The sequence below is a fragment of the Miscanthus floridulus genome, chromosome 8, assembly GCF_019320115.1.
Source record: "Miscanthus floridulus cultivar M001 chromosome 8, ASM1932011v1, whole genome shotgun sequence".
In the NCBI taxonomy this organism is placed as follows: Eukaryota; Viridiplantae; Streptophyta; class Magnoliopsida; order Poales; family Poaceae; genus Miscanthus; species Miscanthus floridulus.
In genome coordinates this window covers 157,769,856-157,841,944 of record NC_089587.1, presented here as the reverse complement: position 1 = coordinate 157,841,944, position 72,089 = coordinate 157,769,856, and the positions used below count along the sequence as shown (strand labels likewise).

Below are 72,089 nucleotides of genomic sequence, written 5' to 3'. Positions count from 1 at the left end.
ATAAACTTGAGTGGGTGCACAATGAGCTTATCACTAGTCACAATAAGCTAAAAGATGAATATACAACTCTAAAGATCAATTATGATACTCTTATTATTGCACAAGAATTCTTACCAAATGAGCCACATGATGCTACTAACCATGTTGTTAAGATTGATATAGCTACCTCATGTGATGATTTAATTGATGAAAGCATTGAGCATGGATCTAGTAGCAAGGGCAAGCAAGTGGTTGAGTGCAATGACTATGATGAGTTTGTCAAGCTCAAGAGTGAAAATGAGAAGCTCATGAAAGATCTTGAAGAGATGAAAAGTCACAACACCATTGTGCTAGAAACTCTTGATCATGACAAAGAGGTGATCCTTGAGAATGAGAAGCTAAAAGAAGAAATCAAGAAACTCAAGGAGGAGAAGAACAATGATATTCTCAAGGAAGAGAATAAGAAGCTCAAGATGGAGAAAGAGCATCTCAAGGTGGGATTGAGCAAGTTTGCTAGAGGCAAGCATCTCCAAAGTGAGCTACTCATGAATACCGTCATGAAGATGGATAGAAGTGGCATTGGATATATGGCAAGTGTAGAGAAGAAGAAGGCTCAAGCTCAACACCAACAATCAAAGCCAAAGCCAAAGCCAAAGAGATGTTTTGAGTGTGGACAAGAAGGCCACTTTGCTCATGAGTGTCAAACTCCACCACCACAACCCTTGCCCAAGCATGCTAGACCCTTTGCCTTCAATGCTCACTACATGCTTAGAAAAGATTCGAGTGGAAAGATGAAAGTCATGTTCTTAGGTCCCCCCAACAAGAGTAGGCCTAAGAAAATTTGGGTGGCTAAGTCACTTGTTGAGAAGGTGAAGGGCCCTCAACAAGCTTGGATCCCTAAAGCTTGAATCTCTTGTGTGTAGGTGAACTACAAGACCGGTGGAAGTCATTGGGTTATTGATAGTGGTTGCACTCAACATATGACCGGTGATCCTCGTATGTTCACCTCACTAGATGAAAAGGTAGATGGACAAGAGAAAATAACATTTGGAGATAATTCAAAGGGCAAGGTTAAAGGATTGGGCAAAGTGGCAATATCAAATGATCATTCCATCTCCAATGTGCTCTATGTTGCTTCATTAAGTTTCAACTTGCTATCCGTTGGACAATTGTGTGATCTTGGCTTCCAATGTTTGTTCACCGAGAAGGAGGTTGTTGTATCCAAGGTAGATGACAAGCAAGTGATATTCAATGGATTTAGATACAACAACTTATATCTAGTTGACTTCACCTCCGAAGATGCAAACTTGAAGACTTGCCTATTCACCAAAACAACACTTGGGTGGCTATGGCATAGAAGACTTGCTCATGTTGGGATGAGCTCACTCAAGAAGCTTATGAAGAATGATTTGGTGAGAGGATTGAAGGATGTCAAGTTTGAGAAGGACAAGCTTTGTAGTGCATGTCAAGCCGGCAAGCAAGTTGCAAACACTCATCCAACCAAAGCCTTCATGTCAACCACAAGAGTGCTAGAACTCCTACACATGGATTTATTTGGACCAACAACATACAAGAGTTTGGGAGGAAATCTCTATTGTCTTGTGATTGTGGATGACTATTCAAGATATACATGGGTGTTCTTCCTTCATGACAAATCCGAAGTTGCATCATGTTTCAAGAAGTTTGCCAAGAGAGCTCAAAATGAATTTGAAGTGAAGCTAAAGAAGATAAGAAGTGACAATGGCAAAGAGTTTGACAACACAAATATAGAAGCTTATTGTGATGAAGTTGGAATCAAACATGAAGTCTCCGCAACCTATACTCCTCAACAAAATGGTGTAGTTGAGAGGAAGAACCGGACTTTGATCACTCTTGCAAGGACAATGCTAGATGAGTACAACACCCCCGAAGCTCTATGGGCGGAAGCAATCAACACCGCATGTTATGCATCCAACCGCCTATTTCTTCAAAAGTTCCTTGTCAAGACACCATATGAGTTGCTCAATGGGAAGAAGCCGGACGTCTCCTTCTTTAGGGTGTTTGGTTGCAAGTGCTACATCTACAAGAAGCGGCAACACCTAGGGAAGTTTCAAAGGCGTTGTGATATAGGTTTTCTTGTTGGTTACTCATTGAAGTCCAAAGCATATAGAGTATTTAATCATGCCACCGGCTTGGTTGAAGAAACATATGATGTGGAATTTGATGAATCTAACGGCTCCCAAGGAGCACATGAGAATCTTGATGATGTAGGTGATGAACCATTGAGGGAGGCTATGAAGAACATTCCGGTGGGAGACATCAAGCCAAAAGATGATGAAGATGATGTACAAGTCATTAACCAACCTTCTTCATCAAATGTACCACAAGATGGTGAAAAAGTTGGGAGAGTAGAAAATGAAGATACTCATATCTCCCATGAGCAAATGGTGGTACAAGCACAAGATGTTGATGCTCCACAACCTCCTCCTCAAGTGGTCAATAGAAGAAATACACCTCTCCTACAAGATCATCCACAAGATCTCATCATAGGGAGTCCAACAAAGGGGGTGATGACTCGATCTCAAAAACTTACTTCATTTATTGCTCATCACTCTTTTGTCTCTTGCTATGAGCCTACCAAGGTAGAAGATGCTCTTAAAGATCCGGATTGGATAAATGCCATGCATGAAGAGTTGAACAACTTCACTCGCAATGAAGTTTGGAATCTTGAAGAGCGACCAAAAGATGCAAGAGTCATTGGAACGAAGTGGGTGTTCCGCAACAAGCAAGATGATCAAGGTGTTGTTGTGAGGAACAAGGCAAGACTAGTAGCAAAGGGGTTCTCTCAAGTTGAAGGTTTAGATTTTGGAGAAACCTTTGCACCGGTTGCAAGATTAGAAGCCATCCGTATCCTTCTTGCATATGCATCACATCATGAAATGAAACTATATCAAATGGATGTGAAAAGTGCATTCTTAAATGGCTTTATTAATGAACTAGTCTATGTTGATCAACCTCCCGGGTTTGAAGACCCTAGATATCCTAATCATGTTTATAGGTTGTCCAAGGCATTATATGGGCTTAAGCAAGCCCCAAGAGCTTGGTATGAGCGCCTTCGGGACTTCCTTATTGAAAAGGGCTTCACCATTGGGAAGGTCGACACCACACTATTCACCAAGAAGCTTGATGGGCATATCTTCATTTGTCAAGTATATGTTGATGATATCATCTTTGGATCATCAAATGAAGACTCATGCAAAGAATTTGGTGAATTGATGTCTAAGGAATTCGAGATGTCAATGATTGGTGAGCTTACATTCTTTCTTGGTTTTCAAGTCAAGCAAATGAAAGAAGGCATCTTCATCTCTCAAGAGAAATACACAAAAGATCTTCTCAAGAGATTCAAGATGGATGAATGTAAGCCAATCAAGACTCCAATGCCTACAAATGGACATCTCGACCTAGATGAGGGAGGTAACTCGGTTGATCAAACTCTCTACCGTTCTATGATTGGTAGCTTGTTATATTTAACCGCATCTAGGCCCGACATCATGTTTAGTGTGTGTATGTGTGCTAGATTTCAAGCTAGTCCTAAGGAAACACATTTAATTGCCGTAAAAAGAATCCTTAGGTATCTTAAGCACACACCAAGCATTGGCCTTTGGTATCCCAAAGGGGCTTTATTTGAATTAATTGGCTATTCCGATTCGGATTACGCCGGATGCAAAGTTGATAGAAAGAGCACATCCGGAGGGTGCCATTTGCTTGGTAGATCACTTGTATCTTGGTCCTCCAAGAAACAAAATAGTGTGGCTTTGTCCACCGCCGAAGCGGAATACATTGCCGCGGGTGCTTGTTGTGCACAAATATTATACATGAAACAAACTTTACTAGACTATGGAGTAGTTCTAGAGAAAGTACCTCTTTTGTGCGACAATGAAAGTGCGGTAAAACTTGCAAATAATCCGGTTCAACACTCTCGCACCAAGCATATAGATATCCGCCATCACTTTCTAAGAGATCATGTAGCCAAAAATGATATATCACTAGAAGGTGTAAGATCCGAAGATCAATTAGCGGATATCTTCACTAAACCGCTAGATGAAGCTACATTTTGTAGATTGCGGAACGAGCTCAATGTACTTGATTTTAGTAACTTCACAAAAAATTGAGCTTGTGTTGTCCCTTGCATTCATTGTAAAATACAACATGTTTAATTTGTGGCAATGCATATAGGGCTTGTCTAACATGGTTAAGATAACCGCCGAAAAGCGTGTGAAGAAGCTTAACCTTGGATCAAACTTGACAAGCAACTAGATTTACTTACAAGCATTACATATGCATGAATGTTGTTTTGTCGTTTTGTTCCATTTGCCCTCTTGTTGCCTACTTTCCTAAAAAGAATTATAGCCTAAGGCAAAATATTTTGATAAATATGAGGGTTTGAGAGAGGTCACTCACATCAGTCCCAATTGGTGTTTATTTGGATCTTATTCAAGTTGGGACTTGATTGGGAACAGGTAGCGCGAAGGTATGTTGAAGAATTGCTGAAAAAGGTGCACCGGACGCTGCACCGGACGCTACTGTCCAGCGTCCGGTCAGTTCACAGGAGGTGAACTGCTGTTGAAGGAGTGACCGGACGCTGCGTCTGTGCGTCCGGTCAGAAAGGGCTCAGCGTCCGGTCGATCGGAGGATGACAAAGTTGTACTGACCGGACCCTGCCTGCGTCCGGTCAAGGACCACCGGACGCGTCCGGTCGCGATTCCAGAGGATTTGGACCCCTCTGGAATCGACCGGACGCTGGGTGGTAGCGTCCGGTCGCTACCACCGGAGCGTCCGGTCAGTGGATCTCGCGCGTCTTAAGGACTCTTTTCCCGTTTCCTTCTCTGTCACGTGTTGGGGGTTATAAATCCGGATCTCCTTTTCTTCTTTGACCTCAGCCCGAGCCGCCGCCGTACCCTAGCCCACGCGCCACCAAGTCGCGCCGCCGCTGCCTTGCCGGAGCCGCCGCCGTAGCCACCTGCGCCGGTCACTTCGCGTCCGCGCCGTCGTGCTCCTGCCTAGCCGCGCCGCCACAGCCTCCCCGAGCCACCGTCGCAGCCTCGCCGCGCCACGCCTGCCCAGCCGCGCGCCACCACGCCGTGCCCTAGCCACGCGCCGCCGCAGCCCAGCCGCGCGCTACCGAGCCAGCTCATCTCGGAGCACCGCCCGCGCCACCTCGCCTGCTCAGCTCCTCGCCGGTTTCCTCTCGACCAACCTCGCCGGTCACCTCGCTGCCCAATCGTTGCCCAGGGCTATCCTCCCATTTGATTGGTATGGCAATCTTTGTATCTCAATCTTGATCTCAAATTGTGATCTCGATCAATTCTAAATACATTGATTCCCCATTGCATTCAGGGCGTTTGACCTAACCCTAGCCGGTTCTGAGATCCCCCGCGTGACAACTTACCTCTTCTCGGTTCGCGTTTCGTCAGGTAGAAAGCCATACGATTCAATTTCGCATCTACATTGCTTTCTCTATTAGGATTTCGCATCTATTAGATATATTGTATTTATTTGTATATCCATCTATTCCATCGTGCAGCGAGTCGGTTCCGTTGTGTTTCGTCTGGCAGTTGGCAGCAAACTCGGAGCCAAGCTCGCGAGTAAGGATCGAGGCCAAGCCTCGAAAGCAGCAGTATTGACAGTTGATCTTCATCAGCGGCAGTTCACCATCTTGTCAGCTCAGATGGCTCGCACCAAGAATGTTGGTGGTGGCCCAGGCGATGATGATCGGAGGCCCCCGCCTCGTCAGCCAGCCGGATCCAAGGGCAAGTCAACCAAGCAAGTAACATCCAAGAAGCGCAAGTACCCCGACGCCGAGACAGCGAGAGTAGCAGCTGTTGCAGAGGCCGCAGAGCGTGCAGAGAGAGGTGGTACCCGCAGCGGAGTTGTTATTGCAGATCAGCCAGTTTCACCCGCACTCAGAGCTGCGATTGAGGAGGCTGAGCGTCGTCATGGTAGTCTAGCTGGGACTGCCACGTTGGCAGGACGACGGGTTGCCATTGAGGAGGGTCCGTCAGCACAGCAGCAGCCCCCACCAGCAGAGCCTCAGCCAGCCCAGGAGACTCAGGAGAGTCAGGAGACCGAGCCGGCACCTCAGCTACGCCGCTCGAGTCGTACCAGTGCTACAGTTCCACCGAGGCCAGTTACACGGCGCAGGGGTTCACGTCCCCCGCCCAGACCAGAGGGTCCGCCTCCAGTGGTACACCTCGACTTGAGGGCCGCTACAGCCAGGCAGGTTCAGCAGCTGCGGTTTGTTGAGTTCGAGATCTGGTTTCCTCCGAGGAGGGATGAGAGAGCAGCTGAGGGGTTCTACACGCCACTGCATGAGGATTTCTACAATGCATATCTTAACAGTGGGGCAGTGTTCAGATCACAGAGGGTCTGTCAGATAGAGTCCATTGTGGCAGCAGCCGGAGAGGGCATTCGGCAATACTTGTCATATTTGCCAGGACTGTCAGATCTGATTGGACGGACGGGGATATATGTACCATCTTGGGTCCGTCAGTTTTATGCCTCGCTCTATGTTGATCCTCATCACAGATTCATTCACTTTGCCTTCAACGGCAAAGACCATAGAGTGACTAGTGGCAGAGCCAGGGAGATACTGAGACTACAGGAGCAACCCATAAAGATGCATGAGGTTTGCTATGGACAGCAGGGACCTCCCAGGCGTCCTCATGGAGGGTTGGTACCCCCTACAGACTTAGTGCGGCATTGCTTCAAGGAGCCATTTGGTGAGGGGTCGAGCAGGAATCCCAGTGACTTGACTCCTACAGCGAGGATACTAGAGGCCATCATCAGGAGGACACTGCTTCCCAGGTTGGGATACAGGGAGGGCCTGACTCGCTTACAGCTCTGGCTTCTCAATGCCATCATGCAGATGACAGTGTTTGACATCTGGGACCTCCTTCTTTCTGAGATGGAGGATACTATAGCTGAGGGATTCAAGGGTCGCAGGCAGCTTCCCTATGCTCACTGGATCACCTTCCTTATTCGCAGAGTTGTGATGGATAAGCCCCCTGGCATGATGGATGAGTATACAGGTGCCACCACCGAGTTCCCAGCTTACAACCTGTCACAGCGGATCAGACACGCCACTCCTCAGGCACCCAGTCAGCCTAGCCGTCGCCCCGACGTGCCAGAGTCTGCAGCTCAGCAGGATGAGATCATCAGAGGGATTGCAGCTACTGAGGAGGCGGAGCTAGAGGCACAGCAGGAGGTGAGCGAGTACAGTGATAGCTCCGACGACGACTACCAGCCTATACCTCAGATGCCTCCACGCAGACACGATGCAGAGGCCGGTAGCTCCAGTTCTGCTCCACCTGCTCCACAGACAGACCCCGCTCTAATTGCTATTCTTGAGCGGATGCAGCAGGATCAGACACGACAGGCACAGGAGACAGCTGCCAACTTCGCACAGTTTCAGGCTCGTCAGGACGAGTTCCAGCGGCAGCGGCAGCTCCTTCAGCACCAGCAGCTACTAATGCAGCAGCAGCTCATGGGATTCATGCAGCATGTAGTGACAGCTATTGGGGTCCCAATGCCACAGCCTTCGCCCCAGCTTGCACAGCCTCCTACCACTTCGACGACTCCAGCAGTACAGCCCATCGGGCTTCAGAGTCAGGGACAGCCTCCAGTTCAGTTCACGTCACCTCCAGTACAGGTGTCCCAGTGGTTAGCCTCACCGGGTGTTGCCCCGCAGTTCACGCCCTTTCAGACGGGCTTTACACCAGAGCAGTCTTCCTCGCTGTTCGTGCCTGAGTCGTCAGTCTCCAGGAGTCTTGGAGCATCATTCAGCGAGTTGACCGGCATGCCTACTCCGCCTCACATGCATACTGCCGGTCCGTCTACAGCAGCTCCAGCTATCATGACCACTCAGAGGCTCCCCTCGTCTGTCGCCTCGTCAGATCCTACGACAGACTTACTTGCAGCGTCACAGGCAGCACCAGCCCCAGCTCAGACCCAGACCGCTTCAGCGACACTTCCTGCTTCAGAGGGTCAGTCAGTTCAGAGCTCAGGATCTGATGATGATGGCGCCCAGTTCCATCTTGCTCCACGTACTTCAGCGCCCGACTCGTCCACTGCAGCCCCGCCGTCCGACCCTTAGGTTTTGGTGTTTGACGCCAAAGGGGGAGAGGGTTTGAGTATGTAGACTTAGGGGGAGCGAGTTTTAGGGGGAGCTAGTTATCTAGTATTAGCTTATTATATACATTTGGAGTTTTATTTGTGTGATACACTATTACTTATGCATTCGTGTGTTTACTTTCATGCATACTATTATATATATGTGATAGTGCTATCTACGTGGTTGTGATATTTGACATGTGTGATTTCTACTTCGCTTTTCTATATGTCATATCACTTGTGATTATGCTCATTTGCGTTTGCTTCCGCGTTTATACTTCGAAGCAAATGAGCTTTGTTATTTGTACTCATGCTTAATTCATATCCTTTGAGTACATTGTGTTGGCTTGGGTCATATAAGCTTGACTAACTCTTTGTTCTTATTGACAAAAGCTTATATGAACCAAGCCCGTCAAAAACCTCACTCCATAACATACTCGAGGTAGTATTGTCATCAATCACCAAAAAGGGGGAGATTGAAAGCATCTAGGCCCCTAGTTGGATTTCGGTGATTAATGTCAATACAAGATTACTATGACTAACGTGTGTTTTGCAGAGGCAATTAAGTTAGGTCATGGTAATGGAGATCGATTGGGCAATCGAGGTTGTCATGCCCCTACGATGGAAATCGTTTCGGTTTTCAGAGGATGGACGACAAGGTTAAGGATAACTAGTTCTAAGTGTCGATTGGAGTTGGAAAGACACTTAGAGTAGTTTAGGACTTTGTTTTTCCTTTGGCCGTACTATGAAGGGGGGTATGAACGGGTAGCTTGACCTAGTTGAGTCTAGTGAGTTAGGTGTGGTGCACACTTGTTAAAACTAGCTCTAGGTAGCTCCTATGAATGCCTAAGATCCTTTGGAGCAAACTTCATTCACATATGTTCGAAAGTTGAAAGTGAATGGAGGGTCAAACACTGACCGGACGCTGGCTCCGGTGCGACCGGACGCTGGCCGCAGGGTCCGGTCAGTTCGTTTGACTGAGGTGGTTAAGTCTGTTGTGACCGGACGCTGGAGGGTCGTGTGACCGGACGCTGAGAGCTAGCGTCCGGTCGACTCCAGTAAGGGTCCAGACTTGGAAAAGTGTGACCGGACGCGTCCGGTCAGTGCGACCGGACCCTGAGGGTTCAGCGTCCGGTCGAGTCCAGTAAGGTTCCAGTAAGGGTTTTATGCGACCGGACGCGTCCGGTCAGTGCTGACCGGACCCTGCCAGCGTCCGGTCGACTCTTTAAATACTGGTTCGCGGGTAGAACTGACCGGAGCGTCCGGTCATCACGACCGGAGCGTCCGGTCACCCCGCAGAAGCTCATAACGGATAGTTTTTCAGGCTGCCTTATAAATAGAAGCTCCACTCGTGAGTGGAGTCACTTTTGCTCATTCCAACAGCTGAGAAACACGTTTGTGAGTGCCAAGAAGAGCAAGGTCCTAGTGAGGTGTTTGTGATTTGAGAATCCAAGAGAGTAGCCTCACTAGCAAATCAAGAGTAGCAAAGTGTGCATCCATCGTCTCATTAGGCTTCGCGTGGTCAAGTGAGAGTTCGTGCTTGTTACTCTTGGTGATCGCCATCACCTAGACGGCTTGGTGGTGATTGGGAGTTTGGTGTTCACCCGGCGGAGCTTGTGGGTGACCCGACTCAAAGTTGTGAGCGGCTTTGGGTGATTCGCCGCGACGGAGTGTCGAAGAATCAACCCGTAAAGAGCACTTGATCCTTGCGCGGATCAAGGGGGAGCTACACCCTTGCGCGGGTGCTCCAACGAGGACTAGTGGAGAGTGGCGACTCTTCGATACCTCGGCAAAACATCGCCGCGTTTCTTTCTCTCCCTATTTACTTTGAGCACTTACTTTGAGTATTTACTTTAAGCAATTCAATACTTGTTTTACATCCATAGAATTGCTTGCTTGAGTAAGGTTGGAACATAGGTGGTGAGTTCGTTGTGCATTAGTTTGATAGAAATACTTTTCTAGGCACAAGGGGTTAATTGGGCTATACGTAGGATTTGTTTATTGCAAGAGAATTTCGAATTAGCCCAATTCACCCCCCCCCCTCTTGGGCATCTTGATCCTTTCACCCAGCATAGGAGGCGATGATCGAGCATCGAGGAGCGAAGAGCAAGGAGTCCCCGGCATAGGCGGCGATGACCGAGCATCGAGGAGCGAGGAGTCCCTGGCGTCGCTGGCGATGACCAAGCACCGAAGAGTGAGGAGTCCCCGGCGTAGGCGGCGATGTTCGAGCATCGAGGAGCGAGGAGTCCCCAGCGTCGCTGGCGATGACCAAGCACCAAGGAGTGAGGAGTCCCCAACGTAGGTGGTGATGACCGAGCATTGAGGAGCGAGGAGTCCCTAGCGTAGGCGGCGATGACCGAGCACCGAGGAGCGAGGAGTCCCCAACGTTGGCGGCGATGTCTGAGCACCGAGGAGCGAGGAGTCCTCGGCGTCGCTGGCGATGATCGAGCACTGAGGAGCGAGGAGTCCCCGACGTAGGCGGTGATGATCGAGCACCGAGGAGCGAGGAGCGAGGAGTCCCCGGTGTAGGCAGCGATGACCGAGCACCGAGGAGCGAGGAGTTCCCAGCATCAGCGACGATGACCGAGCACTGATGAGCGAGGAGTCCCCAGCGTCGCTGGTGATGACCGAGCACCAAGGAGCGAGGAGTCCCCGACGTAGGCGGTGATGACCGAGCACCAAGGAGCGAGGAGCGAGGAGTCCTGGACATCGCTGGCGATGACCGAGCACCGAAGAGTGAGGAGTCCCTGGCATAGGCGGCGATGTCTGAACACCAAGGAGCGAGGAGTCCTCAGCGTCGCTGGCGATGACCAAGCACTAAGGAGCGAGGAGTCCCCGACATAGGCAGCGATGACCGAGCACTAAGGAGCGAGGAGTCCCCGACGTAGGTGGCAATGACCGAGCACCGAGGAGAGAGGAGTCCCCGGCGTCGGTGGCGATGTCCGAGCACCGAGGAGTAAGGAGTCCCCGGCATCGCTGGCGATGACCGAGCACTGAGGAGGGAGGAGTCCCCGATGTAGGCGGCGATGACCGAGCACTGAGGAGCGAAGAGCAAGGAGTCCCCGGCGTAGGTGGCGATGACCGAGCATTGAGGAGCGAGGAGTCTCTGGCATCGCTAGCAATGACTGAGCACCGAAGAGTGAGGAGTCCCCGGCGTAGGCGGCGATGTCCAAGCACCGAGGAGCGAGGAGTCCCCAGCGTTGCTGGTGATGACCAAGCACCAAGGAGCGAGGAGTCCCTGACGTAGGTGGCGATGACCGAGCATCGAGGAGCGAGGAATCCCCAGCGTAGGTGGCGATGACCGAGCATCGAGGAGCGAGGAGTCCCCGACATCGGTGGCAATGTCCGAGCACCGAGGAGCGAGGAGTCCTCGGCGTCGTTGGCGATGATCGAGCACTGAGGAGCGAGGAGTCCCCGACGTAGGCGGTGATGACTAAGCACCAAGGAGCGAGGAGTCCCTGGTGTAGGCAGCGATGACCGAGCACCGAGGAGCGAGGAGTTCCCGGTGTTGGCAGCAATGATCGAGCACCAATGAGCGAGGAGTCCCCGGCGTCGCTGGTGATGACCGAGCACCAAGGAGCGAGGAGTCCCCGACGTAGGCGGTGATGATCGAGCACCGAGGAGCGAGGAGCGAGGAGTCCTCGGCATCACTGGCGATGACCGAGCACCGAAGAGTGAGGAGTCCCCGGCATAGGCGGCGATGTCCGAGCACCGAGGAGCGAGGAGTCCTCGGCGTCGCTGGTGATGACCAAGCACCAAGGAGCGAGGAGTCCCCGACGTAGGCGGCGATGACCGAGCACCGAGGAGCGAGGAGTCCTCGACGTAGGTGGCAATGACCGAGCACCAAGGAGAGAGGAGTCCTCGGCATTAGCGGCGTTGTCTGAGCACCGAGGAGTGAGGAGTCCCCGGCATCACTAGCGATGACCGAGCACTGAGGAGGGAGGAGTCCCTGACGTAGGCTACGATGACCGAGCACCGAGGAGTGAGGAGCGAGGAGTCCCCGGCGTAGGCGGCAATGATCGAGCACCGAGGAGTGAGGAGTCCCCGGCGTCGGTGGCGATGACCGAGCACCGAGGAGCGAGGAGTCCCCAGCATCGCTGGCGATGACTGAGCACCGAGGAGCGAGGAGTCCCTGACGTAGGCGGCGATGACCGAGCACCGAGGAGCGAGGAGCGATGAGTCCCCGGTGTCGCTGGCGATGACCAAGCACCGAGGAGCGAGGAGTCCCTGGCGTCGGCGGCAATGACCGAGCAGCGAGGTGCGAGGAGCGAGGAGTCCCTAGCGTCACTAGCGATGACCAAGCACCGAAGAGTGAGGAGTCCCCGGCGTAGGTGGCGATGACCGAGCACTGAGGAGCGAGGAGCGAGGAGTCCCCGGTGTAGGCGGCGATGACCGAGCACCGAGGAGCAAGGAGTCCCCAGCATTGGCAGCGATGTTCGAGCACCGAGGAGCAAGGAGTCCCCGGTGTCACTGGCGATGACCGAGCCTTGAGGAGCGAGGAGTCCCCGACGTAGGCGGTGATGACCGAGCACCGAGGAGCGAGGAGCAAGGAGTCCCCGGCATAGGCGGTGATGACTGAGCACCGAGGAGCAAGGAGTCCCCGGTGTCGGAGGCGATGACCGAGCACCGAGGAGCGAGGAGTCCCCGATGTCACTGGCGATGACCGAGCACCGAGGAGCGAGGAGTCCCTGATGTAGGCGGCGATGATCGAGCACCGAGGAGCGAGGAGCGAGGAGTCCCCGGTGTCATTAGCGATTCGAGCGCCGAGGAGCGAGGAGTCCCTAGCGTAGGCGGTGATGTCTGAGCACCGAGGAATGAGGAGTCCCCGGCATAGGCGGCGATGTCCGAGCACCGACATAGCTAACAACATTCGTGCGGTGAAGTGTGCCCACTTAGTCCTCGAGCACAAAGTATCTGTGCACCGAGGAGTAACCGGTGTAGCTGGCGATGAAGCACGAGCGACAAATAGTCTGGTCAACTGGTCGGCGGTGAAGTAAGCATTGAGTAGAAGCGACCGGTGAACAGTCCGATCAACTGGTCGGTGACGGAGTCCATGAACCGAGCGGTCTAACCAATTGATTGGTGGAGAAGCCCAAACACCAGGTGATCCGATCACCTGGACCATGATCCTGCAATACAAACATGTAGAACGGGTAGTACATGATGCACAAATAAATAAACTCTGGAGAAAAATCAGCAATGGTGATGAAATGGCGTATGCAGTTCGGCGATCAGTTGGCGTGAAAATACATTCATGTTTAATATAAACCGCCCGAACAGTTATTGTGTAGCCGAGTCTCTAGCCCTAGCTAGCCCATAGTCCATAACATCGAGCATGGAGCCCGTGCATGTGTAGGAGGAACAGGCGTGACCAAGGAGCCACTGCCGACCACCCATAACATAGAGCGCAGAGCCCGTAGCACGTGTAGGGAGGAGCTAGAGACAGGGCTGTCTCTGGAGGTGTCCGAGCATCAACAGGACTGTTTAGGGGTTCGGAAAATCATTTAGAGAGCAATATGGAGAAAATAGTTTGGAGAAATATTGCGGCGATATATGGAGACTAGAGAATATTTAGGAAAATATTAAAGCGTGACTTAGCTTTGGACGGAGCGTCTGGTCGGTGACGTATGGCGTTACCTGGTCGGCGTTGATGGCGAGCACCTGGCGGGCGGTGAGTTGTTGGTGAAGACGACCTCGGAGGTGGTTTTGAGATCAGATCTGATGTCGTAGGGGCTGATGTAGCCAGCGATGAATCGTCGTCGTCGACCGACATGGATCTCCACGAGATCGATGATGAGAATGCGCTGTTGATTCGAGGTCCATCTAGCTCGCCATGGATCAAGTGCACACCCCTACCTGGCGTGCCAACTATCAATAGAATATCGTCAGTAGTCCACCGAGGGGTATCCCGCGATAGTAGATTTGTCGGTGGGGGTGCGCGTAATCAGGAACTGGATGGTGACACAAGGTGCAGAGACAACGATTTAGATAGGTTCGGGCTGTCTGATCGATGTAATACCCTACGTCCTGTGTCTTTGGTGTATTGTATTGATCTGTATGTAGATCTGATCTGATAGATCCTATCTGCTAGGGGACCCCTACCTCTCCTTATATACTCTAGAGGAGGTAGGGTTACAAGTAAAGTAGCCTATTTGGTACTATACAATGTCTTGCGGTGCACGCCGAGCAGCGCCGTGCATGCCTTGATCTTGTGGGTTGGGCCACCCCTGATGGTGCGGCCCATGTCTTGGGGGCCATACCCCCACAATCCCGCTGTGGATGAGGAGTAAACCTTGGGCAGGCTTCTTTATTAATCCCTCTATTTGCTTTTGTGGACTGTGATCCTAGTTCGGCACTATACTAAACAATGTTGGAAACTTTACTTTCAAACTTAATTTACTTTTGCTTTTATCTATCAAACTCGGTTTGTAATAACTTGGTTTCATACTCTGATGATGAAAATGTATCTGTGAACTTTATGTAATATGTGACATGTATGTTGAATCATGTACGATCTTGGTTGTTGTAAATCATTTATCGAGACCCGTCGTGGTACTCGATGGACTACCAGGTTTATATGGGTTCAAGTATGACAGTGCGACCGCTTGCGGGCTGCCATTGTACTTGTACTCTTATAAATTGGTCGTTCTACGACAGCTGGCATCAGAGCAAGATTCAACGTTAATTGTCACATGTGTATTTAAAACAAAAGTTTTTGTTTTCCAAAAACCTTTTCTAGTAACTGATAGCTATATAAATAGGTATTTGAAATCTAAAGTGTGCCAATGATCACTTTCCTTATGCCCAAATTAAGGACTATTAGGTGGCTATTTAAGTACTAACATGGGGGGTTTTACTTTGTCGTCCATACGGCGTGCTATTGTATGGATGCCATTCACTTGAATGGTAATGAATGGATCAAATGCCTCTACGCCAAGGTAAGATGATGAGTGGTATGACCACAAAATGTGAGCGTGCGGTCAGGGAGAGTTAGCTTTGGTACAACTATGTATGCATGCTTGCATGTGTATATGGCATGTATTTAATTGGGGGTTTAAATTGTTATCGGGTAGCTTGATACGGAAGTATATGTATGGGTATACATATATGGAAGTATTTAAATTTACATTCTGCATATTTCATTATGAGTTTGGGCTGAAATGAAACTCTTATGTAGGTACACTAAAAATGAAATGTGTAGCTCGACTAGTTACGCTATATATGAGAGGACGTATGTATGCCACCGTGTCTACCGTTAGAAACAAATTTTTCCTAAGTTTGTGAGGACGTACGGAATGAGCATGCATCATGATAATTATCACTCACATAATTACATTGTTCCTCCCCTTATAAATTTCTTACTTGGTTATGTAACTCTTATCCATTATGGCCTTGTCTCACAAGTGTACATGTTGATGATACAGATGGCAGCACCAGTTGGATGTGAGAATTTCCTAATGGTTTTCGTAACACCTACCCTATTGTGGAGAGTTCTGCACTTTGCGGGGTACCATGAACTGTCCCTTTATCATTGGATTGAAGAATACTTGGAAGGACAACCATGGTATGAGGTGCGGCTCATTATACCAGCCCGCACACAACCGCCCTTCTAGCAAGAGTGGAAGGCAGAATCAGAAGGGAAGACTCCTTGGGAGGCTGCCCAAGTTGTGGCCTTTGAGGTTTTGAAGTAAATTTGCTAGTAGCATGGAGATGCACTCACTGGCAATGCAGCGAGTATGTTTCCTTGGGTGGATCCATCCACCACAAATTGGGAACAATGTAGCCAAAATGCTTTAATCAGAGATCGGGATGAGTGAGCAGATAGCTCTAGTCCCTCCATGAGTGCAATGTTTGTGGTGATGAAGATGTTTTGTGCATGCCAGGACACTAGGGATTTCTAGCAGGAATCATACACCACTTGCATGGACAAACTCATGAGAGCTAAAGCCGCGCAGTATAAGCTCAAGAAGTGTATGCGCAAGCAAAAGAAAGCCGCAAGTAAAGCCCAATGGGAATCTAACCAAGCCTATGCAGCTTTGGGTACTCTTCATGCTCAAATGGAGCAAGTGGATCAGCAGAGGGCAGCAGCTCAAGAAGCCAGAGCCAATGATCAAGCAGTACTTGTAGGACTACGGGAGTAGTTGGAGACCGCCCGTGCGGAGGTGTCCACAGCTAGACGTCAGTGTGATGTAGCAGAAAACCATGTCGCTACAATAAGGATAGAGCGAGATAGGCACCGCGACATGAGTAACACTCAGGATCGTGCCGAAAGGGGCCTACATCAGCAGCTTGCACAGGCTCAACTTCAAGTAATGAACCTTCAGCATGAAGTGCACTATTTGAACAACCAGCTGAACCCAGTCCTGGATGAGGAAGAAGATGGTCCAAATATGGAAGATGATGATGATGAGGAAGAGGAGGAGGTGGAGCCTGAGTAAGGAGATGATCCTATCTTTGACCTCGATAGTGATCATGACGAGGATTAGATCACGTAGTACGTAGTAGAAGTACTTAATGTATCATCGTGGTTATGTAATGGACCTGTAGTTTGAGTTTGGTGTTGGTGATTTGAACTATCATGTAATATTGATATTTGCATGACTATCGCACGTTTGGTTTAACACCTATGCAAATTTTAGTTGATCTATCTGAGCTCATGATTTGAATATTAACGTGCTATGAGTCCAATAAGCGATCAAATTGGTGGTGTCATGTTGTGAGAATGAATTGTTATGCCTCTGTTTTTATTGTAAATTTGAGAATTGTCTCTAGTAATTTTAGTTTGGTATGATTATAATTCATCTGCAATCTTGTGGCATCAACCAATAATTGCTTATTGTTGCAACTTTGTAGATGACGCACACCCATGTAGGAGCTAGTAGCAGCCAGGATGGCAATGGTGATGACTTACCACCACCGCCGCCGCCGTCTGCTCAGGAGTTCTTTGCTCAGTTCTTGGGGAGCCAAAGGACAATAGAAGAAGCTCTGCGCCTCATCACACAGAACACCGCTTGTGGCCACCCACAGCAATAAGGGGCTGAGCCAAATCAGCACAGTACATTCAAGGAATTTCTAGATACAAAGCCTCCTATCTTTAAGGTAGCAGAGGAACCACTACAGGCTGACGAGTGGCTCAATACCATTGAGCAGAAGATTCATCTGCTAAGGGTCATTGAGCATCTAAAAGCTAAGTATGCTTCTCACCAGCTGCAAGGACCAGTAGGGATCTGGTGGGCACATTTATTGTCATCACTACCTGCTAATGCGCGAGTAACATGGGAGTAGTTCAAGTTGGCTTTTGGGGGACATCATATTCCCCCAGGCCTAATGCGTATGAAAGCGGCTGAATTTATGAGGCTAACTCAGGGAACGAAGACCCTCACAGAATGTATGCATGCATTCAACAATCTGTCCAGGTATGCTCCAGGTTTCATGGATACCGAGGAGAAGAAGATAGAGAGCTTCAAGTGGGGTCTAAGCACTAAACTGATGAAGACCATGGCCAATTCCAAGTGCACTACTTACAATGAGTTTATCAGCGATGCTCTGACCTAGGAAAACCACAATAACATGCATGCGGCTGCTAAGGGTCACAAGAGGGCATTTGAGGCAGGTGCCTCTGGATCTTTACAGTCCAGAGCGCCTATCATAGCTAGGCCACAATTCCATCCACCTACACCCAAGTTTAGGCCTCCACCACCTAAAGCTCAGAACAGTAGACCTCAGAAACCATTCCGTAAGGCATTCACTATTGCCTTACCAAAAGGAACTAGCGGTCAGGGGAGCTCCACAGGACATAGGAGTAATCAACCCTGTTTTAACTACAACAAGGTGGGGCATTGGTCTAAGGAATGCCCCCACCCCAAGAAGAATGGCAATCCAAATCAGAACAATCAGAGGTAGGCAAACATAAGGGCACGTCCAGGGTACGTGCATTATACCGCTGTGGAGGAAGTGCCCACCGAAGAAGTTGTCACGGCTGGTATGTTTCTTGTCAACAAGCATCTCGCTGTTGTTTTATTTGATTTAGGAGCTTCTCATTCATTTATGAGTCAAGCATTTGCATCTAGACATGATCAAGAAATAATTGAAGTAAGCAAAGGGGGTTATAATATAAGTTCAGCAGGGGCAACTATTTCTACAAATAAGATAGTCAAAAATATGCTCATCTCCATACAAGAGAGGGAGTATACCACGGATTCGATAATATTATCTGGGTTATCGATAAGTGTAATCTTAGGCATGAATTGGATGAAGGATCATGGTGTTCTCATTGATACAAGCACTCGCACTATTATGTTGAGAGAACCCATAGGAGGGAATGCTTTTCTAGTACCACTCTCCCACAATTTTGAACTCCAACATTTAGCTTGTGCTATCCAAACCACCACCCTTTGTGATATCCCCATGGTTTGTGAGTTTTTGGATGTATTTCTAGAGAAATTACCAGGCTTACCACCTAATAGGGATGTGGAATTTAAGATTGAGTTAGTGTCAGGTACGGCACTCATCTCAAGAAGGCCCTATAGAATGTCACCCAATGAGTTACCAGAACTTAAGATTCAGTTACAGGATCTGTTGGACAAGGGTCTTATCCAACCTAGCTCATCTCCGTGGGGATGTCCAGCATTGTTTGTGAAAAAGAAGGACAAGTCACTAAGAATGTGTGTAGATTACCGACCACTCAATGCTATGACCATCAAGAACAATACCCGTTGCCCCGCATCGACATTTTGTTCAATCAGCTAGCAAAGGCAAAGGTATTCTCCAAAATTGACTTGAGATCAGGCTATCATCAGATAAAGATCAGGCCAGAGGACATACCTAAAACTGTTTTCTCTACTAGGTATGGCTTATATGAGTATTTGGTTATGTCTTTTAGACTAACAAATGCTCCTGCCTACTTTATGTACCTGGTGAATTCGGTATTCATGCCCGAGCTCGACAAGTTCATGGTCATGTTTATCGATGATATATTGATTTATTCAGAAAATGAGTCAGATCATAAAGAGCATCTGAGGATTGCATTATCTAGACTGAGGGAGCATAAGCTTTATGCGAAATTTAGCAAGTGTGAATTTTGGTTGAGCAAAGTACCTTTCCTAGGTCACATCTTATCAAGGGATGGAATCTTTGTTGACCCATCAAAGGTGCAAGAGGTCATGGATTGGAAAGCCCCGACTTTGGTTCATGAAGTTCAGAGTTTTCTAGTGTTAGCAGGATATTATCATCGTTTCATTCTAGATTTCTCAAAGATAGCTAAGCCCATGATCAGACTACTTTAGAAAGATGAGAAATACAAGTGGACACCAGAATGTGAAGCAGCTTTTCACACCCTCAGAACTCTGTTAACTACAGCACCTATTCTAGCACAACTAGACATTGAAAAGCCTTTCGATGTATTTTGTGATGCATTAGGTATAGGTTTGGGGTGTGTACTTATGCAAGAAGGAAGGGTTATTGCATATGCTTCTCGGCAATTGAGAAAACATGAAGTCAACTACCCTACACATGATTTAGAACTTGCAGCAGTTGTTCATGCATTAAAGATATGGAGACATTATTTGTTGGGCAATGTATGTCATATATATACTGACCACAAAAGTCTCAAGTATATCTTTACCCAACTAGAGCTAAACATGAGACAGCAAAGATAGTTAGAGCTAATTAAGGACTACAATTTAGAAGTGCACTACCATCCGGGAAAAGCTAATGTAGTAGTAGATGCACTCAGTCGAAAGTCTCATTGCAACACTATGGAAGCATTATTGGAAGATAGATTCAACTTGTTACACCCTGTTGTACTGCACAACATCACGATCAGTTGTTCACTTGAGAGCAAAATCATAGAGCTACAGCAGACAGATGTAGGTATAAGTCACATCAAGAGAAAAATGCAAGAGCACGAAACCAAGCATTTCAGATTGGACGAAAGAGGTGTGTTATGGTTTGAGGACCGACTCGTGGTACCAAAAGACCGTGAGCTTAGGAACCAAATTTTAAATGAAGCTCATTCGTCCAAATTGTCTATTCATCCGGGTAGTAGTAAGATGTACCAAGATTTGAAAACCCATTTTTGGTGGACTAAGATGAAGAAAGAGATCGCAGCCTATGTCGCTAGGTGTGACAACTGCAATAGAGTAAAAGCTATTCATATGAAATCTGTCGGATTACTTCAGCCATTGCCTATTCCAGGATGGAAATGGGAGGAGATCAGTATGGACTTTATTACAGGCCTTCCAATGACACCACAAGGTCATGATTCAATATGGGTTATTGTTGATCGTCTCACCAAGTCAGCACATTTTATACACGTGAACACAAGGTATATAGTTGGGAAATACGCTAAGATATATGTTTCTCAGATCGTGAGACTACATGGAGTGCCCAGGACCATAATATCATATCAAGGACCATAGTTTATAGCTTGTTTCTAGGAGCACTTGCACCAGGCTTTGGGAACTAAATTGATTAGAAGTTCGGCATACCATCCACAAACTTCAGGACAGACGGAGCGAGTAAACCAAATCTTACAAGATTTGCTAAGAGCTTGTGTTATATCTTCCAAAGGTTCATGGGAGAAATGGTTACCTTTAGCTGAGTTCTCTTATAACAACAGTTATCAAGCAAGTATCAAGATGGCTCAATTGAAGCCTTATATGGCAGAAAATGTAGAACTCTGTTGAATTGGATTGAGCCCGGTGAAAGGAGATACTTTGGTATTGACTTTGTTAATGAAGCTGAAGAGCAAGTATGTGTTATCCAACAGCATATGAAGGTAGCTCAATCGAGACAAAAGAGTTATGCTGATAGAAGAAGAAGACCATTGACTTTTGAAGTGGGTGACTATGTATACTTGAAAGTATCACCCATGAAAGGAGTAAAGAGATTTGGAATGAAGAAGAAGCTTTCACCTAGATAAGTAGGGTCATACAAGATTCAGGAACGAAAGGGGAATGTTGCTTATAAGTTACAACTTCCACCTGAGATGAGTGCAATATTTGATGTCTTCCATGTTTCTCAGTTGAAGAAATGTCTTTGTGTACTGAAAGAAGCTATTACACCCACCAATGTACAGCTTCAATTGGATTTGACCTATGAAGAAAAGCCAATCCAAGTATTAGAAGTGATGGACAGAGTAACACGGAGTAAGATTATTAAGTTCTATAAGGTGGTGTGGAACAATCACAGTGAACAAGATGCTACGTGAGAACGAGAGGATTATTTGCGAGAGGTTTATCCCGCCTTTTTCTAAGAATGGTAGGTCTTGCAAATTTTGGGACGAGATTTTTATAAGGGGGAGGGGCTATAACACTCTAGGTGTTAGCCTTGCATAAATTGACTTGCATAGCATGAGCATGAGCATCAAGCATTCATATATAAGCATTCACACTTGAAACATTTAATTGAAACATATGCAACATTGCTTATTATTTCATATTTCCATGTGTATAAGCATATGATCATGAGTGTAAACATGTACTTGGTTGATATGAGTCACAAAAATATATTAGTAACACTTAGGTTAGCAAATGGAACATTGTTCATGAATGTCACCTTTCATGATCAAGCACTTAACTGATGTTACATGTGTTAACCTAGATAGCCCTATGTGTGACTAATACATGAAATGAGTGTGTGACCATGCAATTAGCTTAAACATGTTTAGAGTATCATTATGAACAACTTTAATATTCATGGTTAGGGGCAAATAGGTCATTAAGCCCTAGTTTAAATGTAGACCATCATTTGAATGTGACATGTTTGACCAAGTTTGAACTATGTGTTAGAGACCTTGCATAGAGGTGGTCACTAAAGCAAAGTTGTAGTATTTGATATAGGGAACAACTTTTATTTTTGGGTCATTGACTGAATTAGCCCTTAACATGCTTGAATTTGGCTCACAAAAATCAGCAAAACAACAATTTCAACACTTAAAAATTTTTCTAAGTCGTTTGGAAATGATAGGCTGACAAGCCGACTTTGGGGCTGATGTAACTCGGTTTTGGTTGCGAATTAGAGCATGATTCCTTAAGAACAAATGGAGCTAGTACATAGGTCTACAAAAGTTGTTTAGGTCATTTGCACTATGGAGCTATGGTTTAGCGGTTTAATCGCTGTCAAAACTCGCTGTCAGGCGTTGCTGCTTAACTAAATGAGCTGATCAACGCCGGGTTCAGTGGCCGACACCGACAGGCTTCACGCGCCGCGTGGTGGCCAGTGGCGGTCGCGCGTCACCGACGCCCTACCCAGCGTGGCCAAGGCGGGCCAAAGCGCACTACTTCACTCCCAGCACCCGCCTGCACTGCCCCGCGCTCGCCATTCCATTTCGTCGGCCTTCTTTCTTCGCCCGCAGCAGCAGCCGCCTCAGCACAGAGCGCCGCCATCACCATTGCTGATGCTAGCTCACCCTCGCCGCTTCTCCACCACCGAAGCTGCTCCACTAGCACCCCCATGACTCGTCGCATCCACCTGTGCTCGCTGACCGCGCTCGGTAAGCCCCAGCACCATGCACGAGCTCGTCGAAGTCCCGCCGCCGAGTCCGTCGTCGTGGCCATGCCATCACCGTCCACCTTTCCATGCGATAGCTTGTGTGCTAGGTTCGCCTGAGTCCATAGAAGCTCGTCCACGCATTAGATTGCTTCACCATGGTCTCCACCAGTGGTGCGCTGTCATCCCGCTCCTCTGAGCCGCCATGGTCACCGCTGTCATCGCTAGCGCCGACGAGAGGCCCACCAAGTAGACCAATCGATGTGCTAGGTCACGAGGGTCATGTCGTGTTGATGTCATCGTCGGCGAACTCATCGGCGATGAGCTCTGGCCGCGCAAGCATCGCGCAGCACCGCTGCTCTGCTCAGTGTCCCTGACATGTGGGGTCCTCTGTCAGGCGGGACCCAGCTGTCAGCGGCAGTAGAGAGTAGGATAGTTCATTTGATTCGGGATTTCATGCTGTTTTGTAATATTTATATCTCCTGTTGTGTAACTTCAAAAATTGTGAGATAAATTTGGTAGTGTTCCTGAGGAAGTGTAGTATTTAAGAAAAATATAATCTTTACACTTACAGTAGAATTTTTGGAGGATTTAAATTGAAACTTGAAATGTGATTTTTAATGCATGCAAACTTGTTTATTTTATATCTAGAGTTCCTGTGCACCAAAAATTATGAAATTTTTGTGGTAAGCTATTCTTGACATGTACGAGCTCTGGTAAAAATTTGAGGATCAGTTCATGTGTAGATTTGTAGTTATATATTTTTCTTTTATAAATAGGTAATCCATGTATGAATTTGTATAAATTAATTATGAATCGAATATTCATGAAATTTGTTGGAGGTTATCCTAGTACCATATGGATGATAAGAAAAATAGGAAATCTGTTGCTTGACACTTTTCACTAGGGTTTTCTATTTTTGCTATTGTAAGTCTTTCTGTCTTGTCATTTTTATATAGAATGTTCTACTTGATAAATTGGCATGAAACTTTTATAGTAGTCTTTTGGTAGCACTAGAAAGGCACTGTAATTTTTTGAGAATTTATGATGCATATTTAGTATATGTTTATTATTTAACCTAAGTATCTAAATAAAATGATAAATGCATTTAAATAAATATTTTGGGCATCACCATTATGTTTTCTTGAGTGTATTTGGTATGCTTGCACTATTGGTAGACCTTGTGTTGTCAAATTTGGAGTGCTTATATGAAGTAGAAGTATTGTTGCTTTATAATTCGAATTGAGCGGAATTTAGGATAGATTCTATAGTTTGATGTGTTGCATAGTAAAAATGGTGTTTGCTGTAAAAATGGTTAATAACAAAGTTGTATAAAACTTCTTCATGTATCCTGTGTTAAAATTTCAGAGCAATAGACCAAAGAGTTTGGGAGTTATGGCTGTCAAAGTTAGAGTTTCCAAATTGCTTGCTCTCTGGAATTTCTGGACAGCACTGGGTTGCTTATCTGTTTTGGTTAAGTTAAATTATGAATTAGCTTTTGATGATTAAATAAGAGTTATAGACAATTTTATAAGCTTTCCAGAAAGTCCAAGATCACAGCATTTGGATAAATAGAACTTCAGTTATGAACAAAACAATTAGCTGCTGTTTGGTAGCGTGGTACATGAACTATTGAAGTGTTCTATTGAGTAAGTAAGAAAAGTTATGCACATACTCAGTAAAACATGATACACTTGTATTACTTCAGCACCATGATGTTAAGAGTACATACAAGAATACATTCGTCACATATCATCACATTATACTTGTCATTTAGATATTCACAATACCTTATGCCATATTCATGCATCTAGGATCGGAGGAAGGAATAACGTTGCTGGAATTCGACGAAGTAGAGGAAGGAGACCAGCAGGAGAATCCTCAAGCCGTAGCTCCCGAAGGCGAGGAGCAGAACCCTAAAGAGCTTCCAAAGTGCCCTGATCACCGCCCCATGTCCTTTCTGAAAGGCAAGCCCCGGAGCATTCTAAGTCTCCCAATATTTTACAAATGATTACTCAAGTTCTTATGATTGATGCATTAGGTTATAAGAGTTGATTGGAACCACTTGATGCATATGAATTCCTTGTACAGAAATACTACCTTCAACTCGGTGTAGGTCCAGGATCGAGTATATGCTTAGCCATGCTTAGACCGGTAGAAGTCGGGTGATTTCCTGTCACCTGCGAGATATAGGTGGATACCGGAGCACAGTTGGCCATATTTACTATTGTGGAAAAGAACCATGGGGCAAAAGTAAATTGGAGCCGGGTGGAGTCTATGGGTAAGTTGACTCATGTGATCTCGTCCGTGCTGATTAAGGACCGTACCGTTGTTGGCGCTTCTGACAAGATTGAACGCATGCCTATCATTTAGCTGGCCAGATAAATCGTTCCGACCATGAAGCCGAGTAGCTCAATTTAGGCCAGGCCTCGTTCTGTTGTGCGCTCCTTGCGGGGAGCCAGACGTGAGCCCAAGGGCAGGGTAGTCCTGAACGTCCTGGCAACTGGTTGTCCCTGGTTGTGCGGCGCGGTATGAACCCGCGAAATGTGTACCTGAGTTGTACCAAAGGTGACCTAAGGCTGCCTTCGCGCGGCATGCCTAGGTTTGTGTTAGGAATAAATTCCTAGCTGGTTGAAATCGATTCGAATCACCGTCTCTCCCGGATAGTGAGAAACTTGGCTAGTCCCAACATCATAGTAACTGTGTTATGGAACATGATGGTTCGAAGGAATATGGAATTACAATACCTGCTATGGTTACTATTGTATGCTTTTAAATTGATAAACCACATGTTTGGCACAGGATAGTTGCTAATCTAGAGATGGATAGTTATAATTAACTTGATAAAAGGGATCATAATTGTATAACTGAGTCAATCGCTTTTATGCAAAATGTTGTCAAGCTATCTCCACTTACATAGCCTTGCACAATCCTTGGAGTCGAATTATTTCTGGTTTATGACAGGTGAGTCTAGCTGAGTACCTTCTCATACTCAGGGTTTTATTTTCCATTGTTGCAGATGGCACTGTGTATCATGGTTATTGCAAGAGTTGCTTCTATCCTGCTATGGATGAGGAGTTAGCCTTGGGCAGGCTTCTTTATTAATCCCTCTATTTGCTTTTGTGGATTGTGATCCTAGTTCGGCACTGTACTAAACTATGTTGAAAACTTTACTTTCAAACTTAATTTGCTTCCGCTTTTATCTATCAAACTCGGTTTGTAATAACTTGGTTTCATACTCTGATGATGAAAATGTATATGTGAACTTTATGTAATATGTGACATGTATATTGAATCATGTACGATCTTGGTTGTTGTAAATTGTTTATCGAGACCCGTCGTGGTACTCGACGGGCTACCGGGCCAAGCCATGACACCATGGATGTTATTTATTTCCATATTGGTTTGCAAATTAGTGGATAGTAAATTAACCGCTAAAACAAACAAATAAGGAGAATAGGGCATCCCTATCTGACACCTCTTTGGGGATGAAAAGAAGTGGTGGGTTCACCATTTACCATCGTCCTGTTCGCTTGGCTTATAAGCCATATTTTTTCAGCCAATGAACATTATTTTTCTCTCACAACAAATCAACCAACAGTACTTTCAACTATGGCTTATCAGCCAAGCGAACAGGGCACATAACCGAGAGGGTGGTTGTGGAGATGCATTGGTGGACTAGAGTAATGAAATGATTTTGGAAGCCATGTCTTTTCATGGCTTTTGAGAAGAGCAAACCGAACCAAACATTAGTGCGTACATAGGCCAAACTTGGGGTTGTAACTTAGACTTTTTCCTTTTTTCAAAAATCTTGTTCAAAATTAGAGAAATTTGAAAGACAAAACATATATTGGGAATATATTAAAGAAAACACATAAAATTGAAGAATTACACATTTAGTGTCACCCATTAAAAAGACTTAAGTTTCTTTCGGCCATGTAAGAAAATGTAATACATTTAGTGTTATGGTATACTTATACCTAGATAAATGTTCTTCTTTTAATTGTGTGCCAAGGACATATAATTGTCTTAAAAATTGTATAGATGAAATTTAACTCAAGTACGTGGCAAAATATAGTTTTGAGATGCCAAGTGGGAATACATTTTTGCACTACATAATTTTGAGATACCCCACAGATGGCAGTTCGTTTAGACTTATGTATCTCAAAATTTTGAGATACAAGTGGGTGCCAAGTCTAAACGAACTACTAGGACATAGATCTAGATACAATTTTCATAAGTCTACCATGATGAGCCATGCACCCGCTAAAAATGTCCGGTCCGAAACGAGCCAACTAATGCCTTGCATGGGTTTGGATCATTGGCCCTGTTTGGCTAGCTATTTTGTGGCTGGTGCTGAAACTGGAACAGTGCGAACACCAGCCAAAAGCAGCAGCAGCCGCCGACTGAACCAGCAACCAATTGAATTAAAAAATAGCCCCACGCTAGCATTAAATGCAATTCGATTTCAAATTCAAACACCATCAGCTGATGGCTGATACTGCTACATATCAATGAAACAGTTAAGTACAACACCAGTCAGATACATGCTGAAACAAAGAAATTTTCTAACCATGGATCATGCTGATGCTGGGCATAATTTCACCCAAACCCATCAGATACATGACCACAAGTGACCAGTCTAGCTAAACCAAAGCCCGTGTTAAGCATGCAACCAATGGCATCAAATCAGCTTATGAGCCTCCCAGGCAGGCTATGCCTTGGCGTTCCAAAGCTGACTGAGCTCCCCCTGTTCGCTCCAAGCAAGACGATAACTCGTGCACAAATTCGATGCAACAATAGCTATAAGAATTATGATATATTGCCCACTAGAATGTGTAAAAAGAAATTAAATTGGACTCAACAATAGCTTATAGATGGATCAGCGACCTTCAGGTCAAAAAACTCCATGTTACTCACAAATCTCTCTATGACTGTGCTATCAATTGGCCACACAAAACCGTCGTGTTTCAGCTGTTTGCATGCATTTCTGCATATGTGTTCATCACTTGTTAGATAGAAATAACTAACATTTGGCATCATCAGTCACTCCCTCCCACTTGCTCTGTGCACATTAGAACAAAGAACTCAGCTAGAAATAACAATAGCTGCCATTTTCAAACCTAGCTGAGTCACTAGTCATTCATTTATTCATAAATATAACAATTTGTATTGCTTGGGCTTTACTACTCAAATTCTACATGTATTCTTGTAGGCAAATCAAATAAACTGCATATTTCCTTTCATTTTCTTGAAGACTAACATAAAAACTGAGAATTCAAACAAGTCCCCATTTTCTGTACATGCCAAAAATTAGAAGTGGAGGTATACGAAATAGTTCACCCATTTTCTGTACATGCCAAATAGTAGAAGGAACTTACCTGAGTGGACTTTGGTCTGTTGATTAGGTGGAACAGATATGAGCAGTTTGGTGACAAAGGAAGCTATTGGGATTGAGGGGTCGTTCTTGGGTTCGAATTGTCTGCACAGAGCTTAACACAACTTTGCTAGGTATTTATGTCCACGGATAGGTACCTTCACATTACAGCAACAATAAACTTAAGTTAGCTGATGACAACATGATATCAATTTTCACTGGTATTAATGCTAAAAAGAACTGCAAATGGTTTAAGTGTGTCAATGTGCATCATGACTTATCCATCCAGTTATCATATTAAAAAAAGGTTAAGAAAGCATACAGATTGGTCAAAGATTTTTTTAGTAATATCATAAAAAAATTATTAGAAGTAGACCTGTTGCACATCATTAGGATCTGCTCCCAGTGCACCATGTCGACAATTACTTCACCTGCATGTGTACATATCCTTATTAGCCCCAAACTAGGCAGCCTAAGGAAAAATGCATGACTTATCTGATAACATCCATAAACCATAATTGTTTCACTTACGTTGTCTTCCCAAGGAGTCCAAGTCCATATGTTATCCACTCGCGGACCTGTTCCATATCATTAGGATCTCCCAACGCCATAGCTGCCACTTGACTCAAAGGGCCAAGGTCTGGCGCCTATCTGAACTGCCCTTGTTGGTGCTGACCCTCTAGTTCATGCATGTAGTTGTGCAGTGCACAAAGAGCAATAATTATCTAGGTTTACATGGTCCCTGGATAGTGAGGTATGCCTTTCAACATCTACCACTTAGCTTTCACTGGCCCAAATGTCCTTTCTATGACATTACACAACTTGGAATGGTGCCGATTGAACAACTCCTGCACATTACAAGCCCCCCTTGTCTGGAACTCCTTCACCCAGTACCTCTTATTTGGATACGATGTCAGATACCTAGGGCGAAGTGCGTAACTGGAGTCCACCAAGTAATAGCGGCCTGCATAAAATCATAGCAAGGCATCAGTTAACATACAATTAGCTCCAGCATGATACAACCAAACGTACTAAGTTCAACTAACCTGATAGTGGATGTGGGAAAGAGACATCGGCTTTTGCCTTTCTTTTCACCCGCATATCATGAGCGGAACCCTCTGTCCCCGCCCCGATATACGTGAACCTCATGTCAAAGTCATAGACCGCAACCACATTTTGGGTTGGCTTCCCTTTCCTATTAATGTGGTTATCACGGACTCCTTGATCAACTATGACATCTATGTGAGTGCCATCCATGGCGCCTATGCAGCCATCAAAAAACGGCGTGTACTTCACTAATTCAGCCGGCAGTCCTGAATAACTAGTGTCCCTAGGCCTAATCACATCATTTGCAAATCTGTTCATGGCAGCCAGAACATGGGAAAATACCTTGCTACATGTCCCCAACCCCCTCCCAAATCTCTCATGCATTTGCCTCTGGCATTGATTTGTACCACATGCCCATAGAAACATGGCTAAAGCTTCAATTGATTCAAGCTCCCTACTGCCTTTTAGCCCATAGCTATCACATAGTATGCTATGCAACCTAACCAAATTTTTAGGCTGCATTCAGTAGTTTTCAAAGCACCTACCAGCATCTGACAACAGCTTATCTCCCCATTGTCTTTCAGTAAGCTCAGGCACTGAGATAACATGGTTACCTTATGGTGGAACCTATAGCATGTGCGCAAATGCATAGCCTGCAGCCATAGCTATAGTAACCATCTCGTTGAAGCTGTTTTCACTTGAATTCTGACTTTCTTCGTCGCTGTTGTCCATGTTCCAATAGGCTGCCAAGGAAAAATATAAACCATTGTTGGTAAGTAACTTCCAACAGCATATGAGATGCTATCAAACTATAACTGTATTAAGCTATAACTAGATATGGTAGTCAGTAAATGAATGGAACAACTGATCAAATTTCAAATTGCCAATCCAACATTGCATATTCTGACCTCCATAGTGACAATACCCTTGATAGGTTTCAAGGTTTATGCAAAACCATCGACAAGAAGACCACTATATGCATGGAAGTAAGCACTTCTGGAATCTAGAACCTATGAATTTCATTGAAAATAGTACACACCTTCAAGCTCACCGATCACTGATGACCCCTGCAACCAGTCCCACATGTACCTGCAACAAAAGTACCCCATTATGATTTGTTCAAATAGAGAACAATTAAAGCATCTATTAACAATGAAATATTTGTTAGCTTCAACAACCAAATAATGTCAGGCAGCTCAAACAAATACATCGCATCACACAACTTATAACAAGTTTGGGAAAAAGAATATGACACATGTTTTTTAGCCACAGGCCCTGTTACAAGACAGAAACCTCAACACAATTAGGACAACAATGAATGTAAAGGATACAATACGACACTCAAATGACACCGTTGCTTCACACCAAACTCAACATCCCAGCTACTGAACTACTTGTTGTTCTTGTTCATTTGATATGTCAGCCAAGCCATATGTTCTTTAGATGTCAGTAGATTCTTGAACACCCACCGGGTCACTGAGTCCTTGAACAAATCCGTTGCCAAGAAGAATATGTCTGAAGTGGATGGCACACCATCTTCTCATAAAAGTTGCATAGCTTCGTCAACCTCGGCCTATTCACGGGTCCGCTCTCTATCCCATGATGCGCTCCTTGCAACAATGCTCTCAGACAACCGGACCATGTACTCCCCCATACTGCAATTCTTCTTCTTCTCTGGGCTATTGACAACATGGTCCATGGTGTCCCTCTTCGAACCAGAATGGTAGCTGGATGGGCCGCCTAAGTCTAGCTGACGCAAAGCAGCTGGAGGCGTTGACTCCCGAATACCACTAGCGGACATGAAGCAGCCCGTGTTCCAGTTGCGGTCCCCAAACAGTGCCTCTAGTTGCCCAGGAAGTGGGGTTGCCTACCACGTCGTACCTCAGCCTGGCTATCATCCTACAAAAAAAGAAGAGGACATAATGTAAAACAATGTAACCTATGTAATCGGAACTGTTAACAAGATAACATACCGATGTCACGGGCTGGGAACCTTCTTGAGTTTCCTAGTACTCAGGGTCAGCTTCAATGGCGCCCGTACGTGGGTCCCTCCCAAGCCCAGTAGCTGTCAGTCCATCTTTCCATGTCAGGTAGGCTTTTTTAGGTATCCCAGCTTGTTGTTGCACTGTTTCTTATCAAAATAGGGGAAGTTAGTGTAAATGTTGTTCTAGCCAGCCGTGGTGAGACCCTGCTAATTGAAGTTAAACTTCTCCTTCTCTTGAAGACAAAGGTCCAGCAATAGCGTGGTTTCATCCTCGGTCCAACTTGCACGCTTTGGAGGCATCTATTTGAACGTGGAAGGGCTATTGTCAATGTGGCTGGACATAGTAATGGTACCGCAAAAAAACTAAAGGAATGCACAGATGAACTAAAACACGATGCAATGGACACAATTGTGTACTTGCCTTGATTTCTTACTTCACGCGCTTGGAACGCAAGTTGAACTGATGGGCTTCCGGCGGGGAGCAGGAAGCTGTTGACAACGGTGCCAGTATATAGACTTTAAAAGAGCACAACTACATGATAAACATGCGAATATGTTAGAGTTTTATGTGAACCAAAGTAATCCCACCTCATTGTCTAAATTCGGAATACAACTGTGTGCGAACTGGACTGACAACAGATTATAGGAGTAATAAAAGAAGTAGCCTAATTACTGAAATTAAAATGCATTTCATCAACATAATGAACCAACTGTAGTTACATCACAAGCAGCATCAAATCACCCAAAAATTTAGTAATGTGACGAACAATAAGAAATTTGAAGCAACCCGAGGAAGACCATGTGAATCATTCATTGATGCATTATTCATAAGCCATAAGATAAACTGGCAGATTTACAGGCATACAACCCATCCAACATTGGAATACATGAGAAACTAGGGGAGCCAAGTCTAAATAAAAACAGTAAAAACTAATGGAGTTTATGCTAACCCTCAATGCAACGGATGTGCAAGGACTATGTGACCCTAACAATCCAGCTCTACTTAGGCATCCACACTTGGGAGTAGGAACTTCAACCCTAACAAAGCGGATCTAGAAGTGTGTAGCAAAAATGGGATAGAAAAAGACAGATGTAATGTATATATAGTCAAGTAAAGAACAGCGCTTGTGCAATGTATATAAATGAGTGTGTAAATGTGTTGTATGGCGAACGAGAGAAACGAACCCTAACCCTTCTCAACCAAAACTGCAAGTGTATTCGAAAAGGGGATGAGACAATCGCCTACGTACCAGATCTGGCGCTGCAGGGAACAAGGAAACAGGTAAAGGTGACGGATCCGGTGGCTACAACAGCAGCGATTGCAAGTCAGATCTAGAAATAGGAAGAGACAGAGGAATCGGCAGCACGTTGGCCCAATCGTGGTGTCAACGAGCTTGCCGACGGATTAACCTAAAAACGAAGTAGGATTAGGGGTGCGGGAAATCATCAACCCTAACCAAACAGATCGTCACGAACAAACAAAAAAGGAGGGGGAAGTCTGGTACCTATCGGAGTGGTTGGACGTGAGTCCGTAGCCGACAAGGGGCTGGATCTGTCCAGCAACACGAAGAGGACGACGCGGGGTATCTGGTAGGGCAAGGCCGCACCGAATCTGGCGACACGGGCCAGGTGGATGGCGCCTTCCGTCTCCGACAGGGGGTAGGGGACTGGAGAAGGACAGCGGGCGGGCGGGCGGCGAAGCAGGCAAAGGCGTGCGGGCGAAGAACTCACCGCGTCGATGGCTGGAGCAACAGGTGAGAGCGGCCGAACCCTAAACCCGCACGAGCGAATACGAGAGGGGGAGAGTGAGGAGGGCGCGAGCTGATGTTTCTAGTGCAGCCGAATGGCTGGAGAGGGCAGCTGCACGTAGGGATGAAAACGGTATGGATATTTTTCAACCGTATTCAAAACCGAATCCGTTTAGAGGGATTGAGATCTGTCCGTATCCGAGTCCGGATATCCAACATCCGATACCATATCCGTATCCGAATACTCAAATCACATATTTATGATGTCGATATCCAATCGTATCCTATCCGACATAGTTGACACTATCCGTATTCGAATCCGAATCTGGATAGAAATATGAAAACAAATGTAATATCGGTGATATCCGTCCGTATCTGATCCGTTTTCATCCCTAGTTGCACGCCTGGCCCAGAAGGCCCATTCAGCTTCAGTCGAACTAGCCACGAATTCTGAGCAGCCGAACGGGGCGATTGTTTTTTACCCACAACAATTGCTAGGCCAGATGAGGCCGTCAAGTTTTGACCCAAAATCTAAAAAACTTCGACCCAAGGTTCAAGGTGTAGGTAAAAAAATTAAATAAAATTTTTGACCTAACATGGTGGGCATTGGCAAAAATTGAATATTTTTTTTAACACGACATGGTAGGTATTTGCAAAAAAAATTAACTGAACATTAGGTTCAGATTGGATTCAAGCTAAATTAAAGATCGTTTTTTTGGTCACCGACACTTGTGTATCTACTATCAAAGTCTAAAACCCTTGAAATGGAGATTTTTGTGTGTGTGTTTTCTATGTTTTTCTTGTGAGAATAAACTATTTGATACGAAATTGTTGTATTAGTGGTCCGTACCCTATCCTGCGGTAGAGGTAGACAAAATTTCATCGAAATCAATCAACCGATAACCAAAATATTTGTGATCTATTTGGTGAAGACTTTGATGCTATTCGATTAATCGAAATTTATTCGGTTTTGAGCTAGCATTAACATTTTTAACCAAAATTCTTTGTGACTATATTATACTTCATTTGCACACTTAAACATATTTGTGTGAGACTTTATTTATTAGAATCATTCTTTTGTTGCTTTTACGTTTGTTTTATCATGATGCATTTCTTGTAGGGGCTTTCAATTCGTTGTATTATCTTCTTAGAAGTAATAATAATATATATATTGTGGTTAACCAATTAATCAAAATTAATTTTGGTTTGTTATTACTAGTTTTTTAGCAACGATTTCAGTTAACATTTCATTTAAACATGTTTTTTTTGAAAAATAATTAATTTAACCGAACCAATTTCACTGAATTATTTGAATAATATATGTGTAATAGGCGTGCAGGTTGCGGGCACTCTCTCGGTTCTCTCCCGTGCCCCTCGCTCTCGCGTAATCTTCGCACGGGAGAAGCCTGGCGTGCGCGCCTCCGTCGGCCGTCAGATGCCCAGGCGACAGGCGGAAGATCCAAGGGCAACGCTCCCCAAACCTTATCTGGTCTCCAGTGTCCGAGACTCCGAGGTCAGCCGCTCTCTCTCCTCCTCGTCCTCCGATTCGTGCGCTCGAGCTCCGGTGACTAGGAACAGCGGCAAGGTGGGTCCTTTTCCTCTCAGGTTGTGGCATGGCCGGGTTTAGGGTTTGGAGGCTGGGTCCGCCCCTGATCTGGTGCTGCCTGGCCTTGGTGCTCCAGCTTTCCACCGGCAAGAAGAGATGCAATTGCTTCTGCTACGGATTGCTTGCCACCAAGACACATTGTGCCCACTGCCTTCCCTGCTTCTGTGAATGAGCCCTCAATATACCTCAACGCAAGAAATCGGATTGGATTTAGCCAGATTTATCTGCCTACTTGCGCATTTGCTGTTGATTGAAATGTTCTTGCTTCAGCTTTAGGTTATAGGACATACGAATCGGAAGCTACAGCTTTGTGATGAGAAATACACGGCAAGAGTCTTGTGTGAAATTGTTTGTTTCTGCTGATCACGCAGTCTTCTCATTTCTCTATAAATTCACTAATGACTCAAAGTTCACCAGAAATTCTGATGCTTGTTTTCTTATGCAGGAAACGATGCTTCTTTCTCCCTTTACACCTTTGTGATGCACTGAACACTAGTCAGGAGCTCTAGTAATCCTCTAATGGACGAGTGCTCCTTGGCAACACTGAGAGGCCAGCATCAAGGGAGATGGACCTGGTCCAACAGCAAGCTCTCCCTAAGGAATATGTCAATCATGGATCCAAAGAGGTTGGTATTTCTCTTTTTTCATCCTTACATTGAGATAATCTTGAGTTGCTGGGTTGCAATCCATCTTTGCATTTTCTTTGTTTGCAGGAACTACGCCCTCAAGATTCACCTTCCATGCCAATCCAGAGCAGCAAGAGAATGGACAAGTGTATTAACTCCTTTTGGTTTTCGTGAAAGGGATCACAGGGTGGAAACTTCAGTTAAATGTTATTGTTTGCAGCCGCTCGTGGATTCGGAGAGCATGGTCTCACCAAATCTAATATTGTTTTCGGATGAAGCTCTTCTCACTATCAGCATGGTTTTTGCATATTTGGCCGGAGTTGTACCCTCTGGGCAGACATCTCCTCGTGTCAGAAATCAGAATGTTTTTCAACACATTCCAGAGCCAAGCTCCTCTCATTCTGGTAGGTAAGACTACAACAACAACAACAACGACAAAGCTTTTAAGTCCCAAACAAGTTGGGGTAGGCTAGAGTTGAAACCCAACAGAAGCAATCAAGGTTCAGGCATTCGGTCTTCCTCTGCCTCTCTTCACGTTGCTATCCTGACTTAGGATTCCACTACGCACCGGTGCATCTGGAGGTCTCCGTTGCACATGTCCAAACCATCTCAACCGGTGTTGGACAAGCTTTTCTTCAATTGGCGCTACCCCTAATCTCTCACGTATATCATCGTTCCGAACTCAATCCCTTCTTGTATGACCGCAAATCCAACGCAACATATGCATTTCCGCGACACTTAGCTGTTGAATATGTCGTCTTTTCGTAGGCCAATATTCTGCACCATACAACATAGCAGGTCTAATCGTCGTCCTATAAAACTTGCCTTTTAGCTTCTGTGGTACCCTTTTGTCACATAGGACACCAGACGCTTGCCGTCACTTCATCCACCCTACTTTGATTCTATGGCTAACATCTTCATCAATATCCCTGTCCCTCTGTAGCATTGATCCTAAATATCGAAAGGTATCCTTACTAGGCACTACTTGACCTTCCAAACTAACATCTTCCTCCTCCCAAGTAGTAGTGCCGAAGTCACATCTCATATACTCAGTTTTAGTTCTACTAAGTCTAAAACCTTTGGACTCCAAAGTCTCCCGCCATAACTACAGTTTCTGATTCACTCCTGTCCGACTTTCATCAACTAGCACTACATCGTCCGCGAAAAGCATACACCAAGGGATGTCCCCTTGTATGTCCCTTGTGACCTCATCCATCACTAAAGCAAACAAATAAGGGCTCAAAGATGACCCTTGATGTAGTCCTATCTTAATCGGGAAGTCATCCGTGTCTCCATCACTTGTTCGAACTCTAGTCACAACATTGTTGTACATGTCCTTAATGAGCCCGACGTACTTCGTTGGGACTTTATGATTGACCAAAGCCCACCACATAACATTCCTTGGTATTTTATCATAAGCCTTCTCCAAGTCAATAAAAACCATGTGTAGGTCCTTCTTCTTCTCTCTATACCGCTCCATAACTTGTCTTATTAAGAAAATGGCTTCCATGGTTGACCTTCCGGGCATGAAACCAAATTGGTTCATAGAGACCCGCGTTATTGCTCTCAAGCGATGCTTGATAACTCTCTCTCATAGCTTCATAGTATGGCTCATCAACTTAATTCCCCGGTAATTTGTACAACTTTGAATATCCCCCTTATTCTTGTAGATCGGTACCAATATACTTCTCCTCCACTCATCAGGCATCTTGTTCGATCGAAAAATATGGTTGAACAGCTTGGTTAACCATACTACAGCTATGTCCCCGAGGCATCTCCACACCTCGATTGGGATACCATCCGGTCCCATCGCCTTACCTCCTTTCATCCTTTTCAATGCCTCTCTGACCTCAGATTCTTGGATTCTCCGCACAAAGCGCCTATTGGTGTCATCAAAAGAGTCATTCAACTGCAAGGTTGTGTCCATATTCTCGTCATTGAACAATTTGTCAAAATACTCTTGCCATCGATGTCGGATCTCATCCTCCTTTACCAAGAGATGCTCCCTTTCATCCTTAATGCACTTAACTTGGTTGAAGTCCCGTGTCTTTCTCTCACGAACCCTAGCCATCTTATAAATGTTCTTCTCTCCTTCCTTTGTACTCAAATGTTGGTAAAGATCCTCGTACGCTCTACCATTTGCCACACTTACAGCTCGCTTTGCAGTCTTCTTTGCCACCTTATACTCCTCTATGTTGTCCACACTCCTGTCATGGTACAAGCATCTATAACATTCTTTCTTCTCCTTAATAGCTCTTTGGACTTCCTCGTTCCACCACCAAGTATCTTTAGCCTCGCGTCCCCTTCCTTTGGTTACTCCACACACCTCTGAGGCTACCTTCCGAATGTTGGTTGCCATCTTGTCCCACATATTGTTTATGTCGTCTTCTTCCTTTCAAGAGCCCTCTTTGATAACCCTTTCCCTAAATACCTCTGACGTCTCCCCTTTCAGTTTTCACCACTTTGTTCTTTCAATCTTAGCTTGTTTATCCCTACGGGCACGCACCTGAAAACGAAAATCTGCCATCAAAAGCTTATGTTGAGAAACAACACACTCCCCTGGTATCACCTTGCAATCCAAGCATGCTCGTTTGTCCTTTCTTCTTGCGAGGACAAAGTCAATCTGGCTACAGTGTTGTCCGCCACTGAAGGTCACTAGATGAGATTCTCTCTTTCTAAAGAAAGTGTTGGCTATCATCAGGTCAAAAGCTACCGCGAAGTCCAGAACTTCCTCCCCCTCCTGATTCCTACTACCATACCCAAAACCTCCATGAACTGCCTCGAAACCTGCGCTTGTAGTACCTACATGCCCATTAAGATCTCCTCCTATAAAAAGCTTCTCACTACTAGGTATAGCTCTAACCAGGCCATCTAAGTCCTCCCAGAACTGTCTCTTAGCACTCTCGTCGAGGCCTACTTGGGGGGCATACGCACTAATTACGTTCAAGACCATATCACCAACGACAAGCTTGACTAAGATAATCCTATCTCCTTGCCTTCTCACTCCCACCACACCATTCTTGAGGCTCTTATCAATCAAAACTCCTACTCTATTTCTATTCACGACTGTCCCTGTGTACCAAAGCTTGAAACCTGTATTGTCCACCTCCTTCGCCTTCTGACCCTTCCATTTAGTCTCTTAAACGCATAATATATTTATACGCCTCCTAGTCGCGGTATCAACTAATTCTCTTAACTTACCTGTAAGTGACCCTACATTCCAACTACCTAAACGGATCCTAGTTGGTTCGACTAGCTTCCTTACCCTTCGCACCCATCGACTCTGATGTGAAGACCCTTGCTCATTTTTCACTACACCCGGGCGCCGATGTAGCGCGCCACTAAGGAAGCGACGACCCAATCCTTGGTTACTTGACACCATGCCCAGATTGGTGGCATAGCAGAAAAAATGGCTGCTAACGACCCCATTTCACAAATTTAGGGATCTAAAGTTCTTGCCTGAAAGGAATGCTGCGTTTGACCCCAGCGATGTGGAGTGAAGTGAGAGCTAAACTTTCCAGAGCCTTACAAGCACATGTTCAAGATGCTAGTTTGGATAGCAGAGAGGATGAACTCACGAGTGATAGGAAAAACTATCCTTTGAGTATGCTTGCCATTCATGCTGGTCCCAGATTGCGGCTTCTTCTGATCACATTCCAGCTTCTGGAAATGGAGGCAAGGGGCACACCATAACTCGTTGTTTGACTAGGATTGGCTATGTATACTCACTTAGTTTATTACAAGTTAGTATCTGATCTGTTTTCAACTAAAAGAGGGTTTTAGCACTCTCCCCTTTCTGAATTTTATTGGCTCATGTCATATAATATTTTCTGTCTATTTGTCTAAGTTTATTAAGATTGTGCACTAGAATTCTATACTAAAGTGTAACCAGTATCAGACTTTTTTTTGGGTAACATTTGACACCATTCTTATAGACTTTTTGTCAAGAGCGTTAAACCCCTGACGAGCAGGACCGCGGCTACGGAGTTCGTAGCCGTCGTCCGTCTTCTCCGGTGAGGTTATACCCCTCTACCGCAGGCTTGGGTGAAGATAGATGAGAATGAAGATAATATTCTTACTGCCCTCAATTGTCTTTGGAGATTACATATAAATAGCCAATCGGCCAACTAAACATGGAAAGCAACTAATCTTAACAACTAAGGAAATCAACTCCTATAATCAAGGCCAATCCTTAGCCACTTAGATCGGCCAGGCTGCTAGGCGCGCGCGCGGCGGCCCTCCTGACGTCCCGGGCCCGCTGTCGGCGTGTATATGTGCGGCCCCACATGACATCTCGCCCCTCCCCGAGATCCAGCTCGTCCTCGAGCTGAAAATCCGGAAAGCGCTGGCGAAAGTCATCAAGATCTTCCCAAGTTGCCGAAGAAGCCGGTTCACCCCGCCAATGCACCAAGAGCTGACGAACCCCACGGGCCAGGCGAGCTTGCTCCACGCGATCTGGTACAGGGATGACAGCGCCGTGGTGTAGCTCCGGCAGCGGTGGCGGTGTGATGGGAGGAGTGCCAACGAACTTCTTGAGAGTGCCCACATGGAAGACGTCGTGAATACGGGCCTGTGGCGGCAGCTCAAGACGAACTGCGACGTCGTTGATGAGCTCGACGACCTGTAGGGCCCAAGATACCGCGCCTTGAGCTTTCCTGTGGTGGCTTGGGGCAGGGACGAAGCAGTACGCTGACGGAGTCGAAGCAATGCCCAGTCGCCCACTTGATAGTGAACCTCCCGATGGTTCTTGTCGTAGCTGCGCTTTTGCATGGCCTGGGCCTGCTCTAGGCGGTAGCGCACATCAGCTAGGAAGGCCTCGCGTTCTTCCATGTCGCGGGCGACGGCGGCGACCCGCGTCTCACCCGGCTCGTATGAGCGGATCGTCGGGGGATTTCGGCCGTAGACCACCCGGAACGGCGTCTCCCGCAGCGAAGACTGGTATGCCGTGTTGTACACGTACTCGGCCCAAGGTAACCACCGCAGCCACTGCCGAGGCCTGTCACCCGTGAAGCAGCGCAGGTACATGACAATGACACGGTTGGCAGCTTCTGTTTGCCCGTCGGACTGCGGATGGAAAGCCGACGTCATGTGCAGTTTAGTCCCCATGAGACGCATCAGCTCGCGCCAGAACGCCGACGTGAACACCGGGTCACGGTCGGACACCATCGACTGTGGCACGCCGTGGAGGCGCACGATGTCGGTGAAGAAGGCCTGTGCCACCGTCTCGGCAGTGTAGGGGTGCGCCAGTGCGATGAAGTGGCAGTACTTGCTGAATCGGTCGACGACGGAGAGAATCACTGATTTGCCGTTGACCCGTGGAAGAGCTTCGACGAAGTCGAGGGCGATATCCGCCCACACCACGGACGGAACGGGCAGTGGCATGAGCAGTCCGGCCGGAAGCAGATGTTCCGACTTGTACCTCTGGCAAGTCACGCAGCCGCGCACAAAATCCTGCACCACACGCTTCATGTGCGGAAAATGGAAGTCTCGGCGGAGGCGGTGTATGGTCCGCTGGACCCCTTCATGCCCATCATTGTGGATGGCAGCGACGATCTCCTGTAAAAGGGGTGAGGCAGGTGGAATATAGATGCGGTCGCTGTAGAGGAGCAAGCCGTCCCGCACCGCCCAGGGCACCGTGCGCGTGCCGGCCTGTAACTCGGCGTGGACGGCTACCAGCGCCGGGTCGACGGCCTGAGCCTGTCGGAGGCGCGCGATGAAGTCGAACCGCGGGGCCGACACCGCACGAAGCTCACCGACGGTGTCCTCCTCGGTGTCGCGGCGAGAGAGAGCATCCGCGACGGTGTTGGAGGCGCCAGACTTGTACTCCACGGTGAAGTCGAAGCCGAGGAGTTTGCCCACCCAATGGTGCTGTGGTATGGTGGCGAGCCGTTGGTCGAGGAGATACTTGAGGCTGTAATGGTCGGTCTTGACGATGAATTGCCGCCCCCAGAGATATGGTCTCCAGTGGCGCACGGCAAGCACCAAGCCAATGAGCTCGCGCTCGTACGCCGCGAGCGACTGGTGTCGTGGCGCCACAGGCCTGCTGAAGAAGGCAATGGGATGGCCCTCCTGCAGGAGCACGGCCCCGAAGCCGTACGTCGAAGCGTCGCACTCCACGATGAATGGCTTGGCGAAGTCGGGTAACGTCAGCACCGGTGCAGACGTCACGGCGCCCTTGAGCGTGCTGAAAGCCGCTGCGGCCTCCGTGGTCCACGCAAACCCCTCCTTCAGGAGCGCGGTGAGGGGGGCTGCGATGGTCCCGTAGTTCTGCACGAACTTCCTGTAGTATCCTGCCAAGCCGAGGAAGCCTCGTACCGCTCGAGCTGATCGCGGCGTGGGCCAGTCGTGGATGGCTTGGACCTTCGACGGATCCATGGCGACGCCGGCCGCGGAGATGACGTGGCCCAAGTATGCAACCGATGGCGCGCCAAAGGAGCATTTGGACCGCTTAACGAAGAGGTGATGGCGCGCCAGCTCGGAGAGGACGACGCGAAGGTGTCGAAGGTGATCTGCCCAAGTCTCGCTGTATATCAAAATGTCATCAAAGAAAACAAGTACAAAACGTCGCAGGAACGAGCGGAGGACATCGTTCATGAGAGACTGGAAAGTCGCCGGCGCGTTGCATAGGCCAAAAGGCATGACGAGGAACTCATAGAGGCCGTCATGTGTGCGGAACGCCGTCTTGTGCACATCCTCCTGCCGCATGCGCACCTGGTGATAGCCAGACCGTAGGTCCAGCTTTGTGAAGAAGCGGGAGCCGTGGAGCTCGTCGAGCAGCTCATCCACGACCGGGATGGGAAACGCGTCCTTGACGGTGAGCGCGTTCAAGGCCCTGTAGTCGACGCAGAAACGCCATGATCCGTCCGGCTTCTTGACAAGTAGAACCGGTGAAGAGAACGCCGAGTCGCTGCGTCGTATGATGCTCTGCGCCAGCATCTCAGCGCATTGCCTTTCGAGCTCATCCTTGTGGGCCGCCGGGTATCGGTAGGGCCGTACAGCCACCGGTGTCGCTCCTGGCTTGAGTGTGATGGCGTGTTCGCGGTGCCGGACTGGTGGTAGGCCGGAAGGCTCGGCGAAGACGCCCTCGAAGCGCGCCAACAACTCCTCCAGCAACGGTGCGGAGGCCGAGACGGTGGAAGGGCCGTGCGCGCCGGGGGCTGGCACGCCCGCCCAGCACACGGTGCGTCCCTCGTGCTGGAACGAGACGGTGCCTGCGGCGAGGTCCCACACCAACTGGCCTAGTGTAGCCAGCCAGTGAGTCCCGAGGACGATGTCGTAGCCTGCAAGCGGCATGACAAACAGATCGACGGTGAAGCTGAGGTCGTCGATGGCGAGTGGGGCGCTGCGCAGGACGCCCGGACATGGAACCTTCTCTCCATTGGCGACCGTGGCTGTTAAGCGAGGTCGCGGCTGGATTGGTAGCCCTGTCCGCTGGGCGGCTTCCTCTCCAATGAAGCTATGAGTAGACCCCGTGTCCAGGAGAGCGATGAGGGACGTCGCACCCACTGACACGCGGACCTGCATGGTCGTGCCGACAGGCAAACCTGCCACAGCGTGGAGGGAGAAGACAGGTGCCTCTGGGTCGCCGAGCGCGGCTTGGACCGCGTCACCATCTCCTGGGGCGTCGTCAACCTCCACGCCATCCAGGAAGAAAAGACGCCTGCAAAATCTGTTGTGCCCGCGCGAATACTTCTCATTGCAGTTGAAGCACAGACCTTTACGGCGCCGTTCTGCCATCTCCTCTGGTGTAAGGCGGCCCTGCTTGCTTTCCCCATGGCCCTGTTGGCCGGCCGCCGGGGGCGCAGGGAGCGGCAGCAGGGGCTGGGCCGCAGGTAGGGCGAGCCGTGGCGCAGGCGAGGCAGGGGTGATGCGCGGAGGAGGTCGCGGTGGGAGAGGCGCCTGACGATCAGCCTCCATCAGCTCGACCTGGCGTGCTAAGCTCATGGCCGCAGCGAGCGTCGCCGGATTGTGGATGCGGACGGCATGGCTGATGGGTGGCAGTAGGCCGCCTGTGAAGAGTTGGACGCGTTGCGCTTCATCAAGGCGGCCTGCACGTGGCAGGAGAGCCTGGAAGCGGTTGGTATATTCTTCCACCGTACCGGTGCGGCGACACTCGGTGAGCTCGAACAATGGGGCGGAGCGGAGGGGAGGCCCAAACCGAAGGTTCAGGAGGTCTTTGAAACGCCCCCATGTGGGTGTGCCCTCATCCTCCTGGAGTTGATCGTACCACAGCTGCGCGGCGTCGACCAGGTGGTAGGCCGCGTGCCCCACGCGTTCCTCCGCCATGGTGCGGTGTTGGCGAAAGTAGGCTTCGCATTTGTTGAGGAGGAGCAGCGGATCCGTCGTACCATCGAAGCGGGGAAAGTCCCACTTCTTGTGCTTGGGGTGGAAGTCTTGGTCGCGCGAGTCGCCTCCGCTGATGGTGGACGAGCCGGGCTTATACTTGATGGCCGCCATATCGGACTTCAGGGTCTGCATCTCCGCGTTCATGGACTTCAGCATCTCCATGACCTCGGCTAGGGTTGGTTCGGCCATTGTGGCTGGGTGTGGCGCGGAGGCAGTGGACGAGGTCGATGACGGTGGTGGGCTAGGGTTGGAAGTGGTGGCTGTGGGCGGCTGGGTGGAGCAGCCGGGCGAGGATCGGCGTGACCTGGAGAGTGATACCAGGTTGTCAAGAGCGTTAAACCCCTGACGAGCAGGACCGCGGCTACGGAGTTCGTAGCCGTCGTCCGTCTTCTCCGGTGAGGTTATACCCCTCTACCGCAGGCTTGGGTGAAGATAGATGAGAATGAAGATAATATTCTTACTGCCCTCAATTGTCTTTGGAGATTACATATAAATAGCCAATCGGCCAACTAAACATGGAAAGCAACTAATCTTAACAACTAAGGAAATCAACTCCTATAATCAAGGCCAATCCTTAGCCACTTAGATCGGCCAGGCTGCTAGGCGCGCGCGCGGCGGCCCTCCTGACGTCCCGGGCCCGCTGTCGGCGTGTATATGTGCGGCCCCACATGACACTTTTGAACATGTTATAATTGAATATGTGGCTGTTTTAAGTTGATCTGATATCATTCAGGTAAGAAATATCTTTGGAAGTTCCGAACTTGTTGATGGAATCAGGTGGTTGCAAGTATCGACTACCTTGATAGATGGTTTGATTCAACCAGCATTTGTGAAATGGATTGAAGAAGAACAGGCCTTGGAAAATGGACAAATCAACGAAGTATGTTACAGACTTACTCTTTTGAACTGTTGCCCGTCCTCCCTTTTGGACATGGCTCAAATCACTGATATCCTTTTATGTTCCAGAAACTTATGAAGGCGATAAGCAGTAAACTAAAGGAGGACAATAAGATCTTGAGGAGGTTTAACAGATTCGGAAAATCTGAACTCTATTTGGATATGCTCTTTTTCCTAAGATTTGGTTCAGCAAGGTACTAAATGGCCTTCTTGATCCTTGTAGCAGATTTTTTATTCAGTTTCTTTTGAGTGAAAACTGCATCCTATTCAAGAACTGTACATATGTTGGTTGCTTATTGTGTAGACTTATTTAAAAATATTATACTCTTCTGTTTACTGATACTGGCAATTGTCTAGACTGTTTTGGTTCTTTTTTTCCTTTTGCTGAACAATTGCCTTTTCTGAGGTACATAAAGACATCCTTATCCTGAGTCCTGACACTTCCTGATGGCAGGTCTGACAGCTATTTTGATGTCAAATTTCTTGCTGAACATGGAGAAAGAATTTTAGAGGACCTTGTTATTTCCTTAGCTGATGTGATTGCTAGTATTTATCTGGAGCTTATGTCAGTTGATGGTGATATGTCTACTGAAGTTGTTAGTTCCAGCTTAGTTCTATGTTCTCTGTCAACCAGAGAACTTCAAAAGCTGCGCAATGAGGTAACTATTGTATTTTTCCAGTTCTTCGGCATATTGTTTTTTTTTCCTTAATTAAATGTGCCAGTGATCAAATCCCCTCGGATCAATGAGAAAATCTTCTAGGTTTACTTGTATTTTTAGATTCTAATTTAATTATTTAAACCAAACCTCCTGGTCCGAAAATAGCATATTCAACTGTATCATAGGTTGATGAAATACTGAGTTGTAAACTGTGGTGTGCTCCCATATATACTTTCTCATTATATTTCAACCTGAAAGTTTTGTTAGCTATAACCACCATGGAAATATATTTAAGTGGGCATGAATGAAAGGATATAGATAAGCATCTGCTCTTTGAATTCTCTTCATATTGTGATGTTTCTAGGTGCACAATGCATACACATTAAATTGGATTGCCTGAGGATATAGTTATATTTAAATTTTCGTGCATATTAGGTTTTCCTGATTCCGTGCTGATCCCTCTTATCTTTTGGAAGGTGGCAATTAATTGGTGGTTGCACCAATACTTCAAGTAAGTTGTTTCAATGTATGAAGACAGGTTCGAGTTATATGTTCTATGCAGCAAAAAATGTGAAAAAACAGACGATAATCAAGCTGAAAGGGCAAATTGGTGGAGGATTGCATTTGGCAAGCCTAATGTGCTTACTCTTGATTATGTTAACATCAGTCCATTTTCCCTTCCAGCAAGAAGGACGAAGGAATTAAGAGCTTTGATTGGATGGTATGCCTGAGCCCCTTCCAATCCATGCCATTTATTTCCTGAAACAATTGTTGATATTTTGCACGTGTTGCCTGGTTTTATAGATGGCTAATTTTCAAGTACCTTTTTAGCATGTTTTGGATGGCCCGAATGAAGGAACTGGGAAACATTAACCTTGACTGTTGAAATCAAAAAACACTTTCCCCTTTCCTTTTCTTTTTTTAAAGAAAAATGAGTTAGAGTAATGCCCCAGATCAGTGTTGTTACTTTAAAAGGTATTTTTTTTTTTTTCTCAAAAACACAGGAGAGTTGCGCTTCATTATATTAAGAAGAAAGAGGGGATAAAGAACCCTAGTACAACACACCCACACAACCTTAACTCTTAAGATACATTCGCGCTGGTAAAGAAAGAAAAGCGACCCTGCACCTACAACAAATCAACTAACAGCTTGGCCCATGAGCCCCTGCCATTGTCCACTGCTGACGCTCATCGCTGGCCAACTTCAAGGTTTCAGCTATGTTAGGATTTGCTCCATCGAAAATGCAGCTGTTGCGATGATTCCAAATTATCCACGCTCCCAGAACTATTAGGGAGTTCAGACCTTTTTGTGTTAAACCAATAGTTGCTGCACTTGCTTTTTCCCACAAATCATCAAAAGAAGTGTCGGTTGTGGAGCTAGAGTGGAGACCAACCTGCCTCAAGATATAGTACCAGAATTGCCTTGATAATACACATGCAATTAGGAGATGATCAATGCTTTTGTTGGCTTGATCACAAAGTGGACATTGCTCAGGATGAGGCAGTCCACGACGTGCAAGACGATCTGAGGTCGAGCAGCGCTTGTGCGCTACAAGCCATAGGAAGAAGCGGCATTTAGCTGGCGTCCAAGTTTTCCCCGGTACCTGTATAGGCAATGCAGACCAAGGACGGTGTGGCTCCGTTTTCTGTAACTAGAGCCATCTTGCATGTAACGCCCAGCCAAGGTTTCTGAGATTGGAAATGCCCAAACCACCCAGTGTGACTAAATTTGCAGATAACTTCACAGTGAGATGACTGGATTAATTTTGCCATTTGTATCATACCTGAATTAAGAAAAATAACATTGTACTGTTTAACTGCAGGAGGTATTACTTCAGCTTATTCTTAGAGTTGTCAGATATCGCCATGCCCTTCATAAGGGCTGGTATCAGCAAGTGAGCGCTGCAGTATCCTACTTCTGGGTGTCCATGATTGGAAGGTCTCTTGGTCTGATTTTCTCAGGGATTAGACAATCACTAGGCTGGAAATGAGCTTATACCTGTTGAGTTTTGAGTCTGACTATTCGTTTTCCCTCCACTCTGCTAGGACTGGATGAACATTTGTTGACTCCGGTAATCTCTACTCAGTTCTGTGACTGTTAGGCTATGCATTGGAAATCTTTGAGAAGGCTGTCATTATTCTCTTTTGTTTTCTTTTTCATTGTAATGTTGTGTAAGTAAGTCCATTGATCTTGTGGACAGAATATGTTAATCTGCGAATTGCTGAAATCCATCCACATCAGTGCAGCCTTTCTCAAAACAGGTGGTAAAGGCATTTTTGTTTTTTTTTCGTTCAAGAGGGAAGGAGCGTCATATTTTTCTAGAGACAATGCTTTTGTACAGGGTTTCATTTCTGTTCACCCATACGATCTTTCATTTCTCTTCACCCATACGATCTTGACCCAAATCATGTAGTGTCAAGAAATGGAAAACTCATCCAAAAACGAAACAAAATAGAACTGAGGAAACAGCCCTTTCATCTGACACTAGCACAGAAAACTGAACCGGAGGTTCAATGTTCTTGCATTATGCAACCAAAGTATATATTACTTCTCCATCCTTTTCCTTTGCAACACAGACGATGAATGAAAGAATATAATGAATATGAACCTACAATACATAACTACTTACAAAATCAACTAAGATTAGTTTGCATTTGGTTGGTGTGTGTCATAAGGCTCCTGCAAGGAAAAGAAAAGATTGTTAGAAGGTTCATCACAATTGTCAATAGATCATCTGCAACGAGCTGCATGCTGCACATGTTCTAATTTATGCAAAACGCAAAGTACTCCCTCCATTCCAACATGTTAAGTTTACGCAAAAAGCCTAGTACTCCCTTCCAAATTGTAAGTCATTATGACTTTTCGAGGTAAATAACTTTTGTTATACATCTAGATATCCATTATGTCTAGATATAAAGTAAAATATGTATCTAACAAAGCCAGAACGACTTATAATTTGGAATGGAGTACTTCCTAAATAAATTTGCGCAAAAAAGCGTAGTACTTCTGAAATACTATCTCAACTCATTTCTAGCATGCATATTAAGATTTGAAAAAAGCCTTTATATGGCTTTTATGATCAATGGCTACAAAAATCAACATCATATTAAAAGATATTTGAAATATGAATCTATCCATATAACTAACACACTAGGCAAGCACATAACTAGTTGTTGGTCAAAATTTATGAGTTTGACTTTTTAAAATCCTAATACACCTATTAAAAACGAAGTGAGGCAGTATTCGAATAGTAAGCCATTTTTTCTAGAAACAAAACTAGCATCACTTCAAATTGCACTTAATATTCCAATTTGTTTGTTAAAATTGTTTGATTTTTTTTAGAGAAAGAACAGATCAGTCACTTTCAAATAATAAAGTTTCACACTAGTTTTGTTTTTAAAAAGCAGCACCGCTTCCAGAACACACAAGCTCAAAACAACCGAAAATCGCCCATGCCGTACAATGATGGATAACCAATATCACACATAAAATCCCAGGAAGAACTTCTGCGTGGTCTAAATTGCAAAACAATTGGAACTGAAGTCTAATTTAATCAAGCAAGACAGTTAGAAACAAAAGGTGATGAGAATACATCATCTTTCCATAATTACTTACCATTCATCCTTGTGCGACTTGTAGTTGTTTTTGTTCCTTGCTGCTGGGACAAATCAGTCAGTGACACAGGAGTAAGCGGCGGGGAAGAAATATCACTGCCGTCCCTGCTATTTCTAGCCTCCAACAATCTGTCCACGGTGATGATTGGTATCCTCTGGCTATTTGAGGGTATGGAATAGCTGCGAGTGAGGGTAGCAGGCGGTAGCGGAAGTGGTGAGGCGGTTTGTGATGCCGTCGGCGACACACGGGCTGGTGCTGCAAGGATTTGAGTCTGACGCTTTGATACCAGAGGACCAGAGTAACCGACCAAACCAGAAGGCCTGAGGGACTCCATGTTGGCTGGAGGCCTAGGAAGCTCATGCAGCTCACTGATCTTTGGTGACTTTGCTGGATGTGGGAACATCTTGGGGGAAACTTTTGGGGACACAGATGATGGCTGACGAGAATGGCCCTGCAAATTTCCTGGCATCACAAGATGTTGTGCCATGGGTGATCTGTGATCGTTCAGCGAAGATGGTTTGCTTAACCCTGGCCTGCTTGGTATTGGACCAGACCAAGATTCCCTCTTCATCTTCTTATAATCAGAAACCGACTGGGAGAACGTCGATATCCCCTCCGTACTTGATGGCATTTTCACATGGCCACCCGGCCTAAAGTCTTTCATTAGTGGAGATGAATGCCACAGATTCGCCGAGACACGAGGTTTACTTTCCAACTGCTGTGAATGATGTGATCTGTGAGCACCTACTGATCTGGGATCCTTGTCATCAACTGGCATTGGAAGTTTGTACGAATGTTTGGCTGAAGATGGCTTCATTTGCCAAAATCTCTCAGATGGATCCGGTAAATTGCCTGCCAGAATAGGTGCTAAGTGTGTATTAAACTCTGGCTTGACTCGTGGAGTCATAACATTTCCCTTGGTTTGTTTGACCTCTTCCTGTAGATAAGAAGGAAGAAACATAATTATCTTACAAGAATATGCCAGTGTAGATGAGAATAACTAGTTAAGCATTAAGAAATTCTTGTATTCTATGCACTAAGTGAAATCATACCTGCATGCTTTCTTTTACTGGCTGCAGGGAATTCGTCACATCTCTTTTATCTAACTGTGCATAGAAAGAAAGACAATGCAGATCCTTGGCATTAATTTCTCCACACGGATCAGGAAAAAATAATGCAATGGACCTACTTTTTATTTCTGATGAAGCAGAAAATATTAATGATAAAATAGAAGCTAGATCAATAGGCTGGAGCTCATAAATAAATTATTGATTAAAATCGCATCATCACATAGTCTCTCTAGCTCAGTACTGGCCAATGAGGCCATGAATACCAACTCTTTTTGAATCTAGTCTCTGAGGCCATATTAGTTCTGCTAATCAGCTCAGACAGCAAAATGTGAAACTGGAGTCTTGACTCAGTATAGGACACATCAATCGACCTCATATGCTACAAATAAGGCTTATTAATTACAGGATATTTATGCCGTGAGACCAAGTGTGGACAACACTAACCTATGGTCACATCTAGGTGAGAGGCAGCTAGTTGCATAAAGAGGACAGCAAAATATGAATCATAAAACTTACATCCATTGAACCTCTTGAAGCAAGAAAATCTTGATCCTTGTCATTTGTTTCATAGTCGAAACTAAGCTCTCCGTCATCGCTGCAATCATCCTGGTCAGAGCTGTAATCATCGTTGTCAGATGCATCATCCTCAAGACCACTAAACTGGTAGTCAATGTGCTGTTTCTCAGCTATTGCTTTTACATGAGGTTCGAGTGCCTCAAGACACTTCAACCCTCTCCTGAAAAAGCTTAGCTACAGTCCAAAGAACAGTATGATAGTTAGGTTATGTATTCACCCAATCGTTGGCCAATTGACAGCGTTATGCAGGAAGAATTAGCCTACCTGAGCAGCATGATGTCGAGAAGCCTGTGTTAAAAGGCTATGGAATTGCCCTTGCCTCAATGATTTTAAGCGAAATATGAACAGCGCTGCATCTTCTTGGTACTCAGCGAGAGCATTTCGCAGTTGTTCTGAAGAGTATGTTTCAGTTTTGGAATTCCTTGACCTTCCCTTTTCTGTATAGGATGCCCTCATAGCTTCGTATGCCTCTCTATGATGAAAGAAAAAAAATATTGGTAAAACAAAGTATCAATCATAGATGAGAAAAAAAAAAGTTGATTTGAGTTGTATTTGAACCTTTTCATGTCGCATTGCTGCTTCATTTCCTGCAATGTTATGAAAGAAAACAAAATGTATGGCATGTCAGGATCTTAAAGGACTAAAAACGAAATAAACTAAGGGCATATTGGGGGGATTTGGATTGAACTATTGGATCCTGTATTTTTTTTATAAAGCTTGTCTTAAATACAATAGCTATCATAGCAAATCCCTCTTCAATATAGGGGCTGAGTGTTTTATTTCCCCTTAATAATCACGAAATATATCCTCCAAATGGAGTCATGGTCAACAATCTTCTAAAATCCAATATGAACTTGGTAACAAGCAGCTAATATCTGCATATTGAATCATAATACAAATTCGTACAAATTTAAAGATAGATTTCATAGATCTAACCTCTACAGTCTGTAGCTCCTTGAGAAGAGACTCTGATGGGGTTGTGATAGTATAAATGATATTTGAGCGCTGGAGAACCAGTGCATATAAGCATGTCAGTGTTACATGTTCTAATGCATTAGGAACAACTAAAAAATGTTATAATTGTTTCAAGAATTTTCATGCAAAACTCAACATGTTACATAATACCAAAACTAATAACTTACATAAGTATCGACAAACTTTAGTAATTCAAATTGGACCTTTCCGAGCATCATCAGCACTCTACCTGCAGACAAAAGAAAATTATTATACCACAGTTTTTTAGAAAAAATAAATAGCACTACTTTTCATTTTCCCCAGACACAATTTCCTTTTACGATTTCACATTAATAAAATTTACAAACTATAGTTTGGAAAATATGAAACAATGATTTCAAGAATATTTGTTCCCAGATTTTAGAGAGTTTTGACACGGGGATGCCAAAATGTCATTGAAAAAAGGATGGAGGGCGTTGTACACTTGTAAACATTGTAATGCCTATAGAGAGCAGTAACTCCACGGATAAATACCATAGCAATTAGCTTATGGGATCACAACTGAAATTTTTAAGCTCAAAAAACCAAAGTACATCATGAACATGAAACATAATAAAATTAACTACATAAAGATTTTGATTATTTTGGTCCAAAGATGCCAACGGGTACACCTAGAAATGGCACCATCATCTTACGGTATATTTAAGAGAAAGATCTGGTAGTGTAGTTTTATATGAATACATATCGGGAATACGTAAAAGTTTTAGTCTTATTCAGTAAACTTACATGACAGCTTAGCAAATTATGCTTCTAAAAAGATGCCTCTAACAGCTTGGCATATGTTATACACCATAAATTTATATGTGCTTACCACTATCATCATCATCACCATTTAGTGCAGTTTTTGCGAGAAAGCAACCTCCCAGTTCCTCAAGAGCCTCAGAAAACTCTGCATAGGCCAACAAGCACTCGGTTACAAACATGCGACACAACTGAGTAATTGCAAATAATTTAACATCTGAAGTAAGACTGTCAGTACCATATACACTATTTGTTGTAGCGGCTGCAGATGAAATCAAGCCATCATAGCAGTTTCTCATGTCTTCCACCTCCTGCAGAGAAGTTGAGAACACTACTTCAGAGTCAATAACGCACAACCGACAAAAGGATGATTGTTCATGTCTTGGTCTCCTTTTACATTTTAACTGCGTGCTAGCTACAAACTGCACATGATCCCATTCCTTAAGAGTGATACGTTCAGAATGTAAGATTTGGTAAACATCAGTCTCAATCCTATATGAGTGAGCAAAGCACTTGACGCCATTGTCAGTTTATCACTAAACAAGTACTTGATGAAATCCTGCATCATGGCAAATGCTGCAGCTGTTGCGCCAACAAGAAATTTCAAGCTTCTTCTCCACTGTTATTATATATTTATGTTCTGGCATGCTTTGTGTTACTGAAATAATAGCCTAACATTTACTGCAAAACTTGTACTATCAGAATATCTGCTTCAGTAACAGGTACGCTTTAATAATTTCTTATATATTGCATCGTTATGGTCAGAAGTCCAAAGAGCTTGTTAGCGTCGGATCAACCCAGATGACGCGGCATCCGGAACGAATACGTCGAGTGGCAAAGCAAGCGTTCATACGACGGAAAGACCCCTCCATCGATAACGTGTCCTCTCCGGTCAAGATCACGTTGGATGGCTGGCAATTTTTTATAGCAACTTTCTCTGATGGACGTTTCCTCGTGAAGACTTTGACCAAAAACAGCAAGAACCAAGCCCCAAAACGCCAAGTTGATCCCGAGCAGACACGCAAAGGGGGTTTTAAGTCTTTTTCATGGATTAGAACCTAACAACTACCTTACCCAAAAGATACTTTGACTTGAGAAAAAAAAAAGAACCCTTGCTGAATCAAAGAGAAATATAAATTTAGGCATGATAATGTTCTCCGGAATGATTACCGGTGATCCTGAAACTGTAAATAATTTATTTCTGGTCAAGATAGAAAACAATTATTGTCCCGCGTAGTCTGTCATCCAACGAAGAAGTGTGGTGTGTTTGTTAGTAGAATCACTTATGCTTCATGAGATGGCATATCATGATTTTATACCATAAATTTGGTGGAATTGACTCATTCCTCGAGCATATACTAAATATTAGTATGTGAGGAATGAGATGTGGTGAATCTAACTCATTCAATTTCACAAACCAAACGAAAAAAAAAGGTGAAGAATAAGTAGACGATGGACCACCTCGTTCTTCAAACTAAACACACCTCGAAGGAATAATGGTGCCAATGGGTCGCGGATGCATGGTCATGACTCATGAGCCGCTAGTGTTGGCGATAATAACCGAAAAATAAAATAAAAGTATTGTTCATTCGCACGGCCAGCATCTGCGAGGACCGAAAAGAAAGTTTGATCGATCTCAATCCGTCCTGTCGCGCTGAATGACGAAAAAAAAAAACTAGATAGTTTGATCATTCCCAGCAAACCAATCATTCAATCAGAAACCCAACACAATCTACTCCGAACGGCACCAAAAAAATAGGCCGTGGAAACCGCGATATCTCACAGGAGGACGCCTCCCAAAATCCAAATTTCACCTAAAAATTCCAATAGGGGGGGGAAAAGGAAAGGGGGTGGGGGGATGAAAGGTACGAACATGGGCGGCGCAGACGAGCTCGTCGAGCTTGGCCGGCGGCGGCTCGTGGCCCCTCCGCTCCTTGGGGTGGTGGTGGCCGAAGCCCCTGAGCCTCCGCAACGGCGACTTCATCCCCTCCGGCGATATGATTGAGCTCTCTTCTCTTGTGTGGTTAATTTCTCCCTCTAATTAATCTCCTGCGTGCGCCCTTGCAACAGACGCTCCCTTGCCCCGATCAATCAATCCCCCTCTGATCTTTCCGTACGCGTAAGCTAGCCGTGGATTAGGATTTTGGAAAGCGCCCTTGTTGCTGTAGCCCCTTCTTCCTTCCTGATCCCGTGTGTGTCCGTTGCCTTGGAGCCTCGACTACGGAGGGCTAAAATTAGCTGGCCACTTGGGGCGACGAGGGAGGGAGTTCGGAAGGATTCATCTCTCTTCGCGCTACTTATAATGGAGGAACATGGAGACCCCGCCCCCATATGTAATGTATGCCTGCGCACGGTTGACCATGAGAGTGGAATAATCGCGCGGGAGAGGGACGTGAGCAAAAGCGGCGACTGCTCTGATTTGGCAGGGGATGGTCGCCAGCGGTTTGTTTAGTATTTATTAAGAAAAGAAAAGCAATTAATAACTTCCTCCCCTTGGTCAGACCAAAAAGGAAACTTGTCTCATGTGATGATGCGCGTGATGCAAAAAGTAATTGACCGTAGAGGGAGAGATGGGCCGACTTCGGGAGGCCGTATGGTATCGTGGATTATTTACTGCTGGCTGGTTTGGTGTGAGAGAAAAACACTGTTCCTGGCTGGAAATTTACGATCGTTTACGAGCAAGCGAACAGGCTTGTTAAGGAAATGTTTCAATTCTATGTTCTAAAATTTAGTTTGAGGCTTCAAACAGATGATCTAAATTGTTGTATAAAGTTTAACTAATTTAAAAAACACAATTAATTAATCCCTCCGTTTTTAAATTATAAGTCGTTTTGATTTTTTTTTTTTTACAAATCTAGATACATAACAAAATGGATGAACCAAAAAAGTCAAAGCGACTTATAATTTGGAATGGAGGGAACAGTTCATTAGGCCACACAAGTAAGCTAGAGTGATCAAGTTTAGCTCTTGAATTTAACCTACTAAACTTTATACCATAGGATCTAGACAGGACCTAAGCAAATATCTACTCCCTTCGTCCCAAAAAGGATGTCGTTATGGGATTTTGTGCTGATCAAACTTTTTAAGTTCGACTAGATTTGTATCAAATATGAATAATATTTATATCTCCAAATAAGTTTATTATAGAAATATATTCAGCGATTCATCTAATAATACTAGTATGTATCATATTAATAACTTATATATATATATATATAGTGAAAATTAAAAATATTTAAATTCTCAGAAAATGAGAATGACATCCTTTATAGGACAAAGGAGTATCTTTTATCTATGATACACACTCTCATGCGTATGTATGTGTATGGTCTTTTACTCTTTTTATTATTCTCAAGTATTATGGCCCCGTTTGAATCCTTTGAGATTATGAGAACCCAATAGAAAAAATCATAGAATCCTACACAGTTCCAAGTCCCTGTTCACCACCACCGGCTACGTGGGCACAGGATCTTGCTCATTTTATTTCAACATTTTAACGATTTTCCAGATATAAATGCCACTACTTTCAACCATAAGTAAAGATAAAGAGGTTGTTTGGCGGGGTTCTGCTCCGTGTACCAAAGTCCAAAATCGTGACTCCGCCTGCCGTATAAGAAAACGGCTTCTCTTCAACTTCACACTAGAAACGCTCCTCCTGCCAGCACCCTTAGTACAGCTCCACCGCCGGAGTCAAATCCAGAGCCACACCAACACAGGCTGAAAATGCGATACCCTTGACATCGTTAGTGATGGGACAGGACGTCAGCAAACGGTTTCCCCCGCTGATTTTAATGTTGGGAACATGCATGACGACGACGGCAAACAGTTGCCCCTGCTTACACGCACTATAAAGACAACATCCAATCCAAACAAGAAAGGCAGTACAACACGAGCCATAAGAATCAAATGTTCTAAAGTACAGTACGTACCATATATACAAAGGGTCTGTCTACCCGGCTGCCTGGTGTTTCGGGGGCAGTTAACCCACCTGACACTCGATTGGAAAGAAAAGATAGAATCGAGTGATTCACACGATTTCATGACCGTTGGATCCAAATCAAATGAACCAAAAGAATTATCCAAGTAATACAAAAATATAACACAAACAAATCAAAAATTTGCCAGATTATTTCTATGGAAGCCAAATTAGAAAATTTCAAAGAGAAACCAAATAAAACATACAGAAAATAAAAAAAGCCAAAAAAATATCCAAATAATCTAAAAATATTGAACAAACAAAAAAAATAACCAAATTATTTCTATGAAAGCCAAATTAAAAATTTTCAAAAGAGAAGCAAATAAAACATACATAAAATAAAATAAAATAAAAAACAAAAAAAATCATATAACTATTCAAGTAATTCTGATCATTCTCATTTATGAATAGTCAATTTACACCCATTGAACACAAAATTTACACTCAAGTAGAAGTAGGGTCACATCCATGTACATGCACCTGACTATAGTGCGTTCGGGTGTTCACCTGACCACCCTACGTACAGCACAAACACAGGCACACAGCCAGCCCCCTGGTCCCCACAGCAGGCGCACGCCATCTCAGCTGCACCACACCACCCTGGTCCCCACAGTAGGCCATCACCTAACAGCCTGTTCATTTCATCGTAAACGATCGTTGATTATTTACCGTCTCGTCATCCTAGCGCGCGCTCGCGACCGTGGTGGCCCTTGACCAATTAGGCAATTACCATGCACCGTTTCGTTGGATGAACCACTGAACCAAAACACGCCCCTGACCTGTCGCCTGTTTGTTTCCTCTGTAAACTATGTATATAGGAGTAGTAAACTTGTAAAACTTTGCTTTGCTTCGACGGCAGGGAATAGATGAGGAGGCCGGCCGGCGCGTCTCTTCAACGTACGTGAGAGCATGCAGCGCACGAGGCCGGTGTGAGTAGGATACATCAGCTGCTACCTCACGTTCCAAGTCGGACGCGCTGGTTTTGACCGTGGACCGATCCACGGCCCGCCCCGGATTCCTCGGTCAAAAGGTGGCCAGCAGCGCCGCACCACACGCATGCAGGCAGACTGGCAGAGGCAGCGCCAGCGGTTGCGTGCCTACGTAACAGCTGAGCTGAGCAGATTCAGCTGGATTTTTCTGGTATTTTTTTCCTTGGGGGGCGTTTAGTCGGTCAAAATTTGGACGTGCAAAGTTTATATAGTACCAGATTCTCTACTATAGTATTCCGTTTGTATTTGATAATAATTGTTCAACCGTTGACTAATTAGGCTAAAAATGTTCGTCTCGCAAAGTACAACCAAATTGTGCAATTAGTTTTTAATTTCGTCTACTTTTAGTTTTCCATGCATGTACCGTAAGTTTGATGTAACGGAGAATCTTCTTTTTGCATAGTGACAAATTTAGGACCTAAACAAGGGCTTGCTCTTTTGCCCTTCTTCACGTGCCTGTTAGGTACTGTCGACTATGGAAGCGGTCGCGTGGAGTTGATCGATCAAAAGGTGTTCCTACTTCCTGGGAGAGATCACGAAATGGAACGGAGATTTGAATTTTGAAAATGGAGCGATGCTCAAGGCCTGGATCTCTCTGGCGGCCCCAATCGTTAGTTGGAGCTTCCCCTTCGAGTCTAGCAAGAGAAAGACGGAGAAAAAATAGTACTCTGAGATGACCTGTCCACCACCGTTTATCTTTCTTGTGGTCGTCTATTCCGACGCCCAGCACATCACGTCTCGACGACCAATCGACCGATCGTGTTCTCGCCCAGTCGCCCGAGTGTAGTGTAGAGTGCCCGATGTCGCCCCCTGCCGCTGGCCCATCACTCCATCACAATTCGCGGTCGACAAATTTTGAAATTTATTCTTTCAATTTTTCAAAGTATCTCGGATGGAGAAACTGTCTAAACCAAAGTATACTCGGATGGAGAAACAACCTAAACTAAAATTGTAGTAATCGAAGAGATCTCAAACCTTCCGGTTCATATTTTTTTTATTTGAATTCATTTAGATTCTCTAATTGCATTACAATATTCGCTAAGGTGAATATGTATCCAGTCATTTGATCACAAGTAACTTTGAGGTGTAGTGGTAAAAAGGCAGCACGTGAGGCTAGAGCTCCTGAGTTCGAACGACTTGTGACTGGGGTTTGGAGGGAGTTAGCTGGTAGGCCTCTATTAGGTTTAAAATTTTGCTAGTTTTTAGCCTGATTTGCATATTATGTAAAGCGATTTCTAGAGGCCATTGGAATTTGGTCCACCTCTAAAAATCGTTTTCTAGAGGCGGAACGAATCCTAGCCACCTCTAGCGATTTCTAGAGGTGTCTCGGTACCTGCCTCTACCGCCTCTACAAAGTTGCATCCAACCAGGGGCGGAGCTTAGTGGTGGCCAAAGCGCCCCTCCCCCCTGCCATGCGAAGTTTTTCAATACATGTATGTTACTTTACCAATGCATCTGCATGTCACCATGCATGCAAGGATTAAAGCACACATTTCTCTCTCCACGCTAGTTGCATATTTCTGGTCTTAGCAATTCTGAAGCTTTTTTCTTAATATACACTTTGACTATATGTTCATGTAAATTGCCCCTGGTTCTACTTCACCCTCGCCACTGCATCCAACCACCTCTAAAAAGCTTATGTGTAATAGTAACATGTGAGATTTTCTTAGAAGGTCAGCAACCCAGCGAGGCACAACACACCTATATTTATTCAATGGGAGACAATGCCCCCCCCGATAACGAAACATATGTGATGACTTTGGCCATCACAAGATGAAGATGGATTAAAGTTCGCCCAAGCAAATGGAAAAAGAGGTGGTTGCATTGCAAATTGCAATCTTATAAAGGTGAATGACGAGATATATATATTGACATGGCCACATATTATATATCATTAAGCGTTCGGTTGCTTCGATCAAGAGGACATTATTTTGTGTGTCTGCGGCTATTTTTGCTATGTCAACATTAACTAATACAACATTACCGGATCACACTATTATTGCTCACCTAACAGCATCATTTCCATGCCACATAAATATTTTTTTTCAAAGAAAAAGGAATAGTTCCCCGGCCAACATCTGGTTAGTCGAAGTCAACTTCGACGGCCGACGAGCAATTGGAAATGCCGGGATCACTCGACAATCCGGTATATATTGGTTTGTTTCGAATCTTTCGTCCATAATGACGCATTGGCACACCAAGGCTGGCCATGGCAGCTACCAGCTACTGGAGTATCATCTACCAGGAGTCGTGCATAGATTAGATGGCAGTGGCAGTCAAGCATTGGAGTTCTGCAGATTTGTTAGCACGTACTAGTCGTCTCCAGCACTACACGCTGAGTCGCTGACAGTGCATGCCACGATACTGTCAGCTGCACGCTGCGGACCCTATCCTATCCACGGCCACAACAGGCTGGGGCCGTGGAGGGCGCCCCAGGCCCATCGCTTGTCCACATCCCATGCAATCCATAAGCCTGTTCGGCGGGTGCGGATACAATCATATTCGATCGTTGGTTATTACTGCTGGCTGGTTTAGTATAAAAAAAATACTGTTCTGACTAAAAATTTACGACCGTTTACGACTAAGCGAACAGGTTGCGTGGATCAGACTGGTAACTACTGTAGCACAAGGTAGGAAAACAAAACAGCGTTAACCAGAGTTACTGCAGTGATGGTCCTGCAATTCTGTAACCCATCTCTTTTCTTCCCTTGTTGATTACACATTTACACATGTAGGTTCAATTACGCACTGTTAACAGCAGCACATTTATTCTGACCCAAAGGAAGAAGAAAAATCAATTCTAAGGTAGAGAGTAGAGACTAGAGCGCAACGGCACTTCAGCTACAGGATATACATCATGCAACATGCCAGTAGCATCTTTTATATGCAATACAGACTACGCAAGAGCAACGGACACTCTCACTTTGGCCCCGTTCGCTGGTCATGTGCGCTACGCAGGCACGGCGAAGCTCGGCTCGGACCACCGGGCCGCATCCACGACGAGGCACGGGTCGGACTTCCTGAACTCACCCACCTGCAGAGTTTCATCACAAAGATGATAGATGAAAAAACCATGGAAGCCTAAGCTCGAGAGAACAGAGCGTGTGAACGAGAAGCCCAACCTTTTCGCCACAGCTGGGGCAGTAATGGTACTTGTGCCAGAGGCAGTCCATCGAAGGGCATAGGAAGCAGACCCCCAGCATGAAGGGCATCATGCAAGCCACAACGGACGCAAGGCTTGGCTTTGACCTGTTCAAAGTGAAAGAGATGGCTCGGAAAAACTCAGTAGATTGATTATGAAGGTATCAAATGAGTATAATATATAGGCAAGGATTGTCAAGGGTGTATAGAAACACCCATAAACGGTGATCTTTGCCTAAACCAAGATCATCTACCATAAAATCCCAAGGGGCGCCCCTAAAGGCGCACTCAGCCCAAGCCCAGGACGTAACAGCCCATACAGTAATGCTAATAGCCCAAGTTACAGCCCATACTATAGTAGTCTAACACGCCCCCGCAGTCTGATCGTTGCCATCGCGCACGTTCAAGCTGGACCTGAACTCTGTGAAGACCGAAGATGGAAGACCTTTGGTGAAGATGTCCACATATTGGGATGAGGTTGGCACATGCAGGACATGAACATTACCAGCACAACCTTCTCCCGAACGAAATGGAGGTCAATCTCGATGTGCTTGGTGCGCTGATGCTCAACCGGGTTGGAAGACATGTAGACGGCGCTAATGTTGTCACAATAGACCAAAGTAGCACGCCGAAGGGGGGCATGGAGCTCGAGCAAGAGCTGACGCAGCCACGAGGCCTCAGCAACACCATTGGCCACCGCGCGGTACTCAGCTTCAGCACTGGATCTGGAGACTGTATTCTGACGCTTGGAGGACCAGGAGATGAGGTTATCACCGAAGAACACAGCGTAACCCGAGGTGGACTTGCGCGTGTCAGGGCAACCAGCCCAATCAACGTCAGGGTAGACCACAAGATCAGTGGCAGAAGATGGCCGCAATAGTAGACCCAAGTGGAGAGTGCCCCGAACATAGCGAAGGATGCGCTTGAGTGCTGCCAAGTGTGGTTCCCGTGGGTCATGCATGTGAAGGCAGACTTGCTGGACAACATAGGCGATGTCGGGCCGTGTGAAGGTCAGATACTGTAATGCGCCAGCAAGACTTCGATAATCTGTTGCATCAGCCACAGGAGGACCATCAGCAGCTGCAACCTTGGGGTTTGTGTCGACTGGAGTAGAACACGGCTTACACTCAGCCATCCCAGCACGGTTCAAGATATCCAGCATGTACTGCTGCTGCGAAAGGAAGAGACCGTCACCACACTGCTGAACATGCATACCGAGAAAGTGATGCAGTTTGCCAAGATCCTTCATTGAGAACTCCTGTTGGAGGGCCGAAATGATCCGCCGAAGGAGATCCGGGGAGGACGTTGTGAGGACGATGTCATCCACATACAGGAGGAGATAGGCAATATCTGAGCCGCGCCTGTAGATGAAGAGTGAGGTGTCTGACTTGGCTTCGACAAACCCGAGAGAACAGAAAAGTGGCGAACCGACTATACCAAGCGCGAGGAGCCTGCTTCAACCCATACAAGGACTTGTTGAGCTAACACACGAAGTCCGGGTGGGTGGGATCCTCAAAACCAGACGACTGTACACAATACACTGTCTCGGACAAATTGCCATGTAGGAAGGCATTCTTCACATCGAGCTGGTGCACGGGCCACTAGTGAGACAGAGCCAGAGAAAGCACGGTGCGAACTGTGGCAGGCTTCACAACTGGACTGAAAGTCTTTGAAAAATCCACGCCAGGCCGCTGAGTGAAGCCGCGAAGGACCCAGCGTGCCTTGTACCGCTCAAGTGACCCGTCGGCGTTGAACTTGTGCTTGAAAATCCACTTCCCGGTGACCACATTAGCCCGGGGGGGGGGGGGGGGGGACAAGATCCCATGTGTGGTTTTGGAGAAGAGAAGCATGTTCTTCCTCCATAGCAGCACGCCAATTCGGATTGGCAAGTGCACTGCGGAAGATCTTGGGCACTGGAGACAGTGACGTAGCATGATAGAGAGCAGGAATCCGAAAACCGGTCTTCGCGCGCGTGGCCATGGGGTGCTGGTTGATCACTGGGGGGACAACAATAGCACCCTTAGGCAGCAGCGCAGGTGCAACAGCTGGCTGAACAGTAGCTAGGCGCTCAGCAGCTTGCCGGACAGCAGCTGGGCTCTCCTGGCACGGTGTAGGGGCAGCAGCTGGCTGAACAACAGCTGGGTGCTCCCAGCGCATGTAGACGTGACGGACTGCGGGCACCGAGAAGACATGCAGCGGCGGGAAACCGGGCGAAGGTCCGCCCGGCTCGGCCAAAGCTGCAGGTGACGGCGAGGTCGAAGAAGTCGGTGTCGCACGTGGCCGTGTAGGCGATGGTGACATCGTAGCCGCCCGTGGCTGTGCGGACGAGGGGGCAGGCGCAACTGGTGGACTGGCTGGGAGCGCCTCAAGCGCTGCTGAACCAGCCAGGTCATCATCGATGTCAGCCGCAGCCGCACGTGGCTGTGCGAGTGTCGAAGGACCAGTGCCTGCAGATAGAAACTTATGTGCTGGTCTGATGGGAGCCGACCCATAGTCAGTAATGTCCAAAAAATCAAAGTCTGCCGGGGATGGAGTGGAGGCATGCTCAGCATAGGGGAATGCTGACTCGTCAAAGACGACGTGACGAGATGATAACTCTATTGGAAGAGAGATCAAGGCAACGGTATCCTTTATGATGAGCTGAATATCCCAGGAAGACACACAAGGTGGATCGAGGGGAAAGTTTGTGGGGAGCTATGGCGGACAAGTTGGGATAACAAGTGTAGCCAAAAGCGCGTAGGTGATCATAGGAAGGCGCTGTGCCGAAGAGGGCGAAGTGCGGGGTGGATGAGCTCAGCGTTTTGGTGGGCAAGATGTTAATGAGATATGTGGCTGTCTACATAGCTTCGACCCAGAATGAGGGTGGTAGGGAAGCCTGGAACAGTAGGGAGCGAATCACATTGTTAATGGAACGAATGATATGCTCGGCCTTACCGTTCTGGGCGGAAGTGTATGGGCACGACATGCAGAGGCGAACACCATGGGTAAGGAAGAACGTGCGGGAGCTGGAGTTGTCAAACTCACGACCGTTGTCGCATTGAACTGCCTTGATGGTGGTGTCGAACTGAGTGGACACAAGGGCAAAAAAGTGAGCGATTGTCGGAAAAGTGTCATATTTCAACTTTAGAGGAAACGTCCATAAATAATGTGAACAATCATCAAGAATAGCTAAGTAATATTTATAGCCCGAGACACTAAGAACAAGTGATGTCCATAGATCACAATGTATCAAATCAAATTTATTAGACGCTCGAGAAGTTGACAATTGAATTGGAAGACGCACATGACGACCTAATTAACATGCATGACAAACAGTAGTAGTATCATGACGATAAGTAGGAAGACTCGACGCAAGCTTTGAGAGGGCCTCGTGTCCAGGATGACTGAGGCGGCGATGCCAAACTGAAGACTCAATGGCGGCGACCAAGGATTGAGCAGTTGGCAGCCGGAGAGGGTACAACGGTTCGAAGCTATTGCACCTGACGATCACGTTCCGAGATAGAAGATCCTTCACAGAACACCTAGTCGGTGTTATCGATAGTGAACTGGCGAACAAAAATTAGGTTCTTAATAAGTTGTGGGGAAACCAGCACATTATTAAGACGTAAAGACGGTGAAATAACTGTAGAGCCAGTGGATGTAACGGGGAGTAAGGATCCGTTACCGACAACAATGGACGATGGAGTAGGATACCGCAAAGTAGTATGTGAAAGCGAATCGGAATGTGAGGACATGTGAGAGGTTGCACCTGAATCGAAGTACCAGTCATTGTTGTTTTGTGGCTGTTGTAGCGTCATGGTGCTGAATGTCGAGGCCAGAGATGGCTGATCCCATGTAGGAAGTCTGGCGTGCAGCTGGTAGTAGCCTGGGGGTGGTGCAGTCCAAGACCCGACGTTCTCCACGACCGGGGTAGGCACATCATGCTGTTGAAGAGTCTGCTGGGCTAGCAGAGCGTGCTGAGGGGTGCCAGGCAGTGGCACAAGTGGAGGCCGCTGCCCAGGCTGTGGTCCATGCCACATTTGGATGGCCCCGGCCCACGGGCGGTAGAAGGACCATGGCGCGTCCTCGGAGCTGGACCTGCTAGGCTTAAACTATCCACCAAAGGGCGCGCTGGACTGGGCACCTGGCTGCGTACCAGTGGGCGCCGGGTTGCCACCAGCGCCGTCGCGCCGGCCGTCGCGTTTTCCACAGCGGTTCTTGGAGGGAGCAGAACCCCCCCCCCCCCCCCCCGCGAGCCTACGCTGGAGGCTGCAGGCTGCTTAACAACAGGAGGACGCGACGGGGCTGACGTAGTGGTGGAAGCGGTGAGTGTTGTCGATTGAGACGACGACGTGTTCTCCATCGTCAGGACCTCTAGGAGGTCAGCCTTCGCGTCTAGGAACGTGGGGAAGGGGCGCCCTCGCCGGAGATGCATGCCGACGATCTTGAAGCGCTCATTCAGACCGCGAATGAGGTTGAGGACGAGGGTGTGGTCGGTGACGACTTCACCTAAGTCACCAAGCATGTCTGCCATGCGCTTGAGCTCCTTGCAGTAATCGGTGATGGATAGATCACCTTGAACAAAGTTGTGGTGCTTGGCGTCGAGGATGAGGGCGCGTGTCTGGCGGTTATTGAAGAACTGGGACTCCACGACGCGCCAAGTGTCGCGGGCAATGGAGTTGCGCGCTGAGATCATCGCGGCGAGGTCGTCGGAGATGGTGCAAAGGATCCATGACTTGACAACGCAATCCATGCGCTGCCAGTCAGGGAAACCATGCGCCGGTAAGTCCTGCAGGACATGGTGTTGAAGGGAATACTTCCCAACGATGAGGAGGAACTGATCGCGCCACCGATTGAAATTGCTGGCGTTGAGGTCGAGAACAACCGTGACAAGATTGCGGATGTTCTGGACCACAACAGCATGGGAGTGGAGGTTGGCGATTGCAGCAACCTCTTGCAGAAGGAGGGCTTGATGCAGATCGGTGTTGTCGTTGTGGTCGGAGGCGTGATCGGAGAGGTCGTCCTCATCGTCCCCGTCCGCGGGAGCGCCAGCGGCTGCGCGTTCCTGCTCAGCGCGTGCCAGGGCGTCGCGAGCACAGGCGACGGCAGCGTCATGCTCCAAAGCGGCCTGGGCTTCCTTCTCAGCTGTGGCGGCGCGCGCGAGGGCGGCATCGCGCTTAGCCTTTCGATTGGCTACGCGCAGGCGCGCAGCGGCATCCGCATCGGTAGCAGCAGCCTTGGCCTGGGCATCGGAGTCCAGACTGGATACCGTGGGGACAGCAGCCTTGGAGGCAGCGGTGGCTACCGATTTGGGAGAGGGGGGAGGAGTCTCAGGCATCGCAACACAGGGAAGCCGGCGCAGATGGGTGGGAGGAGCGCAGCCGAGGGGAAAAGGCGCGCTCGGGCAGTGGAGGTAGAATCGGGGGAATACCTAGACTCGTGATACCATGAAAGAAGAGATGGCTCGGGAAAACTCAGTAGATTGATTATGGAGGTATCAAATCAATACAATATATAGGCAAGGATTGTCAAGGGTTTATAGAAACACCCAATCAACGGTGATCCTTGCCTAAACCAAGATCATCTACCATAAAACCCCAAGGGGCGCCTACAGGCGCACTCAGCCCAAGCCCAGGGCGTAACAGCCCATACAGTAATGCTAATAGCCCAAGCTACAGCCCATAATATAGCAGTCTAACACAAAGGAACAAGTGGATTCATTTTTCATTTTAGCTGTGATGAAGCCTCTGCATGTCTTGCTGGACGCCAGTACCCAAAATGAAAATGGTTGACAGAAAATTATGCATGAACATAAGGGCTCAGATTTAGCCAGAGCATATCACTTTCCAGCTAACGATCAGGGCAAGAGGAGGATTTCAGCAAAAAATGTGGTATTGTAGCCACACCTTTTTTTTCTCAAGCTCGCAAAAGATTTCAGAACGATGATATACGTGATAGATTAAGGGTAGCACCAATGAAAGAAAAGCTTGTCCAACACCGGTTGAGATGGTTTGAACATGTCCAACAGAGACCTCCAGAGGCACCGGTGCGTAGTGAAATCCTAAGCCGGGATAGTAACGTGAAGAGAGGCAGAGGAAGACCGAAGTTGACTTGAGTAGAGGCAATAAAAGGAGACTTGAAAGAATGGAATATACCCAAAGACTTAGCCTTAGATAAGAGTGCTTGGAAAACAGCTATTCACGTGCCTGAACCTTGATTGCTTCTACTGGGTTCCAACTCTAGCCTACCCCCAACTTGTTTGGGACTTAAAGGCTTTGTTGTTGTTGTTGTTGTAAGCTCGCAAAAGATTTGCATATCATTTCATTAAAAAAGGCAGGAGATAAAATACAGGGGTGAAAGAAGTCATCCCACCCAAGGACACACCAAAAATACGAAAAATTAGAAGCGGGCAGCCACAAACAAAAACAAAAAAAGGCGACCAGATTCTAGTCAATCTTAAACAGCTTAATGCCACCTTCACGTATTCTGGAGTTTGGACCAGATCTTTCAATTAAATTGTGCCTCCATACAAAACTTAAAGTAGTCTCCAGAATATTCTCGGCAACCGAAATATATCGAATAGAAAAACTCAATTGACCCCCGCGCAACTGCTAGATGATGGTTGGAAAGTTGACTTCCAAACTACCAAATGCTCCCCTCCCTCAACAGATCCCCATGACCATTCAAAGCAAAGATAACTGAGACCAAGCAAAGTAAATTATACATGTACCATGAGCATCATAGCAAGTGGACCCAAGGGGGTGACAACGTAGATATTCAAGTTTTGCAGAACCATGAACAAAGAAAACCAGTAAAGTATCTATCACGTATGCTATATATGTCTGCTCCAATATAGAACCTATACCTGACAATGGTCCTACTAACAATAGTGTGTCAAGTACTGGCTAGGCTTAGGTTGATATCATGTATTCATATGTGCAGAATGGATTTTGTCGCCATATATAGTAGCAAGGTGACACAAGGCTCCTCGATCAATGATCATACCATCGTAGGTTTGTATGGTCCAACCCGCCCCGCGGGGTGGGGTGGGTGGGGGGGGGGGGGGGGGGGGGGGGGGGGTCCTAAATATCTAGCTTGACCACAAGTTCTGATATGTACTATTCATATGATTAAACTTTTCCTGACACATTGTGGACCTTCTAGTGCATGGCGAGAGATCCATATGGCAATCAAGGTATCTTCCATTAGATGGCAAAGTGCCCCTTGAGGTACTTCAACTCTGTTTTTTTTAAGGCTAGGAAGTCGAAAATCTGTTTATGGCACCTCTAGTCCATGGTTACTTCTGTGGCTGTCCATAATGTGCCAATGTGGTAAAGACACTAAAATTGATATGCTAAAAAAATGATTTCAAACAATATGATCCAAAGTAACAGAATATCCTTTGCCTTTTCCATATAAGTCAGGGACCATCAAGTAAAGCAAACCAAAGCAAAGGATACACTTGATTCTAGCAAGGGGGAATGAGGGGCGAGAGAAATAAGATGATACAGATGTTTGTCACGACCTATAGTGGTGAGGGGAGCAGGCCTCTAATTCATCGGTTTGACTGGTCCAATGTAACAAGGTATGGTCTCCTCACTTTTAGCTTCCAGCATGCGATCCAGCCCTGGCTGATACACAGCAGATCTCCTGATGGAATTTCTTATCCAGTGCTCCTTAAGGTACTCCAACTGAGTCCATTTGGGAGTAATGAGGCATGGTGTCAATATGAAGTCAAGAAGTCTTGGTAGCACCATAAATCTTGAGTGCTCCTGCGGCTATTCCATACGTGGTAAAGCTGTTAAAAACGAGCTGTTAAACAAAGTTGAGAGTAACAGATTACTCTTTAGCCACACTTTAGCTTGTTTATAGAGGTCAGGGACCATGAAGCTGCAAAGCAAAGGAGCCACTTGATCATAGCAAGGAGACCTGAGGGGTAAGAGGAACTAAATGATCTGGATCTGGATGCCTGTCGCCATCTGTAGCAGGGAAGGGTCCAGGCCTTCACACTCATAAGTTTGGATGGTTCAACAAGCAAGGTATGGTCTTCTTGCTTTAGCGTACAACATACGATCTGGTATTGGCTGACACGTAGCGGACATCCTGATGTATTGGAGGCGTCCTTCAGGAAGAGATCCTGATTGTCATCACAGTGCCTTCAGATAGATGGAAGAAGGCCCTTCTCCGGTGCCACTCCAGCTTGGTTTGTTTAAGGCGAGAGCCATATGGTGCCACTACCAGTAGAAACTGATATCAAGAGTTTCTCTCTTCATCTCATACTCACAATTGAACAACATTGCGAAGTTTGCAAGAAACAATTAGTCCAATTCCCACGAATCACAGTAAAGTAGACCATGGACAATAAAACAATGAACACGATCTCTTTACCAACCAAGCCAAACATTCAAAGACACCAAGAAGAGCAAGAACCTACAGCACACCAAAGTGAGCAGCACTAAAGCTTGTCCTGATTGGACAAATTAGATTTCCAAATTAATAAGTAACCAACGTCTCATCTTGACCTATCCATATTCCATGGCCAAAGCATTTCGATGTTCCAGGCTTGAACTCTTCTCCTACGAACCCCGAACAATAAGATGCGACCAACCACATAGGTGCTGGGGGAGCGACGACAAGGATGGGTGGGAGGAGGGACACGGGCTTACCGGACGGAGGAGACGGCGGCCTCACCGCAGGCCTGGCAGTGGAAGGGCGCGGGCGTGTCGCGGAACATGGTCTGCTGGAGCGCCACCCCCTTGGGCGCGCCGGCGTAGATCGCGTTGGGCGGCGACATCCCCGCCGCGTAGGGGTTCGGCGGCGGCGCGTAGTAGTAGTAGTGCCCCTGGGCCTCCGGCGCCGGGTGGTAGGGGATCCCGATGGCGGGCTCGCCGCCGGTGGCCGCGGGGTCCTTGGTCGCCATGGTCTTCGTCGGCGGGCCGGTGCGCTGGTCTGGATCGGTGCGTTTGGATTTGGCGAACCTGTCAGCGGTAGGCCGGCAGCCCGTTCAACTTGAAACGGCGACCTATATTCAGGCCTGCTCCGTGTATTGAAAAAAGTCTTCAACTCGTTTTGTACCAGAAAAAAAGGCACTATTTTTCTAGAACTAAAGACACTTCAAGAAAATCGTTCTCCTTGTAATACAACTCTTCTAGAAAATCATTTTATTTGGTTGGATTGAAGTTCTGCTAGAAAATCAGTTGTACGAAGAAATCGATTCTATCTCATTTTATCAGGTTTACACATTACAATTAGGAACTATATCACACTCTTATTTTCATGAATATGAGAAACTTTATATTGTTGCTCTATCATGCTCAATGAATGCCACTGGACCCTTGGGAAATATTGAAAGACACTTGGAAAATGTAGAAACACATATTGGTTTAGCTTGGGCCAAGTCCATTTCTGATTCCGCCCCTCTACGGGGTGATGGGTCCTGTACTCCTGTATTTTAATTCTGCTGTGGAATTATCCAATTCATTTCTGAATCTACAAGACTTGTTGCAGAAACCTTAACATACAAAATATGATTGAAACTTTTCCTTTTATAAAAGACACTACAATAATCCTGAATCACCTTGAGTGCCCAAAACTGCCAAGGTTATAAAAGACACTATAATGGCTCCGTTTGGCTTGCTGAAACTTGGCTGAATTGGTTGAAAAACACTGTTCTGGCTGAATTGTTGTGAGAGAAAAACACTGTTTCGGCTAAAAAAACGAGCTGAATAGTGCAGATTATAAGGTAAGCCGAACGGAGCATCCTGAATCACCTTGAGTACCCAAAACTGCCAAGAAAAGAGCCTGAACCGTCAAAGAAATGATCGTTGGCAAACTCACGTAAATGATAGAAGGCAAGACAAATTAGTTTCCTTGGCGGTTTTAGCACTAAGGATGATTTCCTTGGAGGCTAGCCACAAAAAAAAACTTGGACTATACTTAATTTGCCAAAGAGAGACAAGAAAATATTACAACCCTCAAGTAAATTAGTTTTCTCGAGGGCTAACAACCCTCAAACAAATATTCCTAACCGTCAAGAAAATTAGTTTTCTTGAAGGCCAACAACCTCAAAGGAAATATAGAGCAACAACAAAAAAATGGAAATATAGAGCAACATACAAAAACATACTTTAATGAACAAAAAACTAGAAATATAGAGCAAAAGCAAAAAAAAACATAATTTAATGAACATTGCATCCCTCGGGATTTGAATGAACCCACGACCTATATTGCTTCAAATGAAAAACACCTAGCACTACACCTCAAAGGAGCTTGCGGCTACATAATTTTTTTTTTCTTTTGTATTCATTTTGTTGAATCTTGTAATGAATATTTGAGATCCAAAACGATTTCAAATGTAAAAGGTTTGAACTACAAAGTTTTAGATCTCGTCGAATACTATAACTTTGGTTTAGGTCATATCTCCATCCAAGGTCATTTGCTTCAAATGAAAAGAACTTACCACTACACCTTAAAGGAACTTGTGGCTAAATAAATTGTTTTTTCTTTTGTAACTTTGTTGAATCTTGTAATGAATATTTGAGATCCTAAACGATTTCAAATGTAAAAAAGTTTGAACTAGAAAGTTTTAGATCTCGTCGAATACTATAACTTTGGTTTAGGTCATATCTTCATCCGAGGTCATTTGGAAAATTCAAAAAATTAAATTTTAAAGCTATGAGAATTTTCTTGGGGGTTTCAAATTACACCCAAGAAAATATGAATTACCTTGGTGGTTTCGAATAGCACTCAAGGAAATACGAATTACCTCGGTGATTTCGAATAACATCTAAGAAAATGAGCAATTACCTTGGACGATTGTAATACTCCCTCGGTCCTAATATATAAGGCGTAGTCACTTTTTAATCTAGCCCCATAATATAAGATATGCTCTCTCTAGACGCACGTACATCGATACGATACTATTAGTGTTGAGAGAGAGAATTGAATATGTTTCTTGGTCTTTGAACCAGATGTGGTTACACCTTATATACTGGGATGGAGGGAGTAACACTCAAGGAAACATAGAATTACCTTGGCGGCTTTGGTTTAGAACTCAAGAATATCCATTGCCTTGGGGGTCTATGTCCGCGGCCAAGGAAACTACACTTTCCTTGGCGGTTTTGTTTTGGTCCTCAAAGAAATCTTTAGCACTCAAGGTAATTCAGGATTGTGGTAGTGAGATAATAAGAAAAAAAATGCAGACATGATTTGATCACCTTTTTCAACCACCGACACTATTAGATGTCTAGCATGCGGAATTTATAGCTCGATGGTAAAAAAGTTAAGACAAAAGTTTTAACAAAAACAATTCATCTAAATGCTCTCAGCGTTCCTTCATCAGTTTGCGATCTAATAACTTTTTAATGAATGGTAATATGTCAAGCCATTTTTTGTCATAAGATTGGGAAACACACATACATATTATCTTTGAAATTTTTATGAATGGTAATAGTTCACATATTTATCTTTAGTTTATCTATTGCTGTGTGTTGTGCCTGCATTACATTGCGAAATAAATAAAAAGGTCTCTAAATGCTAAAAGATGGATTTATTGCACAAAAAATGAGACAACTCTAGAACTGCCATTTCGATTATATCTTGGGGAAGTTCTATGACTAATTATTTCGATAACTGTACCCTCTCTTCATCTCAGTTTTAAACTTTTGATCTATCTTTTTTCATCACACAGTACAAAAGGGAGAAAGATAACTAGGGATGAGTTCTTTCTCATGTTTTCTTGCAGGGGACACCGTTGACATTTTGGCACAGCTGTGAGGCCAATTATTTACCTCTCCATGTTCTACTGCTTCAATAGTACAAGGTCAACAATGGTTGATAGCTATTGTGCTATTAGCACTTGTGTGCCGCGTGACTGGGGTTGGTACTTGAGTTTTATTTGTTCCCAAGTTAGCACTTCACTAGATCTTTATATGTTACAACCTTTTAATTTAAAAAATTGTTTGCATATATTGCTTGGGGCATACTGTAATTGTGTGCCGCGGGAGGGGCAAGCCGTGTGTTGGTATTCCTTAGCATCACCACTAGGAATGACATTAGGAATACTTTTGGTATTTAAATGTG

General features: G+C 46.0%; 3 protein-coding genes across 3 annotated transcripts; 1 reads left to right on the top strand and 2 right to left on the bottom strand.

The window, feature by feature from the left end:
• The first annotated feature begins 34,129 nt into the window (after nt 1-34,129).
• On the top strand, nt 34,130-47,192 carry LOC136477419 (uncharacterized). The gene is given in 11 exon segments (XM_066475575.1): nt 34,130-34,358; nt 34,825-35,005; nt 35,093-35,413; nt 38,448-38,495; nt 38,497-38,680; nt 44,085-44,231; nt 44,318-44,442; nt 44,703-44,907; nt 45,384-45,628; nt 46,730-46,800; nt 46,803-47,192. Coding segments are annotated over 10 exon segments (1,548 nt in total). The 5' UTR covers nt 34,130-34,358; nt 34,825-34,898; the 3' UTR covers nt 46,898-47,192.
• Nucleotides 47,193-47,334: 142 nt separating this feature from the next.
• On the bottom strand, nt 47,335-54,277 carry LOC136477417 (uncharacterized protein At2g33490-like). The gene is made up of 11 exons (XM_066475574.1): nt 53,797-54,277; nt 52,162-52,234; nt 51,994-52,071; nt 51,311-51,372; nt 51,105-51,173; nt 50,727-50,755; nt 50,433-50,640; nt 50,109-50,342; nt 49,575-49,628; nt 48,523-49,459; nt 47,335-47,586 (listed from the first exon to the last, which is right to left on the bottom strand). Exons 1-11 carry the CDS (start codon nt 53,905-53,907, stop codon nt 47,576-47,578), a joined length of 1,866 nt encoding a protein of 621 aa, XP_066331671.1. The 5' UTR covers nt 53,908-54,277; the 3' UTR covers nt 47,335-47,575.
• Nucleotides 54,278-59,537: 5,260 nt separating this feature from the next.
• LOC136477416 (GSH-induced LITAF domain protein) lies at nt 59,538-69,022 on the bottom strand. The gene is made up of 3 exons (XM_066475573.1): nt 68,675-69,022; nt 60,011-60,137; nt 59,538-59,922 (listed from the first exon to the last, which is right to left on the bottom strand). Exons 1-3 carry the CDS (start codon nt 68,926-68,928, stop codon nt 59,839-59,841), a joined length of 465 nt encoding a protein of 154 aa, XP_066331670.1. The 5' UTR covers nt 68,929-69,022; the 3' UTR covers nt 59,538-59,838.
• Between the last annotated feature and the right edge of the window lie 3,067 nt (nt 69,023-72,089).

Excerpts from the sequence above, each read along its gene's own strand:
- LOC136477417 (XM_066475574.1), bottom strand. The coding sequence starts at position 53,907 with ATGAAGTCGCCGTTGCGGAGGCTCAGGGGCTTCGGCCACCACCACCCC. Across the intron at positions 51,174-51,310 it reads TAAAGTTTGTCGATACTTAT|CGCTCAAATATCATTTATAC; the intron begins GTAAGTTATTAG and ends CTGGTTCTCCAG. Across the intron at positions 50,343-50,432 it reads CTCGACATCATGCTGCTCAG|CTAAGCTTTTTCAGGAGAGG; the intron begins GTAGGCTAATTC and ends TTTGGACTGTAG.
- LOC136477416 (XM_066475573.1), bottom strand. The coding sequence starts at position 68,928 with ATGGCGACCAAGGACCCCGCGGCCACCGGCGGCGAGCCCGCCATCGGG. Across the intron at positions 60,138-68,674 it reads GCCGCCGTCTCCTCCGTCCG|GTCAAAGCCAAGCCTTGCGT; the intron begins GTAAGCCCGTGT and ends CACTTTGAACAG. Across the intron at positions 59,923-60,010 it reads GCCCCAGCTGTGGCGAAAAG|GTGGGTGAGTTCAGGAAGTC; the intron begins GTTGGGCTTCTC and ends GAAACTCTGCAG.